This window comes from Geotrypetes seraphini, chromosome 13, assembly GCF_902459505.1.
Source record: "Geotrypetes seraphini chromosome 13, aGeoSer1.1, whole genome shotgun sequence".
In the NCBI taxonomy this organism is placed as follows: domain Eukaryota; kingdom Metazoa; phylum Chordata; class Amphibia; order Gymnophiona; family Dermophiidae; genus Geotrypetes; species Geotrypetes seraphini.
In genome coordinates this window covers 24,939,594-24,993,632 of record NC_047096.1, presented here as the reverse complement: position 1 = coordinate 24,993,632, position 54,039 = coordinate 24,939,594, and the positions used below count along the sequence as shown (strand labels likewise).

General features: G+C 42.9%; 1 protein-coding gene across 1 annotated transcript; it reads right to left on the bottom strand.

Annotated features, from left to right (window-relative positions):
- Positions 1 to 1,257: 1,257 nt before the first annotated feature.
- Positions 1,258 to 34,218, bottom strand: TMPRSS13 (transmembrane serine protease 13). Its single transcript, XM_033919057.1, has 13 exons — positions 34,056 to 34,218; positions 26,180 to 26,342; positions 23,998 to 24,105; positions 22,476 to 22,592; positions 18,056 to 18,188; positions 17,478 to 17,579; positions 16,188 to 16,231; positions 14,946 to 15,117; positions 14,260 to 14,435; positions 10,605 to 10,703; positions 6,525 to 6,667; positions 6,096 to 6,248; positions 1,258 to 3,349 (listed from the first exon to the last, which is right to left on the bottom strand). The coding sequence occupies exons 1-13, from the start codon at positions 34,068 to 34,070 to the stop codon at positions 3,323 to 3,325; spliced, it is 1,452 nt and encodes a 483-aa protein (XP_033774948.1). The 5' UTR covers positions 34,071 to 34,218; the 3' UTR covers positions 1,258 to 3,322.
- Between the last annotated feature and the right edge of the window lie 19,821 nt (positions 34,219 to 54,039).

Below are 54,039 nucleotides of genomic sequence, written 5' to 3'. Positions count from 1 at the left end.
TTCTCCCCAAAAAACTGCTATAATTCATGTAAAGCTTGTAATTTGTTTTTAATGTCAAATTTTATCATGTACTATAGCTAGAAACACATAAGACACAGCTATAATCCACTCGTCTCGTCCCGTCCCGTCCGAAAGAAAAGACTAAAAGTTATGTGAATCATGTTTCATGAGACACAGTCAAAACACACGGCAGAGATGGGCTTTTCAAAGTATTTTTATTTATTTATTTAGATTTTTATCCCGTCCTCCCAATAGCTCAGAACGGTTTACAAATGAACATACACAGTGGGGAGTAACTAGACATATAAGTAGTACAACAGGTTTAGGGATTGGATTTATAGTTTTTGGAGAGAATTAAATACAGGGAGAGTATGCTGAAAGAGAGAAGGGGGAAATACAGTAGTTTAGTTTAAGGAAAGTTATGAGCGTTTAGGTACAATTTGTTAGTGGATAGAGTAAGAGAGGGTCATACTGGAAGTTCGGGAAGGTGATAGGAGAGTGGAGGGTGGGGCCTAAGGGGGGGAGAAGACAGAGGAGATCTTTAGTTGAAGAGGAGGGTCTTTACCGATTTGCGGAATGTTAATAATGAGTTCTGTTGTCTAAGTTGGGGGGGGGAGTTGGTTCCAGAGGTGTGGAATGAAGTGGCTGTAGGATCGTTTGTGGGCAGTTTCTGTGGGCAGGGATCTTCCGGGGGGGGGGGGGGGGTGCATAGGCGTATCTCTGACTTTGAGCGGAGGGTGCGAGTGGGGTTGTAGATGGGAAGCTTGGATTTTATGTAGGAGGGGGTGGTGGAGTAGATTCTCTTGTGAGCAATTGCCAGGGCTTTGAAAGTACAGCGTTGGCTAATCGGGAGCCAGTGTTCAGCATGGAGTGCCGGGGAGATGGAATCGCGGTAGTTGAGGTTGTGTAGGCACCCCTGGACTAGTCACCGATTTTGGTCGACAAAAGCCAACACCTCACTTGGAGAATCACTCAACGATGTTGAAGAATCCACTGGAGTGCTCATTTAAATAATGATGAGCCCATTTGCACGGCAGAATAGGAAGCTTGGAAAAGACCACGGTAAGCCGTTTTGATATTCCGCCGCTAAAATACATGCACACTAACCCAGCTGGAACCGGTTTAGTGACCGCATTAAAGGCAACCTTAAGTTTTGAGAATTTGGCCCTTAAGCCCTCTTTTACAAAGGCACGCTAAGCATTTTAGCGTGGATTTAGCGCACGCTAAGTCAATGCATGCGCTAACCGCTAACATGACAATAGGATAACATGCACGCATTAGCGTGCGTTAAAAAGCTTAGCGCACTTTGTAAAAGAGGGGTTTAGTGTCTGGCACTCACTTCCAGATATGGCCCCCAAGTGTCCAGAGAGTGAATTACAAGCATCTACAGTGCTGTCTTCTCCATGCAGGAACCTAATCCTATTTTCTCAATAGGATACACTGTTCAATTTTGAGGTGCAGTGTGTACTGCTGGAACCTAACCTCTATTTTCCCATAGACTCGTTTCATTTTTCGCAATTTTGCGGTTCACAAACATTTTCAGGAACCATACTACCGCAAATAACAAGAATGGACTGTGCCTCACACCTATGTGAATGGAAATTGTATAAACCGTACAGGTAGGTACAAGGCAAGAAGAGGAATGGGGCAGATAGAAAACCGCCTCCCTCATGTCCCGCCTTTTCCTATGTATCACAGTCAGTTACATTTTGTTCTTTCTCTAAAGCACTATTTTTAACTGCTGTCCAGGTCTATTAAAGGGCAGTTCCTCTTCCTGGACTTTTGGGATTCAACTCATATCATGTTCCATATCATGTTCCATATCACTGTATTCTGTTGCTATGATATTTGAGTTTCTATTATTTCCCCTGATTGGCACTTGCTTAAATAAACAGTTTAACAACAACAAAAAAAGTCTTTAAAAAATACAGTTCCTCAGTCTCAGTGTAATGCAGGTTATTTTAGATGAAAATCTCATAATGAATTCAAACACAGATGCTTTAGTAAGAAAAGGTTTCTATATGTTGTGGAAATTACGGACTATTAGACCATATTTTGATGTTTCTTCTTTTAGACTGTTGGCACAGTAATTAATGCTAAGTATTTTGGATTACTGTAATATAGTTTACTTGGAGGGTTATCAGAAAAATCTTCATAGGCTCCACATCATACAAAACAAGGCAGTCTGATTAATTTTCAATCTGAAAAAAAACAGATCGTGTTGCACCTTATTACCAAAGACTACATTAGTTATCAGTCAAGGCCAGAGTCAGATTTAAGTTTGGTTGTATATGCTATAAAGTCTTATATGGTTTAGCAGCACCTGATTATCTTGTGGATCATTTTTTAAAAAAAATTCATTAATTCACAATGCCCAAGACGTAATTGTAATTTGTTTGCGTTTCCATTGGTAAAGGGTCGTTTATGCAAGAGCTGTTTTCAACGATTCCTATATTTTCAGGCAGCTTCTTGTGATAAAGGAGTTTGTAAATCTTACCAGCAGTTCAGGAAATTATTGAAAACCTACTTATTTAAGAAAATTTTGTGATTTCTAGGTCATTTGTTTTTATTGTCACTCTTTCAATTTTCTTTTGTAAACGGCATAGAACTCCTAGGGTACTGTGGTATATAAATACATTTTTATGTTATGTTATGTTCTTACACAGCTTGCTAAGGGTCCTGAAGAGAGCTTCCAGTAATTACACAGATATCTCAGACTGGCACTGCTCAGCAGATAGATTTAGCCAAGGGAGGAAAGTTACTGTAGGGTATTTTCCAGAGATAATCCATACATTTCTTTCATGAAAACCTCCCTGAACGAATTCCGGCTCTCTTTCTAGTTGCCACACTGTCAATGCTATGCACACACAGCTTGGCGTCTTTCCGTGCACTGCTATGATGAAGGGAGCTTGTACACCGCAGGAGGCATGATGGCACGGTGCCTTTGTAAACTAGCAGTAGGTGGAAAAATGTACAGGAAAGTCTCTTCATGTCACTACGTGTGCTCCTGACAAAGAGAAATGAGCAGAGACCAACAAGGAAGGACTTATAAACAGTGGTGATTTTTCTGCCAGGTAAGCCCAGGATTTTTTTTTTTCCTCAAGCTGGAATCTTTTGGAACTTCCTGTCTTTTCACCACAGGGGTTGAAATGGAACATGGAGGTTGCTGCTGGCTAAGATTTGCTACCAGCTTTTGTTGTCGTTTCAGAAATTTACTATTGTTATAAATAAAGATGAGAAGTTATACGCCAGTAACTCGCCAGGTTCACATCCCTTTGCATCGTGACTCTGTGCTCAATATCTTGGCCTGGAGCAAGTGGGCTCAGCAGCTTCCAAATGATTTCCCCTGCTGTGAAAGAAAAGTGAGAGGGTCTGTTAGCCCAAAATGAATGTAAGGACTACTATATAGAAGTGTGCAGGCCAAAAATTTCATTTTTATGCCATGTTTTGTTGGGGGTTTAAAACAGTTTTATTCTTTCTGGTGTCAATATTGACAGTAGTCCATACACTCCTGCCCCTTGCAGAGCCGTGATTAAAAATGGCTGCCGTGAGCTCCCACTGCAATCTCACGTGACCGTGGGAGCTTACAGCAGCCATTATTGATCACGGCTCTGCATGGAGCAGGACCATAGGAAGAACATTTCTGCCCCGCTTCACTGCTAGATCACCAGGCTTTAAAAGTAAGGTGTGAAGAGGGCCAGGAGGAAAGGTGGTTTAGAGATTTGTAAATAACCAAATTCGTAAATCCTAAACCCACAAATATGGAAGGGGGAGTGTACTGCCTTCCTGTGGATACAACCAAAGCGTTTTACATATATTATATGCTGATACTTTGTCCCTTCAAACAGGCCAGTTTAAGAGCATCTCTCAAATGTAAGAGCATACTATAACTTTTTTTTGTGTTGTTTCACATTAAAAACTGACATTTCCTATCAAATTATTGAAAATTAAATTGAAAATTTACCCCTCTTTTTACAAAGCTGCGCTGCCGAATGCCATGTGGCAAATGCTCCAATGCCCAGTCAATTCCTATGGGTGTTGGAGTATTTATCATACTGGCCCGCACTTTCAACTTTAGTAAAAGGACCCAGTATTTTTTCAGACAAGCATTTGGATTGTAGCTTGGGCCTCTGGAGTGTCTGTTAGACTCTTGCTGAGATTTCTGGATATGTGAATTTGAATGTAGGAGCTTTCCTATTTGAAATTAAGCTCTTTTCTAAAAAAAATTTTTTTTTCATCGTAGGCAGCCTGGACCTTTATTTGATAGGCGCTATATCAAGACTAATAAATTATAATCGTAATTGTTCTAAATGAAAGTATATCCCTAGTTTCCAATCTCCAGAAGATGGCATGGAACCAGGGCTTGGAGGAAGTAGGTAAAGCATGGCTTCTGTTGAGTTGTCCAACCCCTATCACACTCTTCCAGTTTCCAACAGTCATTGGTTAGGGCTGTGTTAAAATGTTCATGCATGCCCACACCTTATTAAACTTTTCAAACACATGTCAGCTATTGCTGGACTAATGCCAGGTAAATATTGATTCATAAATTACAAATATTTGATAGAAAAGAGTTGGACCATCCTATGGATAGGGTTACCAGATGTCTGGATTTCCTTTTGAAGACGCGTCTGATAAAAGGGATAGAAAACCTTTCATATGCTGAGAGATTAGAAAAACCTGGGACTCTTTTCCCTGGAGAAGAGGAGACTTAGAGGGGAGATGATAGAGACTTACAAGATCATGAAAGGCATAGAGAGAGTAGAGACGGACAGATTCTTCAAACTTTCGAATAATAAAAGAACAAGAGGGCACTCAGAAAAGTTGAAAGGGGACATATTCAGAACGAATGCTAGGAAGTTCTTTACCCAATGTGTGGTGGACACCTGGAATGCGCTTCCAGAGGATGTAATAGGGCAGGGTACGGTACTGGGGTTCAAGAAAGGATTGGACAATTTCCTGCTGGAAAAGGGGATAGAGGGGTATAGATAGAGGATTACAGTCCAGGTCCTGGACCTGTTGGGCCACCGTGTGTGCGGACTGCTGGGCACGATGGACCTCTGGTCTGACCCAGCGGAGGCACTGCTTATGTTCTTATGACTTGTCCGGAGGTCCAGATGGCTTTTCAAAACCCGGCACTTTGTCCGGGTTTTGAACAGCTGTGTCAGGCAGGTAGGACATCTGCGCAGGCGCAGCTGTTACGCGATGACGTTATGCGGATTTTCCGAAAGGACCTAAATGGACCTAAATGCAATCGTACGATAGTGGTCATCACCTTTTATAATCATATGCTCCACAGACTTCACAAATCCGCCTCTTTCATTATTATTCTTGGTACTCCAATAGAATGTGTATTTTTAGGGCCAATAAATTATTCCAAATTAAATTTCAATAATGAAGTTACTAATACTATATATTGCTTCTTATAAATGATAAAGTTTTTTACTTTCAATATATTATCACAATCATAAAACATTAAACTTTACATACATCCTTTCCCCCCAAACAACCCCTGTGTTGTGCACACTCCTTATCTCTCATTCTAATTCTCTTCTAGTGCAGTTCACAACTGTCCAATTCAATTTTCTGTATTGAGTAATAATCACAGTCGTGTTCAATAGTTTCTAACACAATTCTTGTGTCACTGCCCTTGACGGTATGTTTTACAAACTGCTTCCACCCATCGTTCTTAACTGTTTCTCAAACTGTAGTCCAGCTCTACACCAGCTTGTGTTTCGCCTTGCGGCAGTGTCAGAAGCTGAGCCCAAAACAAGGGCCGTTCAGGCAAATCTGTATTCCTTATTTTCTTGTAATGTTATTCATAGGCACTCAGTCAAGATGGACAACCTACTCCATGGAATGATTTCATTATTTTTCAATATGCAAATAAAATTGTCTTTAATAAAAACTTGGGGCCCGGTGAACATATCTAAATATTGCCTCTCTGTCCCTTCCATGCACTTGCCTTCTCTGCTGCACCACTCCCACAGGCTCTCCCTATCCCTTCCGTCACTCACTTGCTCTGCTCCTCACCTCTTGCAGGCTCTTTTGCTGGGCTGCTCTCCATCTGCATACTGTCTCATTCCCATTAAGCTTACCTCCATGTTGCTGTGGATCCAAGGGAGAAGCTCTGTGACTTTTGTATAGACACCTGGTTTGCTTCTTTCCCCACATCCATCCCCCCAGCTTGTCACACCAGCCAAGTACCAGCGATCATTCTGCTCACAAACAAGTGGTCCACCACTGTCTCCCTGAAACACAGTAAGTAAATTAACTGTTGGTGCTAGCAATGAAAGGCCTAGAACAGAGCTCCTCAAACTGTGGGTCAGAACCCCATATGAGCCACAAAACCCACATTTGGGACCACAACATGAATGGGATCTCCCAGATGCACCATTGTGCTCTTCCAGGGAGTCACACAATTTATTTAGCCAAGATCATGGGGTCATGGCCACAAAAAGATTGTTAAGCACTGGCCTAGAATAACATGAGATGCCAGAGAGATGAATAATGTTCAGTTGTCTCACCTGGCAGGCATCTTTTCCTCCCTCCAAATAGCCTGCACACATCATCCTGGAAGTGATATCGCCATTATATGCACTGAGCCGATTACAGGTTGATGTACCGATCAAACGCACTTCCGTCTCCATCATGATTGGGGATATATTCTCTTGAAAGAATCAGAAAAACAAGCATATTCATCTATTGTTGACTTCTATACTGATCATGATATAACAATTATTACCAGTCATGCTAGACAATTATTTTACTGGCATATTTACAACCAAAGTCTTTAAGGGCACAAACATTAAATATTAGATAGAGAAGAAAGATCAGAGATAAAGCAAGGACTGCAGGCTGCATGTCCTGGAGTAAAGGGACAGTGCTATGATTGGGTGCTAAAGGTCAGGCATCCATATTAGCCTGTTCTATAAGAACATTCCATGTGTAAATGTTCCTATAGACTATTAGCAAAAGTTGGCATATATGTGTCAATAACAGGCATAAATGTGCATAACTAAATGCAGTACTTTAGCTTTAAGGTCCGGATTCTATAAATGGCACCATTATTGGTGGATGCCTTAAAAATGGCCGCCGATTGCATATCAATCACATGACAGCTCCGTTTATAGAGTTGCGGCTTCGGAAAAGGTAGGCCAGGGTTTTCAAGGTCTACATTTCTGGTGCCTACCTTTCATGTGACTCGTGCCTACGGAGGCACTTTATGAGGCCTAACGCCACTTTGGGTATTAGCTATGCCTACAGTGGCATTAGGTATCATAAAGCGTCTCTGTAGGCACAATGCAGGTGCCGGTAGGCGCCAACATTTTTTTGCTTTAAATCCATTTTTTAAAATTTTAGACGGCATTTTCAACTTAAGTTAGGTGCCGGAAGAGTACCTAACTTAATCTAATCTAATCTGTTTGTGCATCGCTCATACCTATAAAGGCTCAAGTGACTTTAAAGAGAGGAGAGAGGGAGGGAGGGAGGAGAGGAGGGATAGAGGGGAGGAGAATAAGTAGGGGGGAGAGGGAAGGGAGAGAGGTGGAATGGGAAGGGGAGGAAAAGAGGAGAGGATGCAGGAGATTAAGACACCATTTATAGAATATGGGCCTAAAAGTGTAAATGTTTGACATTCCCATGTCCTATCCATGCTCCTCCCCTAAAACACCCCCTTGCATTTATGCGCTGAGGCAGTTGTACACATAAGTTGTAGAATACCGTTGACCTTGCATCTAGCACTTATGCAAGTAACTGCAACAATCATGCACCGAAGTGCTAGCATTCGATCATTTTAGGGTTACCAGACATCCGCAGATGCCCTCCCAGCAAGTGAACGGGTTGAGGGAGCGGGGCTGGGGCAGGAATGAGGCAGAACTCGGGCAGAACTGGGGGGGGGGGGCAAGCCATGGGTCTGGATTTTAGTTCCAGAAAATCTGGTAACTCTATATAGTTTGTACATGCAATTGCCTCGTAACTATAGACAGCCTGTTATGGAATGAGGGAGAAAGGGTATAGGGAGCAAGGATAAGGGAGGAAGTAATAGCCATATGCACTGTTCCCTCTAAATTGAGTGCAAGCCCACCAGCTGCATTGCTGCTAGTGGGTGGTGATGTTTCAATACCGTATTTGCAATCACGAGGGACAGGTAGGTTTCCTGGAGTCCTGCAGAGCTTGCCGGTCCCTCAGTATTGAAAATATGATAATGAAACAGCACCCCATACTGGCAGGGCTTTAAGTGCCTGGGCCAATCAGAGCCTTAGGTCCCTCCCTGGTGCATCCCAGGATGCACTGGTAAGGGGAAGGTCCACCATTTTGTAAGAAGTTGGCCGGACTTTGTGAATAAGGTAGGGAGGGATGGGGAGTCATTGGGGGCATGGGGGGTGTTGTTGGGTGGATTGGGCAATGGCAGGAGGGAGTAGGCAACTCTTCCGCTGTGGGGTAAGGAGGTAGATAGTAGTGTTAAGGGATTGTGTGGCAGAAGGAAGTGGGCATCTCTCCCGCTTCGAGGTGGGGGGTAGGTAGTGTCGGGGAATTGTGTGACATGACAGGAGAGAGTGGGCATCTCTCCCGCCAATCTTCGATTTGGGGTTTGTTTATGTTTTTAAAATTTGCTTGAGGGGGTCTGAGCTGTCAAACCTTACTTTTCTGTCAGTGCCAATCTGGTACTGATCAGAAAGTAAGGCTACAATAGCGCATACCTGTCAGCAAATTTTGGCCGCAAATGTGACACAATGAGATTAGGGAATCACTCAGCGATGATAGAAAATCATTCGGACTGCTTATTTTAATATTAATGACCTCTTTGTATTATATTTGTATGGCAGTATTGGAGACCGCTAGGAAACTCGGGAAAACCCACGGCAAGCCATTTTGACAATCAGCCACGTTAAAGGCACATTTTAGTTCTGAGAAGCTTCCCTTGAGAATGGAATGTAGAATCACTTGATCAAAGCTGGCAACTGGCAAGATCTCTTTCTCAAAATTTCAGTCAAATAATTTACTCAACATCTGCAGCACAGAGACACCATCTTTCTTTGGAAATGTAAACACTCTTAAATTCTTACTCCTTAAGATATTTCCAAGTCATTATAAACCATCAAATATTACTGCCTTTCTGTTTTTATCACTCACTAACCTCCCATTCCCATCCCCCTACCCTTCTTTCCCTTGTAGTCTGTCTTTGGGATGTTTTTAGGATTTACTTATATTTGCTCGTTCTATCCTGACATGATCAAGGAAGTATTAGCTCTCAAAAGCTAGCCAAGAAAGGTGTGTTAGACCAGTAAAAAGATATCATGTAAGTGCATTTAAGTGGACTAGCACAGCAAACATCTTACAACATAGCAAATAAAGGTTGGTTGGATCACCAACCCCATGCAACAATTTTCCTCTCTGATTCTCTACCAGTTGGGGAAGATGAAGATATAAAATTCCTACAGCTAAACTAAGACCTCCCTGCATTCTCTGATGTTGTTTACCAGCCTGTGTCTGTCACTGCCTTTTCAGTCTGACCCAAGCATATTTAGATTCCCTTACAGCAGTGTTTCTCAAACTTGTTTAGCCCAGTACACTAAACGGAGCAAATGTTTTTCGCGGCACATCATAATTGAAATGATAAAATTGCAGAACCAACAAAAAAATTAAATTTGAGAGTTATTTATTTAAAGTTATTTTAAGCTATGCATGGATAATTGTAACAACGGTGAAGTTAAAGTAGATAGAATGGAATTGCTAATCAATGCGATGGACGTGCCTGTTTTTGAGTGCAAATTAACTCAAAATGTGGTTCGATAGTCAACAAGTAAACATGCATTTCATTATCCGCCATTTTAAAATTTGATTTCTGTCAAGCTGAAAATTCAAGTTTGCAAAGATAAGAAGATTCAAATAGTAACAAAGCCTTGATTGCTTTGTTGCTCAAGTTAGGATAACTACTGCCTAAAAAATAAAAATAAAATTACTTCCTATTAGTTTTCAAGGACCAATCACGACAAAGAAGAATGCTTGTCTGGGTGGTTGTTTCCTTACGCACACAGATGTTCATAACATTGACAGACTTGCGTAGGTGACGTACATGTCATCTGTTCTAGAGTATACTTATGAAGAGAATTTTTTAAAATAAAGTAAAATTCTGGAATCTCTCATGGCACACTCGGAATCTCTTTGGGATATACCATTGTGTCGTGGCACAAAGTTTGAGAGACACTGCCTTAGTGTTAGCTTCTACCACCTGCAAGCTATTCCAAGTTTTGCCATGTTCCGTCACAGTTCATACCAGCCCCATAGTTAATATATTACTAAGCTTTGTATTTTAAAATTGAAATAAACTCTCTGATATATTGGAGTTGATTGATTATCCTGCTCTCAGCCTAAAACATTTGGACTCTCAGTGAAAAGCCAATGTAAATCACTTTGATTTTGTTGGAAAAGTGTAGAGCAAAATCGGAACACCCCCCAACCCATATTCTTCAGCCCCTTCAAATGAAGTTCACTTATATCATATATTTCTAACTGGCAGGTATTTAGCTACAAACTGATGGAAAATCTTCACTTGCAGTCTCCATTTACCACCCCAGTGGCTCCATAAGTGGATGATCTCTTACTTGATATTGAATTGGTTTTTCCAAAGCCGGAGATCCAACACTGATTTCCTTCCATGAAGTTCTGATCAGTCATGGGTAGACATGCAGGTTGTATATTTGCTGTATCAAGATAAAATAACTCGATTATAACCTAAAATATTTTACCTCTGCCTGCCAACATAATGAAAACCTGACTTTCCCAGAATCTGGATCCATATCCTAAACTCTGATAAGCAGATTGATCATACCAGTACTGTACACATGGAAATCTACAAAGTTTTAGGAAAGTTTAATTAGTAAGATGAGCTACACCTGTGAAGAAAACACTCAAGATCTAGATGGGGGCTTTGATTATCCCCTTGTTATGTACAGTCCTAGAAGAACAGCTGTACCCAGGAACATGGACCTCCCAGCCTTCCAAGGACCTCAAGGCGCCTGAACAGGATCTCTGTACCATCCCAAATAGCCAATGGCCACTGCGTTATTTTAATATTTACTCTTTTTTACTGAAAATATTTGGCAAATCTTCATGGTTTGTACATGGGTTGTTTTTATTCAATTTTCTGTCAAAGATTTTGTTTATTTGTAGACTCCTGACGCAGGCCATAGTGGCCAAAACATGTATGTGTCGAGTCTTGATCACAATAAAGAAATTGAGCATCACAAGTCACCTTTTCTGTCTTTCCTGTACATTAAATTGCCACTGACTAATTTTAATTTATTTGGGTTTAGCTCAAGATTCTTCATCTAAATAATATCTGTACAATAGCAAGTATCCTTGTATGTTAAGTCAAACCAGCAATAGAACCAAAGGAGAGAAAGGAGGAGCAGATTAATGTCACCCAAGAGAAGGGAGAAGAGGAGGGAAGAACATCAGAGACAAAGGGCTCCTTTTACTAAGGTGCGCTAGCGTTTTTAGCGCGCGCTAACCACGCGCTAAATGAAAAATACTAACATCGTGCCCAGCTGTCCACTCACGCGGTCAAAGACTAGTGCCCTATTTGAGTCTAGCCTTACATTGAAGAACAGGGCTCTAAGGCAACATAAGAGTTGCCAGACTGGAGCTGACCCTCAGGGCCCCATCTAAATACAGCTCTGTCTCCTTCGGCTCCTCCAAGTCTGTAACTGTGGCTTCCAAAGATTGAACTTGTTTTCTGAAAGCCAGGAGCTCTTTGTACTAGGTGTGCACATGCAATGTCTCACTATGTGCCAGTTGATGTAAAATACTGAATAGCCTCCAACTCGCTATTGGACTGCTGCCTGCACTTTAAGCTGTTAGTTACTTAAAGTCTTAAAGGGAATAAGGATGCCCAGCTAAATTTAAAGTCCCTTACATTTATTTGGTGTATTTTGTATTGGACTACAATTAATGTAAAGATAAGGCAGCAATCTTGGTTAGGTACCTACATAAATGGAGCTAGGTTGACTTTCGGCGCCTTTAGGAAAAAAATTAAAACTACATTGTTTGATAGATTTATCCCCTAAACAGAAACTACACTAAATCTAACAATTTTATTATATCTTTCTTGTGTAATATGTTGTACTTTTATAATGTTATAATTTTATAATCTGTGTATTGTAATTCGCTGATTGTCCAGCTCTCTTCGGTGTGAACTGCCTAGAAGTCGTCTGATTATGGCGGTATAGAACAATAAAATTATGGTATGTTATGAGTTACTCACTTGGTGTGAATCACTAATTGCTTCTTATGAAGAATTTTCCCTCCTATCTTAATTGGTGTAGTAGCCTATTTATTTTATTTTATTTATTTATTTAGCTTTTTAGCCCCTCCTCCTCAGGAGCCCAGAACAGGTTACATTGATATATTCACAATATGTTTAACACAGAGGATTAAGGGTACTTTCACAATATACTGGAATAAGGCAGAACTTTAGAATAAAGATCATAATGGGTGTCAAGAGGTACATTTTACCTGTATTTGCGGCTTATAGAGATACATTTACAAGGAATCTGAGGCATAGGATTAGGGTATATAATAATCACCATATATTCGAGGTATAGGATTGGGTGACAGTGGTATTACTCAGCAAACTGGACACATGGGGAGTGTTGGAAAGGTGCTTGTGAAGTACAGTATGTTGCAATCCACAATGAGTCTTACGTGTCCACATCACACTCGGCAGTGAGTCTTGAGTGATCGGTTTCAGTTTTAGACCACTATAGCCTGGCCTTTAGGTTTTTAGGGTAGGTATGAGCCGGTTTGAGAACAGTATGGCTTTCCAGGAGGATAGCAGGCTATTTATCAGGAAATGGGCCTAGGGTAGGTGGGAAATGGGAGAGTAGGGTGGAAATCAAATACCACAACTTTAATACCTTCTCACAGCCAAACAATATCTGTTTTCTTTAAACATTATTTGGCTCAGCAAACATGTAATTACTCATATAGGCACAGAATTATTTTATTTTTTAGAAAAAAAAAAAAACCTACAGAGAATTTATTTATTTAAATTTCCTAGCTGTCTATTTTTCTAACCCTCCAAACACTCAATTTCCCAGCAAACCAATACCCACAGACCATCAACAAAGCAGCGTCTGCTGGCAGCAGTCCCTCAGCAGATCAGATGAAGTATAGTAAATGCAATTGTGATATTTCCGCAGTAACATACTAAATTTAGAGCATGTTGCATACGAAACCACAATGGGCCAAATTCTACAAATAGTGTGGTAAGTTAGGCAGCAGTAGATGTCCCACCGCCACCTAACTTAATTGGTTTAATTGGTTCACGTGGCACAGTAATTGACTGTGCCAATTAAAAACCAATTAAATCCTCGTTTAAAAAAATGGAGGTGACCACTTGCGCCTCCTGAAATGGCACTGTCCTCCTGTCTATGGAGGCACCTAAAGCATGGTTAATGTCGGAAGTGACCTTAGACGCCCTCAGGCACCTCCATAGACACGATTCACATCTAAGATAGGTGTTGGAAATGTAGGCCTTTAAAATTACATTTTATTAAAATGTGTTATACTGCTCATTCTTTCGACAGATCTAAGCGGTTTACAACTCCAAGTATTAAAATAGGTCAGACCTATATAAAATAAGCATCAAGAACAAACTCTTACATACAGACTGAAACAATCAAGCTATCAAATGCTTTTGTATCCATGTCATGTTAGAGGATTCTAACCATCCAGCCATTTCTTTTAATATATATGAATAGTTTCTGAAGCATTTAGATCCACTCCAAATGCCTCTTGAAAGTATAAAGTTTTAAGCATGGTTTTAAATGCATTAATATTTTGTTTCCAGTCTTCAGTCACGAGGCAGATGATTCTACAATTGAGCAATGAAAAAAAAAAGCTTTTTCCCTCGTAAATTCCCATTTTGCCCTTTTTGCTAGTGGAAGCACTAATCTATTATCTCGTATCGATCTCAAAACTCTAGTTGGTGTATATGGGATAATTTTATCATACAAATAGTCTGGTTGGTATTGATTAAGTTCTTTAAAAGTTGCCTATCTTAGACATGGCTGTGATTCTCAAAACATGCATGAATGACCATTTAGAGTAGACCATGAATGACTCATAGGGCCATGTAGACAATCCGTTCCTATGAGCTAGCTTAATAGTCTCCTACCCCAACAAATACTGTACTGTATATAATATGGACTCCTCCCATTTTCCATTTATGTAATAAAAGACTGAAGGCACACTCACCGCCCATGAAAGAGTAGGGACTTTTGAGTTTAATCAGAGCAACGTCAAAGTCGTGTGTGTTATCATCATAACGGTCATGCACTATAATATCAGCAACTTGTGCTTGGTTGCTGAGCTTGTTCTGGTTGATAATTCCTGCATAGACTCGCCAGTTGGAAGGGGAACATTTTGTGTTACTGAAAAGAAACATCATGAGAAACAGGGTCACAGCCAGGCGCATAAGGTGAGAACATTTTTACAAAAATGTCAAGCCCCTCATCCTGAGCAGCTCAGCAGCCAGTCTTTCACCTCCATGCTGGCCCACAGAAAGTCTTTTCCTTCCTTCTGTCATAATTTGAGAGTAGGAAGAGAAGACAAGCTGATTCCTCCACTGTTTGTTGTATTGCTTTTCTTCTAATAATTTCTCCAGCCTTTTGATGTCCTGTCAGGATTGGACTCCTAAATTGGAGACAGTGGAACCTACTGTCTCTCATATCATAGTAGGTTGCTTTTATCTGGTCACTGCTTCTCTCTAAACTCAAACCATAAACTAGACTGATCCTTCTGGATGACCAGGCCTTGCACCTTTTTTTTTGGGGGGGGGGGGGTTATACTATTCCCAGTGTTATTTCTTTTTCTTCACACTCCCCCACCCCACCCCTCACCTTTCTGTACTCTTCCAAAATCACAATATTGTCTTCACCTACTCAAAAAAGCAATGAGCTGCAGTGACCACCCAGGAGGGAGCGATCAGGGTCCCCCCACACACATGGTCGCTGTTTTCTCCTCTTACGAAGTGGAGGCTGATCTGCCAGGGCCACCTCCCCAGCTCAGCTGGTGCTCCTCCAATTATTCGACTGGTCTTCCTCTGCCCACAGTCTGCAGGGAAGCAAAGCAAAGACGCATCAGAGTAGAATGTAATAAAAAGAGCTTTTTCTCATGCTATACCTAAATAAAAATCACAACTTTTATATGCGACCCTCACAGTAAAGATGTGAGCTCCCTAGAATTGTTCCAAAGGAGATTCCAGTAGGATACGCCCAGAAAAGGAGTTAGAAGGGCACAGCTGAGGTTTGGAAAGAGAAATACCTTTAGAATGGAAAATTTCCATTTTATATACGGTGTTGCTGTTGAAAGGTTATACAATGTACAAAGAATGAAGTTCCTTTTTGAACAATAAAACAAGGGGTGTGGTGTTACAATAAGAACAACAACAAAAACCTCACAAGCAGTCGTCCATGCTATAATTACTCCAAAAGTCATATAACATAACCTCCACCGCCTAGTATCCGACTGGTGTGAAAGTTGTGCCTAAGATTCTTTCAGTGACCTTTGATCTTATGCTATAAAAATTGCTTTGCTCTCATAATGACCTAGCTTGAATGATTGGGAACCCAGAGTAGCATCAGGTCCAGTGGTTTAGTAAAGGGGGGGGGGGATCCTCCATGGTCCACATCTTGGTAGGGGCGCAGGCACCTGTCCTCCTCTTTGCCTCCCTCTGCTGTGTGCATGCCCCTTCTCTCCTCCTCCCCGTACCTCTTTAATATTCCCGGTGCGAACAGCAACCCCCAATCTGCTGCTCACGTCAGCATTGGCTCTTTCTCTGATATCACTTCCTGGACCCACACCCAGGAAGTGATGTCAAAGGAAAAGTCAACGCTGGGGCGAGCAGCAGGTTGAGGTTGCTTCTCGCACCAGGAACATTATAGATATATGGAGGAAAGGAAGGGACACGCGCACGCGCTTGGCAGGAGAGGGTGGGGAAGGAGAAGATGGGGGAGCGGGCGGAGAAGCGGGTGGGGGAGGGGCACCATCATCATGTGCACCTCTCACTCTCGCTACACCACTAATCAGGCCATCTAGATCTGATAGAATACATATAAAAATATTTCACCTCTTGTAACATCATTTCTATACATGCCTGATCCAGCTGGTATAACCATGCTTACCTGTGCAACTCACAGACAGATACTGTCCATTGGAACATGAAGACCTAGAGGCGAAAGAGAAGGCAAGAAGGAAAGAAAATCGGAAAAGTTACTTGTTATAACTCTCCATTGCCCTTCTCATTTCTCTTCCCAGAGGCAGGAGGTGTTTAAGTACACCTCTCTGCTTTCTGTTATGTAGGGTCAGTCTTGGTATAAGCCATGAGATTTATAGGCTCTGCAGCCCAGCCTGTGCATCAGCGGAAGCTGGCACGATATCAAATGCCATTCCACCTGCCAACGGGAGTCCGAGATGGAGGGAGGAAAAAGAAGGAGGACTGCAAAGGAGAAAAAGAGAGCAGGGGAGAAGGATGGGGGGATCTTATATTGTATTGAAGCCACTTCTAGTAGGTAAGTCCAGTGGGGGAGGTGTGGGGAGCACAAGACTGAGCACCTATATCCTTGCACCAGCCCTGGAGCTTTGCAGGAGATGTTTAGGAGCAGCTTCGTGTGCTGCTGTACTAAGCTGCGTTAGGGCATTAACACACGGAATAGCGAACGCTACAATGCCGTGCATGCTAGACGCTAACACCAGCACTGAGCTGGCATTAGTTCTAGCCACGTAGCGCGGGGTTAGAGCGTGCTAATCTGCTGCGTGCACTATAAACGCTAGCGCACCTTAGTAAAAGGAGCCCTAAATTTCTGAGGCTGGAGATGATTGGAGATGCTTTGGAATTATCCATTGTCTCTTGCTAGTGGACTGTCACGACAATGACTGAATTAGAGAAGGGACAGGGAACAAAATAGAGGGAAAGCACTGGGTACTTGTGAATAAAGGTTAAACAGTGTTGTATCCCCCCCAGAGGCTAGAAGCTCAAATGACCAGGAGAAAACAGCCAGCTAAACTTCCTCCCCCCCACCTCAAAAAAAATATACACACACACTTCCCCCTCAATATTCATGGGTTTGACATGCGTGATTTCAATTTTTAGTGGATTCCTCCTCCCCTCCCCCTCCAGACTTACATTTTAAAAACTCTACAATCTACTTTGGACCAACTCTGACCCACTCCCGCCTCATGTTTGCGGCTCAGGGCAGGAGCATACAAAGATCGCTCCTGTCCTGCTTCACTGCTAGACCGCCAGGATTTAAAAAGTAGGAAGGTGGGAGGGAGTTGGCCCTATAGTTATTTGCGAGTTTTTATTATTTGTGGGACGGCCCACGGATATTGAGGAAAAAGTGTGTGTGTAAATCTCAGTTTACAACCAGAACAATGAAAAAGACACCACAAAAATGTAAAGGGTCCTTTCTTACCTCACCAGACTCCCCTGAACAGTGTCCGTTGTCTTACTATAAACAAGTCCAGTGTTGCTTGAGTCACCTGTCCTGCTGCTGACTGGTTCAGTCTGAAAAGATCTAAACAGAACAAGAAAAATGTTTGTCAGCCCTTACACCTTTAATTACCATTTATAATACAAATAATTGCTATTATTATATAAGGCCGATTGTCAAGCAACTTGAATACCAAAAGAGAAAGATTGCTCCCATGTGTGTAATGGTATGCCACAAAGCCTGCTGATAAGCCACACTTGCTAATCTTGTTTCCTTATGCATATATCATGTTTGGAGAGAGACCCAACACATGTAGGGACTACAAAGGTAAGGCAGGAACTCTACAGCCACAGGAGAGAGAAAGTGGAAAGAGAGCGGGCCCTATGCCAAGGTGTTATTTTTGAAACTTATATATTGCCAAGATGGGGATGGTGCTGGCAATCTGTCCTGCTCAAGGCCTGCCTTGGAAACCTTTATGCTTTTGGCAACCCCTATAAGTAATGACTTAATACTTGAGTACAGGGGAACCCTAACCAACATCATATTGCGAAGAGACTTACTTGTCAAATCCCAACTTCTTACAGACAAAATCCGAGAATGTGGAGCTGAGGCCCTCCGCACACACCGGCAACCATCGGTCATCTTGAGCATGAGACATGACCTCGAGCAGTGAGTTATCCCACCGGAAGCGCACTGTGCAGAGACAGAGGCAGACTAATTACTGGGGCCAGTAGGGATCACCTTAAAAGGGGCCTCTGCAAACACAACCATTGTTGCCACATCCAGCGAATGCTTTCAACCAGTGGTGGGCAACGGTGGCCCTTTTTAACGGTTGGATTTTTAAGATTTCCACAATATCCATGAGTTTGTTTTGCATGTACTGCTTCCATCGTATGCAAATAGATCTCATGCATATTCATTGTAGAAATCTTGAAAATCTGACTGGATTGTGGCCCTCTAAGACTGTGGTTGTTCACCCCTGCTTTAGACCATTCTAGCTATGATGTCAAAGTGACATATATCTTGCTTAAACCAATCAACCAGCAGTACGTGATGATGTTTGGGACATTCTTTCAGACACAGTTATCGCCAATGATGGAGAAGAATCGCAAAGAAACAAAATGGCAAGAGACACTTGTAGAATTAATTCCCATGTTGATGTATATTTTGGAAACACTGCACAATACATGTTAAAACTTTTCTTTCAACATTACATCCTGTTTATTAGATGCTACAAATATATCCACATTACTAAAATAGCAACACTTTTTTCTTCTCCTCATCAGATAGCTGGTATACCTGATACCATTTTACATAGTAGCATAGTAAATGACAGCAGGTAAAGACCCAAGTGGTCCATCCAGTCTGCCCAACCATACATGCTCTATAAATTAATTTAGTTTAAATGGTCCTTTTTCTTAGATATTACTGGGCCAGAAACCCAGAGCCCTGCCCAGTAGTGTGCTTAGGTTCCATCTACTGGAGTCTCCATCAAAGATCACTCCAGCCCATCTTAACCATCCCAGCCATCAAAGCCCTCCCCCAGCCCATCCTCAACTGAATGTCCATATACGGGGCACAGGCCGTGCAAGCCTGCCACTACTGGCCTTAGTTCCTTCAATGTATAACTATTATTTTCTGATTAAAGATTGTCTGTGTTCATCCCACGCTTGTTTGAACCCTGTCACCGTTTTCTTCTCCACCACCTCCCTCGGGAGCGCATTCCACGCATTAACCACCCTCTCCATAAAGAAGAATTTCCTAATCTACCTCCCCTCAATCTCATATTATGCCCTCTGGTTTTACAATTTTCCTTTCTCTGGAATAGATTATGTTCTACGTTAATACCTTTGAAGTATTTGAACATCTGATTCATATCTCGCCTGTTCCTTCTTTCCTCTAGGTCTAGGATATACATATTCTTACACTTTCCTCTAGGGCAGTGGTTCCCAACCCTGTCCTGGAGGAACACCAGGCTAATTGGGTTTTCAGGCTAGCCCTAATGAATATGCATGAAGCAAATTTGCATGCCTATCACTTCCATCATATGCAAATCTCTCTCATGCATATTCATTAGGGCTAGCCTGAAAACCCGATTGGCCTGGTGTTCCTCCAGGACAGGGTTGGGAATCACTGCTCTAGAGTATACATTTTCTTACACTTACACCCCACCCCCCACCCCTTTTTTATTTTTTATTTTTTTTTTAACAAAAGCACGGAAGAGGTTTTAGCACTGGCCAGCGCATTGAATGCTCTACACTACTCCAATGGTCATAGACTTCCTACGAGTGTCGGAACAGCACAGAGCATTCAGCACACCAGCCGGCACTAGAAACCTCTTCTGTGTTTTTGTAAAAAGGGAAGTTTAATAGGTAAGATGATTTCAGGAGTTTGTTAGAAGTATCCTCTCCCCACTCCTTGTCATAGCCCAGTGGTCTCAAACTCGCGGTCCACAGGCCACATGTGGCCCGCCAGGTAGTATTTTGCATTATCCTATATAATAAAAGGTTAGTGGTGCATGCACTTTTAAAAAAGTGTGATTATTGCAGCCGTGGTGTGTGATCCGTGGCCGTGTTCCATTTTAGAACCCGGCCAATGATCACTCTGGCCACTCCCCTTCTCCCGCCCTCACCAACCCGAAGGAAGCTCAACAGACCTCCCGCCCTCATCTCACCAACCCGAAGCAAGCTGGACCATACCTCCCGCCCTCGCTCACCGCTGCTGTCGCTGCCGCTGATCCTCCTCTTTGGGGCAGCCTGCAATCATGGCCGGCTTTGGCGGGCCTCACGGGCCGCTTTCCGGCCTCAGTGGCACATTCCTTCTAACGCACGGGATCGCGTCGGGGGGGGGAGCGTGCTTCCGGGTTGGGGAGCGGCCTGTGAAGTTCGCTGGGGCCAGCCACCACGATCGTGGCCTGCTTTGAAGAGGAGCAAGCCAGAAGACGCCGGGATGGAGGGAGGGTAAGTAGGGGGATTAATGATTAATTCAGGGGCCAGAGGGAGAGGGAAAGGGGGCTGCTTTGGGGGGGAGGTGTGCTGGGGACAGACAGTTTTACTCTGGGGGGAAGACAGAAGGGGCCATGGAGAGACAGGGAGAAGGGAATAGGGCTGCTTTGGGGGAGGGGTGTGCTGGGAGGAGACAGAAGGGGCCATGGAGAGATAGGGAGAGGAAAAAGGGGCTGCTTTGGGTGGGAGGTTTGTGCTGGGGCAGATAGCTTTGCTCGACGGGGGGGGGGGGGGGGAGACAGAAGGACACAGACAGCGGCCAAGGAGAGAGAGATAAAGAAACACAGACAGACAGACACTCTATTCTAGCACCCGTTAATGTAACAGGCTTAAAGACTAGTAAAGAATGATTCTTTATGGAAAACCTGTGCCTTAAGAATCCGGCGGTCGCTGTGACCTCACACAAGCGCTTTCCTGCGTCTGTACGCGATTGTGAGGTGGAGTCCAATCGTGTGCAGATGCAGGAAAACGCTTGCGCGAGATTACAGCAGAGAGGCGGGCAACGTTTCAGAGCTTAAGGTAACCATTGGAGGCCGTGCAGCTTGTACGCGTGTCCAGCGCTGGAGGAGGTGAAAGCTGAAGGCGGTTATGGACACGACCGCCAGATACTTAAGGCACAAGTTTTCCATAAAGAATCATTCTTTATAATACCGAAGGCCGCAAAATAGTTGGTCCAAAATCTTGTCTCTTGCAGTTGATATTTTGATAGTTTTTCACTTTCTGCATGTTGCACGGCTTTCAGCTGTGTATAGCTGACTTATAGTTATAAGATTTATAAATTTATAGTTTAAACTTATATTATAAACTTCTAATATAATAAAATGGTAAGCCGCGCATGCGCACTTCCTAAGTGTGTGCCGGTTTTCCGTGAGCTGTAGCGACACATAGGAAGTGCGCATGCGCGGCTTACGATTCTTTGAAAGACGCGGCGGTGGCTACTCTCACGATCCCCGCCTGCGCCGGACTTCCGACACAGGCGGGGATCATGAGAGGAGCCACCGCCACGTCTTTCAACTAAAAAAAAAACAAAAACAAGGCGGATGTCGGCCCGATGGCTGGAGTTCACCGCTGAATCCGGTAAGGAGTGCTTCCCTCAACAGGAACCGTCGGGTCTAATTCAAATACTCCCGGCAGGTTGGGAGGGGGCGGAGCAGGCTCGCACGCCTGGCGGGGACCGGACAGGAACTAGACTCCCTGCAGGAGCCAGTCTGATGGCTGGAGATCACCGGACTGGACAGGGGGAGCAGGTAAGGGGGTGCTGCAGTACAGGAGGAGCAGGGAAGAGGTGATTCTGGACAGGGGGGGAGGTAACAGGAAGGGAGGCCTACTGCTGGATAGGGGAAGCAGGGAAGAGGTGCTGCTAGACGGGGGGGGGGGGGTGACGTAAAAGGAAGGGAGAAGGGCTCCTGCAAAGGAGAAGAGCTACTGCTGGATATGGGGAGCTGGAAATGGGGTGATGCTGAACAGGGGGAGATAAAAGGAGAAGTGCTACTGCTATATAGGGGGAGCAGGGAATGGGTGGGGGTGCTGCTGGACAGGGAGGAGGTAAAAGTAAGGGAGAAGGGCTGCTAGCACCCGTTAATGTAACGGGCTAAACAACTAGTTATATTATAAACTATAAGTCAGCAATACACAGCTGAAAGCTTTATTATATTATATTTATTATTATAAACTTACAGTTATAAGATTTATGAACTACATATATCACAACTATAAGTTTTACCTCATGCAAAGTTGTCATTTCTTTAATAAGACATTAACTATTTTTTTCTGTGGCCCTCCAAGTACCTATAATCCAAAATGTGGCCCTGCAAAGGGTTTGAGTTTGAGACCACTGTCTTAGCCACAAAAGGGAGGGAAGTCTTGCACTCCTCACTTGTGATATCGACTAGGATTTTACCCTGCAGGCACATAGCACCTCTTCCCAGACACACTTTTCTTTTCAACCAAAATTGGAAAATGTTTTTTTCATTACCACAGCCCACTTCATCGCCCCCCCAGGAACAATCTTTGATTCCGTTGCAGCGGATCGGATTTGCAGAACAGCTCTCCACCACCTTCTTGGGAAAGGAGTTCAAGAGATTTAATTTATCTGAAAGAGAAAGCAAGAGGGTTCCTTAGGTCAGAGGCGCCACATAGCTGGGCACCATTTATATATAAAAAAAGGTGTTTTTTTTTTCCCAAACAAGCAGTTGAGAACAGTACCTCATTATTTCAGTGAAATGCTTGTTCATTTGCTGTTTCAGAATACAGGGCTCCTTTTATCAAGCCGTGCTAGCGGGGTTAACGCACGTGACTTTTCATCACGCGTTAACCCTGCGCCAGCCTAAAAACTACCGCCTGCTCAAGAGGAGGCGGTAGCGGCTAGCGCGGCCGGCGGTTTAGCTATTACGGGCGTTAAACCACTAGCGCGGCTTGATAAAAGGAGTCCATAATCATAACCCAATTGGATTGCAGTGCATCCATCTATTTAGGGGTGTCCATAAAAATGATGAAGAAAATCCAACTGCTCCAGAATATACTGCAGCTGTTAGATTAATTTATAGGGGGGTCCTTTTACCATTTGGCGGTAAACATACCACCACCTACAAACAGCGCTGGTGGCATGTGCTCACCATTTACAAGGTATGTATTCTTCCCAATTAATATTTCCAAATTAATAAAGTGTCTGATTATTTGTAAATGAGTCTACCAGAGCTTCTAATTCAGTAGCATAATTAAATGAAATAACTACCTGTATAGTTTATGGGGATGGGCGGAGACAGATGAGATTAATTGTGGGGACAGATACCATTGCAGTGGGGACGGGTGGGGACAGGTTTGATTTCTGTTCCCGTGCAACTCTCTAAATAAGACCAAGAATATTACAATGCTTCTGTATCACTTCATGGCGCAACCTCACCTCGAATATTGTATTCAATTCTGGTCACTGTATTTCAAATAACATAAAAGAAAAATTAGAAAAAGTTCAAAGAAGAGTGACCAAAATGATAAAAAGGATGCAACTCCTCTCGTATGCTGAAAAGCTAAAGAGATTAGCTTGGAAACACACAATATGTGAATGTTATATGCATAAAAATATGATATCGCATCTTGGAATTTTTTTTTTTTTTAACCAACATGCCCACAGGGCGTATTAGGGAGGATTGCATGTGATGCAGCCTATGCTATATCTCTTATAATAACTTTGATTTTCGTATAGCCAGTTTAGCAGGTTTACCACAGCGGACTCAAGATGTGTGTGTGATCTGTGACCTCCGACTGAGAACAGTTTTAACTGGATTAAACAGGAAAACATTTTAAAAAAAAACAAACTAGGCTACAACTCCAGATTGTCATGAATGAATATTCATAGTTGCTGTGGACACCGTAGTGGCAAGTTCAAATGGGGCTGTTAGTCTTTAGGAGCAGTTGGAATCCAGTCAACTTTTAAGAGAAAAGTGAACAAGTGAACAAAGCTAAAATCTGAAAGGAAGAGAGAAACATAAACGGCTTACATGCTACACATAATCCAATGATTATCACGATGATGGCGATGACGATCATGAAGATAGAGGACATCAATCTTCTTTTTCCGCATGATGGCAGGAAGGGGACTTTTGACCCTGTTACATTAGACATGACAAAATGCATATTCATTAAAGCTGCAGCACTGAGAGGCACAAGGCTTCGCTCACTTTACCTGACAGAAGGGAGGTGCTGTGCTGATGTTCATTCACAACATGGACATTATATTTAACTTGTTCAGATCTCCTCCCTTCCATACAGAAGCCTAGTAAGAGTAAGGACTTGTGTTTTGTGCACATGGGCCACTTTTCAGCCCCTATAATGATAGTTTCTGCACATGGCCCTGCCTCTGGGCGAAAGGAAGCATTTCCTCTCATTCAAAAACAGTCATCACAGCCCTCCCTTCTATTTTCCTCTAAAGAAAGCTATGTCAGAGCATCGAAAACCAATATTCAGATTCTAATGTCGTCTCTGTAACTGCAAAAGGAGAAAGCAGTGGGAATGGACGATGAGCAAATCCACCAGAGCCAGCAGATATAAGCAGTAATGTTTATTTCAGTCCAAGATGTGTTATAGCGAAAACCCGACACGGTACTGCGTTTCGGTGAACCAATTCGCCTGCATCAGGGGCCACTGAGTAAAGAGCTTCACTGAAGACATCACATCTATGAATTTAAAAAAAAAAAAAAATCAATCCAAAATGAACAAGAAAAAACTGTCCTGTGCATGCTTGTACAAAACTGACAAAGCAATGCTGGATCGTTTTGAATTGATGTTTTTTTTTTATTATTCATAAATGTGATGTCATCTTCAGTGAAGCTCTTTACTCAGTGGCCCCTGATGCAGGCAAATTGGTCCGCCGAAACACAGTATCGTGTCGGGTCTTCGCTATTTTACATCTTGGACTCAAATAAACATCAATGCTGGCTCTGGTGGATTTCCTCATTGTCCGTTCCCACTGCTTTCTCCTTTTGCTTAATTCCTGTGGGTCCACGTTCCGTCGGACTTTTTGGCAGCTTTTGACCTCCTTAACTGTAACACCCCTGCTCCGCTATCACAAGTGTTGCTATTATTGTCTTCTAGAGCGGTGCTTCTCAACTCGGTCCTGGAGAACCCCCTTTGCCAGTCAGTTTTTCAAGATATCAACAATCAATATGCGTGAAAGAAATTAGCAGTATATGCAAATTGAGTTTATGCAAATTCAATGTGGATAGCCCGAAAACCTGACTGGCAAGGGGGTACTCCAGGACCGAGTTGAGAAACACCGTTCTAGAGTCACACTGTTACAAAGGGGCCCATTTACTAAGCTGTGCTAGGTGCTAACACGTGCCTAATGCCACAAAAAAGGAAGGCATGCCATGAAGGACGTGCTGTAGCAGTCTGTGTTAGTTTTGCCGTCTGCTCACATGGCAAGCACGTGGTATTAATCTTTTGCCATTTTCAAAGGGTCAGAGGCAGAGAATGAGGGTGGATGCCCTAATCAAGCTGGCGCTCTGACACTTGCTGTGCTAGCTAATTAACACAGCCAAAATGCAGTGGTCCTTAGCGCCTCCTAAACATGAGTGTTCCCGGATTAATGGCCACCCAATAATGTCAAGGAGTACAAACAAAAATAGGGCAGTTGAGATGGCTTTCCTGAGGGATCAACAAAAATTCTTAGGGATGTTCAAATCTCATCGTCAACAAGGATACAAATTTTGGCACTGCAAAACACCTTCATCAGGGGTTAATCAGTGCAACATCTGAGTAGAGCATGACATGGGGACAAATCTGTCCCCGTTCCATCTCCATGAGTTCTGTCCCTCCCCTTGCCCTATCCCCGTCATAAGTGTTCGAAGCTTGTACACATGAGGACAGAGCTTGAAGGGATGGGGCAGGGACAGAACTCTTGGAGAGGGGACAGGGATGGAGATAGATCCCGCAGGGTCGGGGACAAATTTCTCTCCATGCTGTTCTCTACAAACAGCCAGCATTAGCACTGTTTAAACTCATATGTGTTATTTTGCCAACATGTGTACAGATTGTCAGGCTGAGAGGTTTTCTTAAAACTTATGAGGACCGACACCTCCATCTCCCCTAGAGAGAGACATCAGGGATTAGCATGTCTCTAGTAGTCTAAAGGGGAGATTCTTTCTTCTCACCTTAAACATGCTAATGATGATGAAGATTTACCTGAATTTGGCTGCTGAATGACATATGTTGGTGGCGATGGTCCGGCCTGGGGCATGTATGGTTGAAAGACCATCCCCTGGTTTCCTCCTGGTCTGTGAGGATGTGGAGCAGTTCCATGATAAAGGTTGAAAGGAGCATTTCCATACGGTGGAGGGGGACCATTCTGGAAGCAAAGAAACAGAGATCTGTTATTTCATATTCAGGAGTACTCTATCGCCTCCTAGAGTCCCATTCCAACCATTGCACCACAACCCCCACAGAGGAGACAATGAACAGGGAGCAATTTTTGCATCTCCATTCCCTCAAGGCAGCCTCGCTCATACTATTTTTATTTCTCGTATTTTGGATTTTGCTCATGCCTTTTCCAGCAGTAGCTCAAGATGAGTTACATTCAGGTACACTAGGTATTTTGGCCCAGATTTAACCAGGGCCATTGTCGGTGGCCACCTTAAAAGCAGCTGCTCCCTCCACTGCCACACATGAGCACCACTTCCCTTCCCCCATGCCTCTGTAATGTTCCTGGCACAAGCAGCAACCTCCAACCTGCTTTCGTGCCAGCATTGGCTCTTCCTCTGATGTCACTTCCCGGACCCACTCTAAGGAAGTGACATCAGAGGAAGAGCCGACACTGGCGCGACAACAGGTTGGGGTGTTGCTGTTCACGCCAGGAATGCTACAGAGGTACTGGGTAGGGAAGCGGCGTGCACGCGGCAGGAGGGGGCGGTGAAGGAGTATGTGAAGGTCGGGGGCGGAGAAGAGGGCGCCTCTCATCCTCACTATGCCACTGGCTGCACTAACAGGATATTGTGGCGTTAACATGGGAGCACTTAGGCCCCGATTCTGTAAACAGCGCCTAAATGATAGGTGCTGAGAAATGTGGCGCTTAGTAGCCGACAATCTTCATTCAGGCGCTGTGTATAGATTTGTGCCTAGATCTATTGGAATTTATTAATCCCCAATAAGAATTTAGTACACAGGACAGGGCTGGAAAATATCAAAGCAATTAATAAAGCAACTCTCCTCTACTGGGGAAGAAAACAGAACTGGCCACCACGCTATATAAAGTGGAGAAAAAAAGAGGCCTCAGAAAGAACAGGAGCGTCACACACATGCGCATGGGATTATGTACTTGGGACCGTCAGTGGGTGATCACGATGAAAGCTAAGTGAATTTTTTTGACTCATAGGGAGGTTTCATTTTTGTCCCATTGGATTGTGGGTGACTCAGCATTAACTGTTATTTCCTGCTTGTGAAGAAAATTGTCTGGCCTGTTGGCGCATGTGGAGTTGTGTTTTCTTGACCATTGATGACAGTGAGCTTACTATTATACAGCTGGGGTGCTGTTTTGTGATGCTTCTGTTCTTTTTCAGGTCTCTTTTTTCTCCATTTTATACAGCGTTGGGGCCAGTTCTGTTTTCTTCCCCAGCAGAGGAGACTCGCTTTATTAATTGCTTTGAGTTATTAAACTACCCCCCCCCACCTCCCCTTTTACTAAGCCACAGTTGAGGTTTCTTTTGCGGCCCCTCGGCACCAAATGCTCCAACGCTGCTCTGATGCTCAAAGAATGAAACGCTCCGATGCTGCTCCAATGCTCTTAGAATTCCCATGTGCGTCGGAGCATTTAGCGCCCCGGGCTGTGGTAGAAACCTCTACCACAGCATAAGGGCTCCTTTTACAAAGGTGTGCTAGCGTTTTTAACGCACGCACTGGATTAGCATGCGCTAGCCAAAAATCTACCACCTACTCCAAAGGAGGCAGTAGCGGCTAGCGCGCAGGGCAATTTAGCGCATGCTATTCCACGCGTCAAGGCCCTAGCGCGGCTTTGTAAAAGGAGCCCTTAGATACAGAGGACCTAAATTCTTTTTTCATGAAGAGATTCACCCAAATCAGTTTACAATACATTGAAAAGTAATCAGGTATTTTCTCTATCTGTCCTGACAGGCTCTCAATCTAACTGTGGTACTTGGGGCTATGGAGGGTTAAAAGACTTGCCCAGAGTCACAGGGAGCAGTCTGGGATTGAACTCATAACTAGAAAATGGCACGGGGACATATTTTTCCCCGTCCCATCCCCGTGAGTTTTGTCACTGTCCTTGTCCCTGACCCCTTCCTGTAAGCCCTGCCTTAACCGCACAAGCCTTGACCACTTATAATTTTAAAGTATTTGAGGTTTGTGCAGATGAGGTCGGAGCTTGCCAGAATAGGGCAGGTACAGGAGAATAACTCTCCGGGACGGGAAAATGAGTTCCCACAGGGGCGGGGAAAAATTTGTCCCCGTGTCATTCTCTACTTGGGAGAACAGTATAGAAAACTGAATTAATAAATAGTGTGAAAAGTTTCAGCCTCTGATAACCAGAGCTGGTATTGTGATGTCATAAAGCCTCATTCCACCAATGCCTAAGAGCCAACCTCATCCGTGATGTCACAATGGCTCCATTTTCCTATACTAGGCTCACTTTTACTACATTTTGATTTCTAGAGTGGTGCAGTGTAGAGAATGGCACGGGGACAAATTTGTCCCCAACCCGGCAGGAACTCAGATTCCCCGTCCCTGCAGGTTTTGTTGCTGTCCCTATCTCATTCCTGTAAGCCCTGCCTTAAGAGCACAAGCCTTGAATACTTCTGATTTTAAAGTGTTCGAGGCTTGTGTAGATGAGGTCAGAGCTTACAGGAATGGGGCAGAGACAGGAAAAGAACTCTCCGGGACGGGAAAATGAGTTTCTTCTGGGATGGGGAAAAATTTGTCCCCGTGTCATTCTCTACTCATAACCTCTGGGCTCTGAGGCAGCAGTTCTAACCTCTAGGCCACTCCTCCTCCTCTCCTCTAATTGGACTTAGGTGCTGGTAGGTGTCAAAGTCTTAAGTGCTCCCTATTTATGCCATGTAAAACAAGCCCAAGGTCTGCCCTTAACCACACCCTGAAATCAGTAGGGGCTTAAAGAGCAATTAATATTAATTTATGCCAATTATTGAGGCAAACTTATTTTCAGCACCAATTAAGCTAATTAAAAAATTAAATTAGGCACCTAAATCGGATAGGCACGCTGATTTAGGCATCTAATTTCAGGCACCGTTTATAGAATCTGGTAGTGTTGCCAGATACTTTTTTATAATCCAGCCCAATTATCTTAAAAAAGGAGCCCAAAAACAGCCCAATATCTAGGGTTACCATATTTGACGCTATAAAAATCCCAGTCCCTGCTCCAGTCTGCCCCCAGCTCCACTCCAACACCATCGCAAACCACGCCCTATTTTGCCTCCAGCCCCGCCCCCACCACCGCCTCTTCTCTTCTTTCCTGCTGGGTCTGGAGGGCCTCTGAGCATACGCCATACGATGTCATCCTCGCATTGGCAGAGCCCCCTCCAGACGCGGCAGGGCTTGCCAAGATGACTGTGCCACGATGCATCCCAAATTAGAGCGACAAAAATCTAAAACCGGCCCCAAAAAACGCAACCCGCAGCTGCTCAAAATCTCCCACAACCAGCATTCCAAAGCAGCCCAATTGGGCGAGAAAACCGTGGATCTGGCAACTATGGAATCTGGGCCTTAGTGCCTGCTAAATAAGAGGTGAAAAGCACTCCTGTGTTAATTATTTGCAGGTACCACACTAATGGAAATATTAACACATGACCTGCAAATAAAAAAAAAGAAAAAAAGACAAATAGTCCTAAAAAAAAGTGACACATTATATCTCAGCTTAGTGTGCAGGAAAATGTGTTAAGAAACCCCAGAGCTTATCACACTTTAGTAAAAAGGCTCCATTATTCATTAAAGAGCAGACGACAAAGGGCTGCTTTTACTAACTGGCAATTAAGGATTTAGAGCGCGCTGAATTGCCACGCACACTAGACCTTAACGCCAGCATTGAGCTGGCGTTGGTTCTAGCCGTGTTGCGTGGGTTTAGCAGGTGCTAAAATCCTGCGTGCGCTAAAAACGCTATCGCAGCTTAGTAAAAGGAGCCCAACGTGTCAGGTTGTTTTGTGCTCAGGGATGGCATCAGGGTGAACACTGGCAAAAAAAAAAAAAAAAAAAAGAGTTACCATACAGGTTTCAGTTCAATTTATTGCCAAGATTTATATTCCACCTTTTCAAATCACAAGAAAGCACAAAGCAGAGTGCATTAAAATAAAATGCGGTTAAGTTTACTGGAAAAATTCATAAGCCCAATTACAAGTTTGACTCTTGGTGGGAAAAAAAATGCTCCTTGATTCTTAGTCTCACCTTTGACCTTGTTGACCACCATTAAAGTTCACGGAAAATATTTTGCATTCACATAAAAATAGAGTGGAACCTAGGAAAGGCAGCGGCGGGTCTTTCTTGGTCAGATGTTTCTAAGAATAGGCCTGGAGCCTCTGAGATGCTAATTAGAACATACGTAGCAGAGAATATAGCGTGGCAGTATAGCATCTGTAGGAACAGACAACACCCTTACAGCAACTCATTCAGGTTTCTCCCCTCTCCAACTGACAGAGGAATTTGGCGTTGTCTGTTTTTCAGGACCTTGCAATCGTACATACATAATATAACATTCCTTAGAACTCCCTCAAGCAGAAATCTCTTCACGTGCTTGTGTCGTGTGGAAAGTAATTTTCAAAGGCACTGGGAAACTTTCTCCGATCTACTCGTGATTCCCTTTTTTATCATGCCTAACATTCTATTTGCTTTCTTTGCCGCCGCCACGCATTGTGCCGACGGCTTCAGGGTCCTATCTATCAGTACACCCAGGTCAGGAGGAGTATTTGCTGCAAATAAATTTAAAAAAAAATTTTTGTGAACTCCTAAATTGTATGTATTTTAAATTTTACAATTTAGGAGTTCACAAAAACTTTTTTTAATTTATTTGCAGCAAATACTTCTCCTGAAGAAGCCTTCGCGGCGAAACTCAGGACTGAGTAGGGGAGTAGAGAGAATTCACCAATTGGCACTTTTGCACATTTGCACATATTTACACGATCACTTTGGAAAAGGAAGTCTGCGCAGCCACAAAATTGAACATCCAAGCTGGGGAAGATAAGTGCTTGATTTATTATTAGTAGGAAAGTATAATAAGTATAAAAACACATAAGCACAGGCTGGATGTTTAACATCTTGAGATCAGATATAACACACAATAAGGGGCCAATAAGTGCGATGATGGTCCCGTAATGATCTCACTGTGGCTCTTATGCAGCAGACAAGAGACTGAGCACTTATTAATAGTAGTAAGAAATAATTTTAATATTTAATCATTAATATCATGAGTAGAAAATACATATATTATATTTGAACATTAGCAAGTAAGAACAATGGTTTTCTAGAATAATTGACATTAAAAAAGCTGGTAATTAATTTGAATTAATTTGATTATAATACGTACCGGCAATATAAACGATACACTCCTAAGTATTTATAGTTTTGCAGTTTTTATTTAACATGAATATGACTTGGACAGTTTGTATAACTTCACAACACAATGACAGAGCCAACAAAGTGTATTCTGTGCCCCTTCGCACCCTGGGCCCGGCAGGGCTTGGCATTTACCCATCTCCAGAGCTTCCCTGCCATTCAAGCAAGTGTGCCCAACCACAGACTTGTGCCAGGCAGCATATCAGGGTTCATCTATCTGCTCTACAGCCAATGACGGTGTAGGGACATCCCTGCTGCAATCATATACCATTTAAACATCCCAAATTATATTCCCTGGCGTCGGGACCATTACCAGCTGTGATGATATGCAAACAACAGACTAGCCATACCAGTAATAACTACTTGCATAAAGGTGGGGGTGAAAAGAAGGCCGACTAGAAGCCAGATGCAGAATCCTTGCCCATCATGAGGTTGGCGCTTGAGCCATGGTGGGAAATTCTCCCATCACACCCAAGAAAGCTGAAAGTGAAGATGAGGGGGGGGGGGAGGGGGGAGGAAGAAAGGAATGGACTGGTAGCACAGTGACAATTTAAGGGTAGCTACTGTGCACCAGGCACATCCCCCTCACTGTGCATAAAAGTCAGTTTGCACTGCACCTGCTTTTACCTGTGGGGGAAATATATACATGGAGCTTTCACTGTGAACTCTTACTAGATCATGCATATCCGCCTGCTTTAAAGGTATGCAAAGTACCCACTCTCCTCCACTCTATTGCACTTTCAAAGCTTCCTGGCTGCCTGCCCAGCCAAATAGATACTAGTTAAATGGCTAAACAGATACTACACTCATAATTAGGAGGAGAGCATTTGCTTTTTCATGGCCAGTGTTCTGGGGAATATATAAAACAGGGCATTGCTCTGAACCCCAGCCCTAAAGAAGCATCCTTGTCATAGCTAAATAACCTCAGTGAGGCAGAGTTTGGGGGTCATCTGCCGCTGGCTGGATCCATGCCTTACTCTCTGCTCTGGGTCCCAGTGTGTCCGGTGCTAGTTCTGTGCTCCTTGCCTAATTGGGCAGCTCAGAGTCAAGCAGGCACATTACCCCACTGGAAGCTTCAGAGGAGAGCGACAGGGCCAGTGATTTGCGATACCTTTTGTGGCTTCCTACAACTATAACTTGCTATCTGATATAATAAATTCACTTATATACCACAGTAACCTCTCTGTTCAACACAGTTCACAACAATCAAGAGACTGTGAAAGCGCAGTGTATTATAATCACATTCAGAAGAATTTGTCAAAAAAGTAGATCTTTAGCATTTTTCTAAAGGAAAGATAGGAGCTGGAGTTTGTAATCAGGACAGAAAAGGGTTTATCCCATGATCCAGCTTGAAAAGATAAAGTTCTATGGAAAAATCTTTTGTATATGCAACCTTTTACAGTAGGAAATGTAAATAATCTAAAAAAGACAAGAAAAACGTTTTCTGTCAGAAAATTTAAAGTGATCAATAATATAATCAGGTATACGGCCAAACAATGTCATGTAAGAGGCGCAACCTAACTTGAATCATATTCTTGCCTCAACTGGGAGCCAGTGTAGCTTCCAATAGAATTTAGTTACATGATCAGAAATTTTTTTCAAGTTGAAAATCAACCAAACAACCTTTTGATATTCTTTTTACTGGAGGCTGTTCTATCAGATTAAGCTCAACAAATATACCAGGCTTTGATACTCAGGTACAAAGCAAACAGAGGAAGAATTCCCACAATGCATTAAACAACAACTGCCTGCCAAGTCCTGTAAAACAGACAACGCGAATGCAGCGTTCAAAACTAACATTGTAACCCTAACAATTAACACTGTGTTAAAAGTGTCCCGCAATCTTTGTCGAGCCGTAAATGCAGTGGCCGCGGCTCGAGGCACCTGGAAGTGCGTGGACGTTGCCGTGATGGCATCACATCAGTGTCCACGCGCGCGCGAAGGCCCTCCAGATGGGCCCTGAGTCACCAGTGGGGGGGGGGGGTGCCAGCAGGGAAGAGGTACAGAGAGAAGGAGAGGTTCTAGCGCTGGCTGATTGCCTACAGGACATGCCTCTCACCGCAAGAGGCATGTCCTATAGCCAGTCAGCCGGCGCCGGTGCCTCTTCTCCTCCCCAGTGTGTTGCGGCACACATGAAATCTCAGGAGGCACACAGTTTAAAATACACTGTGTTAAAAGCTACAGCATTAATACCATCACAGCACAGGTCTCTCTAAGTAACACCAACAACAGTTGGAGTATTTATATTTACATTAGAGGCTCTGGTATATTTGCTGAGTTCCGGTGCTCTGGCCCCAACAACCAACCCCTATTACACCAAGAACCTCAATTCTTACTGAATCACCTTAGCCTCCAGGAGCAGGAAAGTTCTAGTAACATCTCAATAGGTTCAAGTCCTTCTAGACATCGCTTGGAAAAAAAAATGAATTGAAGAATTATCAAGGAATCCTAGAAGCTGTGAAACGTGCCTTCTCTTGTTCAAATAACCCACCTGATAGCCTTCCATGGTGACCAGCAACAGCCTAACCGGAGGAGGGTCAGAGATGCAGTACTCTCATCTCCTGCCACTGAATGATCTCCACCGAGTTGGTCAATGTTAATAAAGTGAGTGAAAAAGGGACTGGGAGGGAAGAGAACCTCCTAAGACCGGTGTGTCTCTGTGTGATGTAATCAAGCATTAATTACCTGCAGGGAGAAGAAACTCACCCAGCCGGTATTCCCACTTCAAAGCAAACTTATTCTTGTGATTTCATGGCAGGCTGTTGAAGGCCGGACATTACTAGCCCAATATACAAAGGCTTTCTTTTTATCTACCCCTGTGGTGAGAGCCTTGGATAAATTCAGCCCCAGTGTGGGCTAATAGGATGTAGAAAATTCAGTCAGTCGGTTGGGGCCCCAATGTTCGAAAGTCTCCATTAAAATCCTGTGTGCTGTTGTAGTGCCAGTGAATTTTCCGATTTCTAAACGAGCAATGCTCAAAAAACTTTGCATGGAAATAAGGTTCCTGGATGTTCCATTAGATCAGTCATTGGAGAAAGCAACTGACACGTGCCAAAAGAGTTCACGGAAAGAGGCATAAATGGGCGCATGCGCCAGGAAAAGCTACGTCGTAGGCACGCATGAGCATCAGTCATGGGTGTGTCTTATTATAGCACATCATAGGCACATGTCATAAGATTCAGTGGATATATTTTTAATTTTTTAAACTTTATCTCATGGCTTCAGACCCACCACTCCACCGCTAATTACAGTCTTATAGTAGAAAGAATTCCATGGTTCTTCATCATTGACCAACTAATAATCTTCTTAGAGCATCTATTTAAGCTTTCAATAAATATTTTCAATAAATATCTTTTTAAAATATACTTTATATATTTTCAAGTGTGACCCCGCGTGACCCCATGTGACAACAGCGGTTGCAGGGAACCCTTGATAAAGCACAATAATGCGAAACATGTCGGGTCATCCTCTCCCGGGTCACACTTGTTAAGCTAAGTGCTTGAAAATATATAAAGTATATTTAAAAGAGATATTTATTGAAAATATTTATTGAAAGCTTAAATAGATAATAAGATAAGTTAAAAAAATATGCTCTAAGATTATTAGTTGGCCAATGATGAAGAGCCATGTAATTCTTCCCACTATAAGACTTTAATTAGCGGTGGAGTGGTGGGTCTGAGGCCATGAGATAAAATAAAAAAATATAAATATATCCGGGACATTTTTGGTAGTAGTATTAGTAGTTCCAGAATTATTTGTGATTTATAAAATTGACATCAATATTTTGGAGCTATAAAATTCAGCGGGACATATATGCTGCCCCTCAACTCTACATATGATGAACATTTTCCATATATATATATTTTTTTTTTGGGGGGAGGGGGAACTTCCACCTCTCATGCAATCGGCAGCCCCAGACCTACTGGTTTATGCTTTTAATATACGTGCATGAGGTATACCTTTGACATGCATATTGTGTTCAACACTACCGTCACCTCCAGACCTGCCAGTAATTTTGGAGCGTTAAAGGTCAGCACTTCATCGTGTGCAATGTCTGGGCATCTCCTGGAGAGCTCATGGCAATTTGGTGCTTTTGGGTATACCTGCATCAGCACTGAGTACACTGCAGGTAGCCCAGAACGCGATCGTTTGAACTTTGTTTCGATTAAGAGTGATCAAGTGACAGAATGCTATATATCTTTGAACCTCGAATCCTTTATAAATTAGTGGTCTTGATGCATCTTTGTATACACAATAAGGCACCGAAACATTTGACAGATAGCATTCTGCCATATGAACCACAGCGCATGTCGCTCTTGGTGACTCACGATGACCTACACATTCCGACAGTGAAACAGCTGCAGCTAGCCGTGTCTAAACCTGGCATATTTTCATGTGTGGGTCCTCAGGAGTGGAATAAGCTTCCGGGATATTTACGACAGCAAACAAGTGTGAGTAGTTTTAAGAAAATGTTGAAGAAACACCTTTTCGGTAAGATGACATATGGAACTTGATCTATAGTTTTTTGATGTGAGGTGCTGGTAGCCTCTTTGCAATTTTAGGAGGCTTTACATTATTATTATTATTATTATTATGTTTTATTGATGTTCTGTCTGTTATGATGTATGTGATTTTGCTTATGTATATACTTTATTGTGACCTGCCTTGGGAAAGGCATGGTATAAAAAAATAAATACAAATATTAATGAGCTCATTGTAATACATTTCCTTAATATTCTCAGATTCTGCTACAACACATGGAAAAGACCACACAGAGCCATTTTGTGCATCAGAAGCTGAAATGCTTGTACGCTAAACTGGTTAGAACTGTTTTAGTGTCAAACAGTACAGGCATAGTAGGTTTTGAGCATCTTGACCTCAATCATTTATTGAACCTTTGGAGCACAGGTAAAAGGAAGCACTGAAAGGGCATCAAAGGCACTCTATATTTACATATTCTTCACAAATAGCATATGACAGGATGTCAATTCCTTCATCAAAACTGTCTCTTCCATTAGGCAAACTGTATCTGAATTTAAGAAAGCTTGGAACAAGTCCTTAGGATCTGTAAGGGAGATGGCATTGATGGGCAGACTGGATAGGCCATATCTTCATCTGCCAAAATTTGGGGTGCATAAAATCCCAGAAACCCCAGGAGCCACCCATCCCTTTTTAAACAAAAGATGGCACTGACTTACCAGCTATACTGTGTAACTGCTAATCTTCTGCATTGTGAGATCATCAGGCAGAAGGTTGGCTCTGCTGATTCATGAGTTTTAAAAATGCTTGCACTCTTGGTGTATTGGTATTACCTTGTTCTTGGTTCCATGTTCTCTTGTACTTATTATTACATAAATAAAAAGATTGAACACAAAAAAAAATGCTTATGGTGCCTGTACTGGACCAACGTTGGTGCCATAGGCAGCAGCACATAAGACTGCAGGTAACCAAGACCACTGGTGGAATCCTTCTTGTTAGCAGCTGAAGATTGTCACGATTAGGAGGGGAGAAAAAGAGAGAAATGGATGCTGTCTAGATGTGAGGAGGAGAAAGAGGGTGCTACGGTAGAAAGCACTTGAGGTAGGGTTGGACCAATAAGATGAAATATTTTTTCACTTTGAGAATAGTTAAGCTCTGGAACGCATTGTTCAGAGGTTATGATAAGAGCGGATAGCATAGCTGTCTTTAAGGAAGGTTTGGACAATTTCCTAGAGGAAAAGTCCATAGTCTATTATTGAGAAAGACATGGAGGAAGCCACTGCTTGCCCTGGATCGGTAGCATGGAATGTTGCTACTGTTTGGGTTTTGGCCAGGTACTAGTGACCTGGATTGGCCAATATGAGAACAGGCTACTGGGCATAATGGACCATTGGTCTGACCCAGTATGGCATGTTCTTACATGAGATCCACAAAAAAGTTAATCAAAAGAGCAATAATATAAATGATGTTAGTCCGATCATTAGATCATAATTATCAAAGTGAAGTAAAAGTTCTCAGAACTGCCACTCCTAGGATCATAATAATATCATCCAACATGGAATAGTGGCGTGGATATCTTTCATTGATCATAAAAACCTTCACTGATATTATGTGATGATTTGACTTAATACATCAACATAATTATTGAAACTAAACCACCCTACATCTTAATTTTTATAAAAAAGTTAAATTTTTAAAAACTGTGCATAAAGTGACTAGCTCAATTTTTGACTTTAAAGTGACTAATGCTTTAGCTGGCTCATGTTTAAAGTATTGACTTTAAAGTGGCTGATGCTTTAGCTGGCTCATATTTAAAGTGACTAGTCAGTGCTTTAGTGTAATAACTAACCATCCAATATGCTGTTAACTGTGCAAAGATTACAACGTTAAAGTAACTAGTACTTTAACTGGCTCATATACAGTTACTGTATTGATAACTATACGGTTGGACAAGCTTTAAAGTGACTAGTGCAGTAAGCTTGTTCACATTCAATATTTCTTAACTATATTGATGACAATGTCGTTCAAAAGACTGGTATAATAGATAGTCGCTAGCTCACATTCAATATTTTTTAAAAATGGCTAGTGCTTTAACTGGTTCATGTACAGACTGTGTTGATGACTATGCAATTAAACTAGCTTTAAAGTGACTAGTGCAATTAGCTCGCTATTGTTAGTTGCTAACTCACATTCAATATTTTTTATCTAGCTACCTTACGTTCAATATTTTTTAGCTATGCAGATAGCAGTTGTAAACTATAAATTATAATATCATTCAAAAGACTGATATAATAGTCAGCCGAATGGAACAAAATATAAGCCAAAAATGGCACTTATCTTTTTAAGTTCAAAAGATAAAGAGATGGCAAGGATTAGGGGGAAGCAGGGGAAATGGGTAGGGCTCGGGCATGCCCAGTGGGGCCCGGGCACTGCACGTGCTCAGAGAAAAAAAAAAATCTCTCTGAGCTATTGGAGAGCTTATCTGCAAATTGGGAGTTGTTGGGACAACACCTATATGTGGCTGACTCATCCTGCTTGTCCTAGGAGAACACTCTTTTCAGCTATAGTGGCAAAATAACGCTCAGAATTTAGTTGGGCTCAGAACTTTTTAGCACCCCCTTGTATAATCTTAAGGCTCTCTATACTAGTCTAATGTATTCCTAGTACCTTAATAAGATTTAATTAATCAGCTCAATAATAAGTTGCAGACAGTAGTCCAGCAACAAGAGAGGAGCTATCCAGTCTTTTGCACAGTTACAGTTGGCAAGTGTGTGCTTACTGCAAAGAGCTCCTAGCTCTCAGAAAATGAGTCCATTCCTTTAAGGCTAGAGTAGTAGAATTGGAGGAGCTGAGGGAGATAGAGAAGTACATAGTGAAGACCTAAAGGGATGCTATAGAGAAGTCCCAACTCCAGTCTGGCAGCCCCTGTGCAGCCTTGGAGAAGGGAGGTCTTCTAAAAGGAAAGCATCACCTTGATGAGGTAGGAAATAATCCTGTAGCCAGGGTATGCAATATCCTCTCACACTGAGGATGTGTGAAAAATTGCAGGCAGACCTTAGGAAATTGGAAGACTGGGCGTCCAAATGGCAAATGAAATGTAATGTGGACAAATGCAAAGTGATACACATTGGGAAGCATAACTCAAATCACAGTGTCCATCGTGGGGGTCCGCACCCAAGAAAAAGACCTGGGTGTCATTGTAGACAATACACTGCAACCTTCTGCCCAATGTGAGGTGGCAGATAGAAAGCAAACAAGATGCTAGTAATTATTAGAAAAGGAATAGTAAACAAGACTAAGAATATAAAAATGTCTCCGTATTGTTCCATGGTGCGACCTCACCTTGAGTATTGCATTCAATTCTGGTCACCTTATCTCAAAAAAGATATAGTGGAACTAGAAAAAGTTCAAAGAAGAGCGACCAATATGTTAAAGGGGATGGAATTCCTCTCGTATGAGGAAAGTCTAAAGAGGTTAGGACTTTTCAGCTTGGAAGACGGCTGAGGAGAGATATTATTGAAGTCTATAAAATCCTGAGTGATACAGAACAGATACAAGTTGATTGATTTTTCACTCAGTCAAAAATTACAAAGACTAGGGCAGTATATCTCAAACTGTGTGCCGAGGCGGAAGAGAGGCGCTTGACAGCTGACTTCCCTACGCGGTACAGCACCAGCGCTGCCCGATTCACTGAAGGCCTGCATGTTTCCCCCCTTCTCTCTAGCGTCCTCCGGCTTCCCCCTGGCCTCCCGGTCTCACCTTTAAAGCTAATTAGAGCAGCCTGCAGAGGATCGCCGGTAGGTAAAATGATTTTATTTTCAATATAGTGATTGAAATGTGTCAGTTTTAAGAATCTATCTGCTGTGTATATTGTATGTATATGAAAAACGAATGGAAAAAATTGCATTACAATTAGTTAAGGGGATTGGATCTGGGGCAGAACTTGGGTGGGCCTAGGGAGGTCTGTGGTTAGGGTACTCGGTTGATATTTGTTAGACTTAGGGGGTACTTAGTTTGAAGTAGTTGAGAAACACTGCTGTAGGCAATCAGCTGGCACCGTGCCTCTCTTTCTCTCTGACCCTCTTCCCTGCTGGCACCCCCTACTGGCATCTCAGGACCCATCTGGAGGGCTTCTGCACATGTGCGGACGTCGATGTGATGATGTCACGCATATGCGTGATGTCATCATGGCGACATCCACGCAGTTCTGGGTGCCTCAAGCCGTGGCCACTATCTTTAGTGTGCCCCGGCTCAAGAAAGTTTGAAAGACACTGGACTAGGAGATACTCGATGAAGTTACATGGAAACACTTTTAAAACCAATAGGAGGAAATATTTTTTCACTCAGAGAACAGTTAAGCTTTGGCATGCATTGCCAGAGGTTGTATGTAGTAAGAGTGGTTAACATAGTTGGTTTAAGGAAAGGTTTGGACAATTTCCTGGAGGAAAAGTCCATAGTCTGTTATTGAGACAAACATGGGGGAAACCACTGCTTGCCCTGGATTGGTAGCATGAAATGTTGCTACTATTTGGGGTTTTGCCAGGTACTAGTGACTTGGATTGGCCACTGCGAAGATGGGCCACTGGGCTATATGGACCATTGATCTGACCTAGTAAGTCTATTCTTATGTTCTTAATCTCTCCTGTGGTTTCCACAGTCAGTTGGATTTCCACTTAATCATTGTGGAAATCCAATTTTACCTCATATATTCCCTCTGAATATTTGGAGAGCCTAACTATTTGTATCCCCAAAACAGGTTGGAGAAGTCCTGCACTACAACCAGACCTGAGGTGGAACCCTTGCATTATGACCAGATAATACCTGGTGATCAGAGACATCTGAGACTAAGAACAGCATAACTACCCTCTTTCTACCAAAATTTCTACCTTTAATTATTACCAGTTTTCCCACTGGAGCCCGTCCTTCGCTCAAACGTACCAAGTTAACAACTTACTTCTCATCAACATCTTATGTTATCTTTTTCACCTTCGCAGCCTTGCACCTTTGTAACTCAAAGCGCAATCTCCTTTCTCTTCTCCTACTTATGCTCTGAATACCGTCAACTGTACAATGCTACTCATTGTGAAACCGTGTAATACTCAGACCCTGTAACTCTCCTGTTACTATCACTAGATGTTCAATGCTATACTCTGCAATTCGTTGTCTGTACAGTTTCTCTTCATTGTAAACCGCCTAGAAGTCGCAAGATTGTGGCGGTATATAAGAATAAAGTTATTATTATTATTATTACAGGTCCCAGGATTCAATGGAAGCATTTATGATGACCTAGAGCTGTCTTCAACTTTATCCATAGGCATATCCTGTTGTGCAAAGGCGCACTCCATTGCTCAGTAATGTACACTGTTAATCTGTGCACTACTAAGTTTTGAAATCGTGCAACTGAACAATAGTGTGCGGATGACATTGACCCCAAAACAGAAACAGCAAAAATTGAAAAATCCCATTAATAATAATAACAACAACAGTTTATATACCACAGAACCATGAAGTTCTATGCGGTTTACAATGATTTTAAAAATGTTACAGATTGAGTAGTACTAACAGAGTTAAAGTTTAGCAGTCAGTTATTGTAGGGAAAGATTGCACAGTGCAGCTGCCTAGGTACTTTAGGAACAGATATGTTTTTAGGTGTTTCCTGAATTCCCCATAGGTATTCTCAAGCATGAGTAATTGTTTCAGGTCTTTGCCCCATAATGCTGCCTGATATGAGAAGAGATGTCGAAGATGTCTTTTAAATTTACATCCTCTGACTGGTGGGGAAACAAAATTCAAGTCTGAACTTCTCATATGTTGATTGGTTGAGAAAGAGAAAAGGTCAGTTATATATCTGGGGGCTAGGCCGAAAAGTACCCTAAAGCAGAAACATCCAAGCTTAAACTTCACACGTGACTCCAGTGCAGGAGTCGGTGGGAAGGAGTTACATGATCGAACTTCTTCATCCCAAAAATCAGCCTGACCGCCGCATTTTGCACCAGTTGTAATCGCTGCAAGTTCTTCTGGGTAATTGCCAGATAGGCGATATTGCAATAGTCAAGTTGGCTTAGTATAAGGGATTGTACCATAATTATGAATGATGAAGCATCAAAATATGCTCTAATGGACCGAAGCTTCCAGAGAGTAAAAAAACCCTTTCTGACCAAAGACATGTGGAACTAAACAAAATGAAACATTTTGCCCTATACACCTCTATGGAGCATCAGTCAGCCAGCTTGTGCATATGCATAAGACACATTTAAATGCAATGGAAGCAGTGCATGAAAACACAGTATCACACGCAGTCTTCGCTGTGGCTATCCTGAAAACTGGACTGGCTGCTGTGGTCTCAGGACAATTTGAGAACCAGCTATAAGATATAAGCTGGGTCATACCTGGTTTTACTCTATATAACATCTATGGACTTGTAATTTGCTGTCTTTGTAAACAAAATTGTAATAAAGCTAGGGCTTGCTCATCCTGTCTCTTATAAAATGGGGCTTTCTGGCAACCCCTAAAATAGCCTATGAGAAAGTTACCACTTAGCTCCTTATTTGGGAAGAGAGTCTGATCCAGTCTTAGTTTTATTCTCAGTGCATGAGCTTAGACTTCCTGTTTGTTAAGAAAATCTGACTTTTGGAACACATTCTCAAGGCACAGTTGAGACACATGGCAAGTGTTGTGTTTCTGTACAAAGTGGACTCCCTTCACTGCTGGCCTCTCGGACATTTTTGCCTGCTTTCTCAACAGCAGGGGGCATTACAGCGTTTAAAGCAGGGGTGTCCAACCTTTTGGCTTCCCTGGGCCGCATTGGCCGAAAAAAATGTTTCTGGGGCCGCACAAATGCGCAAACGCTGCAGCAAGACAGAGGAGGGAGCCGGCAAGACGGTAAACACCAGGGGGCAGCAGAGGAAAACACTGCATTGCCCTCGACCGGGGCCACACAAAATCCTTCATGGGGGCCACATGGGGCCCTCGGGCCGCAGGTTGGACACCCCTGGTTTAAAGTTTAGTTTTGTATTTTGGAACCTGTTCATTGGCCACAGCAACATTCTATTTCACATTAACTCTGAAAATGCTAGGGAGCTGATCTTTAATTCCACACAGGGCACTGAACTATTAGCTGCATCTGCCATTATTTTTGTGATGAATAGAAATAAAAGAAAAAAAAAAGTTAATATCTTTTTTATTGGACTAACATCCACACAATCCACAGGAGATATTTGCTCTGTGGTTGTATTGCAGAGTTTTGCAAGGAAAATGGTCCCAATACTTACGAAAATCCTAAATCTTATGTTGGCGGAGGGGGTGATTCCCGAGTCATTGAAAATATCGACAATTAAACCGTTGATTAAGGGCAAAAAAGTTGAAGAAAAAGAAATAAGTAATTTCCGCCCAGTAGAGAAGTTAGGACGGGAGTTCCGCAAGGGTCTTCCTTGTCCGCTGTTTTGTTTAATCTGTATTTGGTGCCTCTCTGCAAACTATTATTGAGTCTTGGTGTTTAATATTGGCTTTACATTGACGATATTTAGGGGGGGTTTTCCCAGTAGAGAGAGATTTCAGTGAGGCAGTCTTGCGAATGCAGTCGGTTGTAGCTGCAATTAAGATGTGGATAGAGTGCAGCAGGCTTAAGTTAAGCATCCAGAAAACAAGGGTAATGTGTATCGGGAAGTGTTTTGGCCCAGATGTGCCAGTTTCTCTTGATTTGCTGGGTGAGACTGTGCCGGTAGTGCGGGAGGTGAAATATGTGCATTCAAGGGGCAGGTACAGGCAGTAGTGTGGAAAGTGTTTCTTCAACTTTGCCTGATGAATGGACTTAGGCCCTATCCGTCAGTTCATCTGTTCAAATTCATTCTGCAAGCGACAGTTCTTGACTACTGTAATTTGGTACTCCTGGGGGTGCCGATGTCAGTGACCAGATGGGCCTCCATGCATGCGCGGACATTGACATGATGACATCACACATGCATGTGACGTTATCACATCAACGTCCACGCACTTCCAGGTGCCTTCCAGCTGGGTGCACTGGGTTTAGCGTGCCTTCTGGCTGAAAGGTTTGCGGGACATTGCATTAGGGTAACTATTAAGTTCTTCTGTTCTCTTCTGTTCTTATAGCCCCAAGCTCTTCCACTGACAGGATACAAATATCAGTTCTAGGGTGCAACCATTTAAATATGCAGAAAATTTTACAGAGAACTTTTAAACCAAAAACTGGGAGATTGTTCCCTACAGCAAGTACCTACTGTAGTTCCTAGGGCTCTTGCCATGAAACAACACAAACATGAACCTTGTCTCATACCAGTGGTCTCAAACTCAAACCCTTTGCAGAGCCACATTGTGGATTTGTAGATACTTGGAGGGCCGCAGAAAAAATAGGTAATGTCTTATTAAAGAAATTACAACTTTGCATGAGGTAAGTACCCACAAATCCAAAATGTGGATTATCTGAAATTAACAGAAGCAATTAAGGAAATATTTATAAACTATAGTTTATAAATCTTTCCTTAACTGCTTCTGATAATTTCAGCTATACACAGCTGAAAGCAGTGCAACAAGCAGAAAGTGAAAAACTATCAAAATATCAACTGCAAGAGACAAGATTTTGGACCAACTATTTTGAGGCCCCCGGTATTATAAAGAGTGATTCTTTATGGAAAACTTGTGCCTTAAGTGTCCGGCGGTCGCATCTGCAACCGCCTTCAGCTCTCACCTCCTCCAGCACCGGACACACGCACAAGCTGCCCGGCCTCCAATGGTTACCTTACGTTCTGGAACGTTGCCCGCCTCACTGCTCTAACCTCACGCAAACGCTTTCCTGCTCACATGATTGTGAGGTGGAGTGGAGAGGACAATCGTGAGGTTACATCAATGAGGTGGGCAACTTCCAGAACGTGACCGCAAGACTCTTAAGGCACAAGTTTTCCATAAAGAATTATTCTTTATAATACCGAGGACCTCAAAATAGTACTTGGCGGGCCGCAAGTTTGAGACCACTGTCTCATGCCATAAGAGAGGTATTGGAGTCCAGGGATATTATGTGCGAGACACCTAGATTGTGTCACCCAGTTATAGATTTGTCCCTCTGATCATTGTAACGGTAAAAACCACAGAGTGTATGTAGGGGGGAGGGGCTAAGGCTTGTGGTGCCAAATTTCAGCCCTAATTCTGACTGTGCTGGACACATAGGACTAAATTCTGTATATGATGCCAAAAAACACATGAGCACTGATATCCTATAAACAACACTCCAGTTTAGGCACCATTTATAAAACAAAGTTAAGCCCCGGGATCTTTGCCCAATTTTGGGCGTGAGAATTTATACCAATTAATATCTGGGCTAAATCCTTGTGCCTAAATTAGACACGGATCTGAGTAGCCCCCCCCCCCCCCCCATACACACACACACTTTAATTAAACTGCGATAGCAGTTTTTAGTGCAGGGAGCTGCGCTGAATGCTCCGCGCTGCTCCCGACGCTCATAGAATTCTTATGAGGGTTGGGAGCGGCGCAGAGCATTCAGCGTGGCTCCCCTTTTACAGCGTCCCTCCCCTTTTATTAAACTATCGAGGTTTAGTAAAAAGGGTATAATGCTGTAATACTGTGCAAAAATTACACGGCCATGCCCTCCTTTTTGGATCCGCAAGCACAAATTTACATGTGCATCTTTAGAGAATAGCAACTAAAGAATGTGCGTGTAAATTTTAATTACTGTCCACTAGCGCTGATAATTGATTGTTAGGGCCCAAAATTGTGTGCCCAAATTTACATATGCAATTTATAGCACCTTATAAAGAATTACGAGAATAAAAGAGCAGGAGGTAATGACTGGGTGAAAAAAAACAGAGGCCAATGATCATTATGAAATGAAAAATAAACGCAAAAAGAGAGAAAGGAAACCAACATGAAAAGTTGAAATTCAGAGGAAGTGGAATGAGAATCTGTGAGCACAGGAAATAACAAAAGATGTTAGTGACCAAAGTCTGTGCTGAGGTTAACTGTCACCCTTAAACCACATGCACTGCACCGGTGTGAGCAACAGGTGTGAACCTCAGGGAAAGCTAGGGGGGGGGAACAACATGTTAAAAATTGTGATGCAAATGTAGCCCTATCTATGCATTTAATTGGCCCCCTGCAGATTTCTCTGCTATTCCAGTTCTGAGACCCGCTCAAAGGGCTAGATTCACAAAGGGCACGGATCTAATCCGATCCGTGAGGGATCCGGTCCGATCTGTGTCCAGGGGGGCTGATTCACAAATCACTCTCATGCAAATGAGGGCGATCGGAATCACGGCCCCATCCGAGTGTCGGGATTGCTCTCTCGATGCATGCGCAAACCTTTTTTTTACTTTTATTTTTATGTTTTTACTCTTTGTGAGCCCTTGTTTTAATCCGCTTTAAACCCGCGGGTTAAAACCACGGGTTCATAGTGCGGGGAAGAGCAGGAGAGTCGGGGCCAGAGCAGGGCGGCCAGTCGGGGCGGCAGGAGAGATTCAGGGCAGGCAGGAGAGCAGATTTGGGGCAGAGCAGGGCGGCAGGAGAAAATAGGGGCAGAGAGCTGGAAAGACAGCAGGCAGAGCAGGAGATGGCAGTCAGAAAGCTGTGAACGACTGGTCCTCAGCAATCGCTTGTTTGTAATCGTCTAGTCTAGTCGGTGTTGCAGGGTTTTGGTTTATGAATCGCTGCCTGCCATCATTCCAATGCCGTTCCCCCTCATTTGCATGCGCGGATTGGAGGATGATTGGGACAGAGGTTAGTGAAGGGAAATTGGGTCACAAAGGGGTCGCAAACCGATCGGTACACAATCGGTTTGCTTAGTGAATCTAGCCCAAAGTTCTGCAACTTTGCCTCACTACTGCACTCCTTCCTACCACTGCACTACTGCACTGCACTACTGCACTACTGCACTCCTTCCTACCACTGCACTACTGCACTGCACTACTGCACTACTGCACTCCTTCCTACCACTGCACTACTGCACTGCACTACTGCACTGCACTACTGCACTGCACTACTGCACTCCTTCCTACCACCGGTTGAAAAAGCTTTTTTTTTTTTTAATAACTCTCTCTGGTTTTCCTTTCATACATCCCTATTTTTGGTCAGATTCCCTGATTTCCCCCCCCCTCCCCCCACCATAACGTTTTTGTGCACACCTGTGAACAGAGATCCTGTGAGCATAGGCAGAGGTCACCAGAAGCATGACCCAACTAATGTGTTGCCCTTCAGTGCATTAGCAACTAGGAGACATGGAAATGTCAGTAGATGACGGTTGGTTTGCCCTGCCTCCTTTCCCCCATTTCAAAAAGGTATTCTGCTGTCCCTGTCTAGGTGACTGGATGTTCAGGTGACAGCTGCTCTAGTGCTGGTAGCTCCCCTGTTTCCCTGAATATAACACCTATCCCCAAAATAAGCCCTAACATGATTTTTAAAGATGCTCCTAATATAAGCCCTACCCAAAATGTAAGCTCTAGTTAAGATCGACCCCCAAAGCCTCCCCCCTCCCCCGAATGTCCCCAACTCCCTGACACTAGTGCTGCCTGATTTGCTGAAAAAATCAGACTCGTCGGTTCAGCAACTCCCACCCCTGCTGCTTTAGAAGGCCTCGGAGCGGAGGCATGTCAGTCTCAGGGTGGGAGGATCGGTGGGGTTCTGCTGCACAAAGGGATGGGTGAGAGGAATGATGCTGCACATGGGGGGGGAGGCGGGGAGAAAGGAAAGAGGAAGAATTGGGGTAAAGGAGAAGAAGAAGAGAGAAATGATTGTTGTACATGAAAAAAAAAAATAAGACATCCCCAAAAATAAGCCCTAGTGCGTTTTTTGGACCCAAAATTAATATGACACTGTCTTATTTTCGGGGAAACACGGTATTTAGAGTAAGCTAAAATGATAAAATTACTGTAAATTAGCAGCTGGGTCTGTCCGGGAAGCTGAAAGTAAAGCACATAATTTTTCCTATTTAGTTCACACCTTCTCATGGTAGTTTAAGTCTAGTTATATTCAAGTATAATAGGTACTTTCCTGTTTCCAACTGGGCTTCCAATCTTTAAAACTGTACTGGGAGACTATGGCAAATAGTACCTGTAAACTGTATATTGTATACTGTATATTGATATTAGATTCCTAGTAGGTGTCAAATTAGGATAACAACTTACATCGAAAAAACTTGTAGTGTAACTATGGCAAATTGTAACCCGGTAACTGTATATTATGTATGTTAACCTGTAACCCATTCTGAGCTCTTTGGGGAAAATGGGATAGAAAATGAATCAAATAATATACTAAATAAAATGTTACCTTTAACCTGCTGGAATGCCAACGTGGCCACCACAGAAAGATCCCAGTGTGAGTGCGCCACATTCAGAACCTCTCTAGACCGACCAATATTCAACCAGCGGCAGTGGGTTGATTTTTTATTTTTTTTTTTACCACCGTTGACACTAAAACCAGAAATTCAGGGCTCCTTTTATCAAGCTGCGCTAGCGGGGTTGACGCGTGCGACTTTACATCATGCGTTAACTCCCGCGCCGGCCAAAAACTACCGTCAGCTCAAGAGGAGGCGGTAGCGGCTAGCGCGTTTGGCAGTTTAGCGCACGCTATTACGGCGCGGCTTGATAAAAGGAGCCCTCAATGCCAGGCCATTCAGGTTTTTTTGAAAGCTAGCTAGCGCATGCCCAGTTAAATCATTATTTAGACTTAACCTGCATTGGGCTAGAGCAGTGTTCTTCAACCACTGGTCCATGGACCAGTGCCGGTCCACAGAAATTTCCTGCTGGTCCACAGCGCCAACACGTGCATCAGCCCAAAACAGTGTTCTTCAACCGCTGGTCCATGGTGCGATCGATGCGGCATTATCTTCGAGCCAGCTCCCTCTTCCTCACTGATTCAGTGCACAAAGCCACGGGCAGTGGCTCCTATGGGCATCCTGCGCCTGAACTGGAAGCCTCTCTGACGTTGCAACATCAGAGGGAAAGCTTCCAGATGAGGCACGGCACGTGCAAGGTGCAATTAGTACTATTATGGGGGCGGGGTCTGGGGTGGAGATTGTGTACAGATGGGCGGGGTCTGGCCCACGACTTAGCCCAGTGTTCTTCAACCACCGGTCCACGGACCGATGCCAGTCCACAGAATAATTCTTTTATTTCTGCCGATCCATAAGTGTAAAAAGGTTGAAAAACACTGGGCTAGAGCATAAAGATAGGACAGTTATTTATGCAGTCCTACATATGTGTTCAAACATGACTGATTAGCTCTGAATATTGGGAGCTAACTAGACTCCTCCCCTGAAATGCCTCCAGAATGCCCTCCTAATGAGGCTGGCTTCCACTTCGGGATTAATCCATCATTTTAAATGCCACTAAATGGTTAAGTACCACTGAAAATGACCGGATAGCCACATAAAAGCAAATTAGCCAGTCAGCAGCCATTTTCGGCTGGTTAACTCGCTTTGAATATTGGTCGGACTGTATTTGAGTTTCCAAAGTAAACAACTCATACTGCTATGTGGAAAAAAAAAATTTTGTGCACCTCTTAGCGGTGTTAAGTAAACCTCCAAACTTAGTAAAACAGCAAACTTAAGTAAATCTCCAACTTGAAAGGGATACTAGTGCACCATATATCTTCATCGGTCCCTTTTTCTTAAAACACTTGAGACAAATTGTTCATTTCATCCTCGAGATCGCATTGAGAAGAGTTCTGTGCACTTGGGCAAATATCTGATGATCTGGTAGTGGAGAGTTGAGAGAGTATCAGTGCCGAAGTCGGTGAGAGGTGGCTGAGACATCGTGGAGCGGTTGCTGTTTGGACCTGGAGGCGCCATATTTGAGGTGCTCAGCGTAGGCACTGAAGCCGACAGGGATGCAGCTCCTTATATTCTGCCTGCAGGGCGACATCAGTGGGATGGGAGGTCTGCAGAGTTGTTTCATCCTGATGAAGTTTCACCACACCCGATTCCTCACCAATCATGGGAGTGGTGTGATGAGAGGCGGTGTCTACGGGAGCGAGGGTTGGCAGAGTGAGGCGCAGTCCGGACCAGGGAGCAGTTGACTGAAGTCGGCATGATCTGTGTGGAAGCGGAGCTGTTCAGCGCACTGACCATTGAGGAGACTGAGGGAGGTTTCTTTTACATCGGAGGAGGTGTCCTGTAGTTGCATGTTGTGGATGATAATGGTGGTTGATCAGTTAAAACGGCTGATGGACTAGAGACGCTGAGAATGATGATCTGACTGAAGTGAAATTGAGACCCTCCTGACTCTTATAACATCGTGTTTAAAATTTCATTTATTTTACTGTTTCTTATTTATTTTGTTTTACATCTTTATTTTAAATTTTCATTAGAATTCCATTGTCTAACGGTTTTTTGGTTTCTCTCTTAATTAATTTATTTATATATATTTATTTTTAATTCAATAATTTTAATTTAATTTACTTTACCCACTTTATTATTGCTGGGATGTACACTTGCTTCAAAAGAATATGGCCGTAATGAGATTAATGTTTTCTATGTATTCTTGTTAGGATGCTTTATATCTCATTTCCTCTATTCTTTATTTTTCCTTTCTATTATTTGCTAATTTGTTTGTCCTTAGGTACTTTAGTTAGATTGTGAGCCTTTGGGACAGTAAGGGAATTTCAAAGTACCAATTCTTTATTCATTTATCTTATTTTATTATACTCTTCAATGTATATTTTTCTGTAAACCGCTTAGAACTTAACGGATTTAGCGGTATATAAGAAATAAATTACATTACATTAAGATGTCTAAACAGGTAGATAAGCCAACAACAGCAAAAGCCAGACAGATACTTGGGTGCATAGGGAGAGGAATGGCCAGCAGGAGAAAGGAGGTGACTGTGCCTCTGCCTAAGTTTCTGGCGAGATCTCATTTAGAATACTGTGTATAAATTCTGAGGACTCCTCCTTCAAAATGGACTGGTATCTCTAGAAAGAGAAATTTGAGGTTGCAATAGGGCAGGGATAGGGCACTCCAGTCCTGGAGAGCCGTATTCCAGTCGGGTTTTCAGGATTTCCCCAGAGAATATGCATGAGATCTATTTGCATGCACTGCTTGCAATGCATATTCATTGGGGAAATCCTGAAAACCCGACTGGAATACGGCTCTCGAGGACCGGAGTTCCCTACCCCTGCAATAGGGGGAGAGGAAAGCCAAAGTGACGTTTATTCACATCCTACCCTTTCTTCCCACTTTTAAATTAGTGATATAAGACACCACGGCCTTCTATACATGAAGAACTCCATCCATCCAGTTTTAGCTACCCAGTTAAACCGCCATTATAACTGACAGCATCATTCAACAAATTCTTCTGTCTCGGAATGAAGTCTGGATTCTCTACCGAGGAGTGGACAGAATCTCAGTATAAACCCTGCATCTCCAGTTCTGTATCACAAACTATCCCCCTTACAACGCACCATACAAAAAAAAAATATTCAAATTGGGATTTTCACCTCAGGAACAGCCCACGTTCCTTCCCCTGCCAAACACTTTGTTGAAGCAGATGGGTTTTTTGTTTGTGTGGTGAAGCTGCAGACTGTGAAGACCACTAGTCCGGAACATTTTTATTTTGGGTGACCAGGGCCTACAAACAGACACTCAAAACCTATATAGGAAACTTATCACACCATTACAGCCCTAATCCAGGTATGAAAAGACAGTGTTTATTTTTCTTTTTTTACCCTTTTAACCCTTGATTCTGTTACTTTCTACACTCACAGCACCAATGGTGAAAAAATAGAGGATGGTGGGATAAAAATAGAGGATCTCTAATTAGAAAACGAAGGGTGACTATGATAAAATGAGGAAAATGATTAAAAAGAAGCTAAAAGGGTCTGTGGCAAAATTCAGACATGGATGTTGTTTAAAATACTATCATGGAAGCCCAGCCCAGATGTATTCCATGTATTAAAAAAGGTAGAAAGAAGAGAAAACGAAAGCTGGCATGGTTAAAATGTGAAGTGAAAGAGGCTATTACTGCCAAGAAAACATTCTTTAAAGAATGGAAAAAGGATCCCAATGAAGAAAGTAAGGAGAGACAAGTTAGATGCAAATCATTGATAAAGAAAGCTAAACAATAATATGAAGAACAACTTGCTAAAGAGGAAAAAAAACTCACAGTAACAATTTTTTTTAGGTACATCAAAAGCAGAAAACCTGTGAGGGAATCCGTTGGATGATCAAAGAGTAAAAGGTGTGCTCAGGGAGGATAAGGCCATTGTGGAGAGACTGAATGAATTCTTTACTTCGATCTTTACGGAGGAAGATGTAAGAAACCTTCCAGAACTGGATATGGTTTTCAAGGGTGATGAGGCAGAGTAATGGAAAGAAATCTCCGTGAACCTGGAAGACGTACTAAGTCAAATCGACAAGTTAAAGAGTGATAAATCGCCTGGAAAGGATAGTATACATCCCAAGGTACTGAAAAAAACTCAAACGTGAAATTGCTGATCTGTTGTTAGTGATCTGCAACCTGTCACTGAAATCGTGTTTAGTACCTGAAGATTGGAGGGTGGCCAATGTTACGCTGATTTTTAAAAAGGGTTCCACGGGAGATCCAGAGAATTACAGACCTCAGTGCCAGGCAAAATAGTGGAAACAATGATAAAAAATAAAATTGTGGAACATGTAGATATACATGACTTAGGGCTCCTTTTACTAAGGTGCACTAGTGGTTTTAGCGTGTGCTTAGCACGCGCTACAATGCTGCACATGCTAAACGCTAACGCCTCCATAGAGCTTGCGTTAGTATTTTTCATTTAGCGCGTGGTTAGCGCATGCTAATCTTGAGCGTGCGCCAAAAATGCTAGTGCGCCTTAGTAAAAGGAGCCTTAATGAGACAGAGTCAGCATGGGTTCAGCCGTGGGAGATATTGCCTCACCAATTTGCTTGACTTCTCTGAAGGTGTGAATAAACATGTGGATAAAGGTGAGCCAGTTGATGTAGTGCAGGGGTGGCCACACTTTTTGGGCTTGCGAGCTACTTTTAAAATGACCAAGTCAAAATGATCTACCAACAATAAAATTTACAAAAACCCAAAGCACACTGTACGCAGAGAAAATGTTAATCATCATTTATATTCCGCGGGTTTTCAAAGAGGTCAAGGCAGATGACTTTATGCAATGTCACCTCAGTAACAACTATACAAAAATAGACAAATATACCCCCTCCCTTATTACTAAAATGTGATAGCGGTTTTTAGCGCAGGGAGCTGTGCTGAATGCCTCGCGCTGCTCTCGACACTCATAGGCTCCCTGCACTAAAAAACGCTATTGCGGTTTAGTAAAATGAAGCCATAGTGCAAAATATAGGCAGCATATATAAATTCTCAAAACGGACACATTTTGATCACTAAATTGAAAATAAAATCATTTTTCCTACCTTTGTTGTCTGGTAATTTCATCAGTCTCTGGTTGTACTTTATTCTTCTGACTGTGCATCCAATATTTCTTCCCTTCTTTCAGCCTGCTTCCTCTCCTCCAGACTTCATTCTCTCCCCCAACTTATGCTTTCTTTCTCCCTGCCCCCTTCTTTCTTTTTGTCTCCCTGCCTCCCTTTCTTTCTCTCCTCATGCCCCCTTTATTTCTGTCTCCCTGTTCCCCCCTTTCTTTCTGTTTCCCTTCTTTCTTTGTCTCCCTGCCCCCCCTTTCTTTCTTTCTCCCTGCCCTACCCCAAGCCACTAGGTTTGCCGCTGCCGCCATTGGGGAACAGGCTGCCGCTATTGGGGAACAGGCATCCAAATGGCAGATAAAATTTAATGTGGACAAATGCAAAGTGATGTACATTGGGAAGAATAATCCAAATCATAGTTACCGGTTGCTAGGATCCACTTTGGGGGTCAGCGCTCAAAAAAAAGATCTGGATGTCATCATGGCCAATACACTGAAACCTTCCGCCCAATGTGTAGTGGCGGCCAAGAAAGCAAAGATGCTGTTAGACAAAAGTAAGAATGTTATAATGTCTCTGTATCACTCAATAGTGCAACTTCACCTTG

Coding starts and splice junctions, on each gene's coding strand:
- TMPRSS13 (XM_033919057.1), bottom strand. Junction 24,106..26,179: donor CATTCAGCAGCCAAATTCAG/GTAAATCTTCAT, acceptor CTAATGTAACAG/GGTCAAAAGTCCCCTTCCTG. Junction 22,593..23,997: donor CATTGGATTATGTGTAGCAT/GTAAGCCGTTTA, acceptor TTTCTCTTTCAG/ATAAATTAAATCTCTTGAAC.